General features: G+C 36.7%; 8 protein-coding genes and 1 long non-coding RNA gene across 29 annotated transcripts in view; 4 read left to right on the top strand and 5 right to left on the bottom strand.

Annotated features, from left to right (window-relative positions):
* The window catches only part of LOC112292772 (pre-rRNA-processing protein ESF2), a 3,094-nt gene extending 2,932 nt beyond the window's left edge, over positions 1-162 (bottom strand). The window contains exon 1 of the mRNA XM_024541583.3: positions 1-162. This exon is cut by the window's left edge and continues 473 nt beyond it. The gene's annotated coding sequence lies outside the window, so the exon portion shown is untranslated.
* Positions 163-297: 135 nt separating this feature from the next.
* Positions 298-3,516, top strand: LOC112292773 (ADP-ribosylation factor 1). Of its 2 annotated transcripts, none has more exons than XM_024541584.3 (9): positions 298-546; positions 888-926; positions 1,329-1,391; positions 1,573-1,591; positions 1,715-1,826; positions 2,315-2,362; positions 2,609-2,739; positions 2,875-2,918; positions 3,165-3,516. In XM_024541584.3, the coding sequence occupies exons 1-8, from the start codon at positions 444-446 to the stop codon at positions 2,906-2,908; spliced, it is 549 nt and encodes a 182-aa protein (XP_024397352.1). In that variant the 5' UTR covers positions 298-443; the 3' UTR covers positions 2,909-2,918; positions 3,165-3,516. The 2 variants fall into 2 exon arrangements, with proteins under 2 accessions (XP_024397352.1, XP_024397353.1); XM_024541585.3 differs by having other exon boundaries at positions 3,161-3,516.
* Positions 3,517-4,570: 1,054 nt separating this feature from the next.
* LOC112292242 (uncharacterized) lies at positions 4,571-11,428 on the bottom strand. 4 transcript variants are annotated; one of them, XM_024540531.3, is made up of 10 exons: positions 10,002-11,428; positions 9,347-9,547; positions 8,866-9,075; positions 8,561-8,752; positions 8,097-8,213; positions 7,425-7,924; positions 7,156-7,219; positions 6,422-7,003; positions 6,185-6,262; positions 4,571-5,907 (listed from the first exon to the last, which is right to left on the bottom strand). In XM_024540531.3, the coding sequence occupies exons 1-10, from the start codon at positions 10,554-10,556 to the stop codon at positions 4,963-4,965; spliced, it is 3,444 nt and encodes a 1,147-aa protein (XP_024396299.1). In that variant the 5' UTR covers positions 10,557-11,428; the 3' UTR covers positions 4,571-4,962. The 4 variants fall into 4 exon arrangements, with proteins under 4 accessions (XP_024396299.1, XP_024396300.1, XP_024396301.1 ...); XM_024540532.3 differs by having other exon boundaries at positions 7,156-7,201; XM_024540533.3 differs by lacking the exon at positions 10,002-11,428 and having other exon boundaries at positions 8,866-9,085; positions 9,347-9,529.
* Positions 11,429-20,477: 9,049 nt separating this feature from the next.
* LOC112292151 (peroxisomal membrane protein PEX14) lies at positions 20,478-23,745 on the top strand. 4 transcript variants are annotated; one of them, XM_090256550.1, is made up of 8 exons: positions 20,478-20,970; positions 21,274-21,494; positions 21,831-21,876; positions 22,088-22,242; positions 22,542-22,743; positions 22,952-23,098; positions 23,272-23,319; positions 23,426-23,745. In XM_090256550.1, exons 1-8 carry the CDS (start codon positions 20,949-20,951, stop codon positions 23,524-23,526), a joined length of 942 nt encoding a protein of 313 aa, XP_090112676.1. In that variant the 5' UTR covers positions 20,478-20,948; the 3' UTR covers positions 23,527-23,745. The 4 variants fall into 4 exon arrangements, with proteins under 4 accessions (XP_090112676.1, XP_024396097.1, XP_024396099.1 ...); XM_024540329.3 differs by having other exon boundaries at positions 20,479-20,970; positions 21,268-21,494; positions 22,952-23,101; XM_024540331.3 differs by having other exon boundaries at positions 20,481-20,970; positions 21,268-21,494.
* A 4,178-nt stretch (positions 23,746-27,923) lies between these two features.
* LOC112292170 (uncharacterized) lies at positions 27,924-33,482 on the top strand. 5 transcript variants are annotated; one of them, XM_024540390.3, is made up of 17 exons: positions 27,924-28,146; positions 28,327-28,408; positions 28,589-28,719; positions 29,070-29,188; positions 29,505-29,613; positions 29,811-29,875; positions 30,150-30,188; positions 30,383-30,479; positions 30,819-30,912; positions 31,171-31,234; positions 31,379-31,455; positions 31,581-31,662; positions 31,951-32,030; positions 32,196-32,280; positions 32,490-32,558; positions 32,718-32,782; positions 32,915-33,482. In XM_024540390.3, exons 3-17 carry the CDS (start codon positions 28,650-28,652, stop codon positions 33,285-33,287), a joined length of 1,488 nt encoding a protein of 495 aa, XP_024396158.1. In that variant the 5' UTR covers positions 27,924-28,146; positions 28,327-28,408; positions 28,589-28,649; the 3' UTR covers positions 33,288-33,482. The 5 variants fall into 5 exon arrangements, with proteins under 5 accessions (XP_024396158.1, XP_090112673.1, XP_024396155.1 ...); XM_090256547.1 differs by having other exon boundaries at positions 28,518-28,719; XM_024540387.3 differs by having other exon boundaries at positions 28,508-28,719.
* A 1,608-nt stretch (positions 33,483-35,090) lies between these two features.
* LOC112292280 (PHD finger protein PERSISTENT TAPETAL CELL 1) lies at positions 35,091-39,688 on the bottom strand. 3 transcript variants are annotated; one of them, XM_024540589.3, is made up of 5 exons: positions 39,458-39,688; positions 39,036-39,275; positions 37,524-37,820; positions 36,999-37,341; positions 35,091-36,804 (listed from the first exon to the last, which is right to left on the bottom strand). In XM_024540589.3, the coding sequence occupies exons 2-5, from the start codon at positions 39,073-39,075 to the stop codon at positions 35,367-35,369; spliced, it is 2,118 nt and encodes a 705-aa protein (XP_024396357.1). In that variant the 5' UTR covers positions 39,076-39,275; positions 39,458-39,688; the 3' UTR covers positions 35,091-35,366. The 3 variants fall into 3 exon arrangements, with proteins under 3 accessions (XP_024396357.1, XP_024396358.1, XP_024396359.1); XM_024540590.3 differs by having other exon boundaries at positions 39,036-39,259; XM_024540591.3 differs by lacking the exon at positions 39,036-39,275.
* Positions 39,689-46,023: 6,335 nt separating this feature from the next.
* LOC149987762 (uncharacterized) lies at positions 46,024-46,868 on the top strand. Its single transcript, XR_016506761.1, has 2 exons — positions 46,024-46,359; positions 46,748-46,868. It is a non-coding gene; the product is annotated as an uncharacterized LOC149987762 (long non-coding RNA).
* A 423-nt stretch (positions 46,869-47,291) lies between these two features.
* On the bottom strand, positions 47,292-51,971 carry LOC112292764 (uncharacterized). 8 transcript variants are annotated; one of them, XM_090256540.1, is made up of 6 exons: positions 51,806-51,971; positions 51,550-51,650; positions 51,003-51,191; positions 49,160-50,706; positions 48,643-48,917; positions 47,292-48,447 (listed from the first exon to the last, which is right to left on the bottom strand). In XM_090256540.1, the coding sequence occupies exons 4-6, from the start codon at positions 50,606-50,608 to the stop codon at positions 47,958-47,960; spliced, it is 2,214 nt and encodes a 737-aa protein (XP_090112666.1). In that variant the 5' UTR covers positions 50,609-50,706; positions 51,003-51,191; positions 51,550-51,650; positions 51,806-51,971; the 3' UTR covers positions 47,292-47,957. The 8 variants fall into 8 exon arrangements, with proteins under 8 accessions (XP_090112666.1, XP_024397344.1, XP_024397345.1 ...); XM_024541576.3 differs by having other exon boundaries at positions 49,160-50,685; XM_024541577.3 differs by having other exon boundaries at positions 49,160-50,674.
* Positions 51,972-52,968: 997 nt separating this feature from the next.
* LOC112292771 (fimbrin-1) lies at positions 52,969-59,658 on the bottom strand. The gene is made up of 14 exons (XM_090256539.1): positions 59,193-59,658; positions 57,756-57,926; positions 57,338-57,579; positions 56,823-56,994; positions 56,631-56,669; positions 56,242-56,310; positions 55,949-56,065; positions 55,507-55,718; positions 55,073-55,234; positions 54,690-54,889; positions 54,430-54,581; positions 54,119-54,215; positions 53,797-53,888; positions 52,969-53,496 (listed from the first exon to the last, which is right to left on the bottom strand). Exons 1-14 carry the CDS (start codon positions 59,283-59,285, stop codon positions 53,326-53,328), a joined length of 1,989 nt encoding a protein of 662 aa, XP_090112665.1. The 5' UTR covers positions 59,286-59,658; the 3' UTR covers positions 52,969-53,325.
* Between the last annotated feature and the right edge of the window lie 9,077 nt (positions 59,659-68,735).

Below are 68,735 nucleotides of genomic sequence, written 5' to 3'. Positions count from 1 at the left end.
CGCACATTCAATCTCCGCAGTCACAAACTCGCCGCAAACAGCGGCCAACTCACTAGAAAAACCCAAGAATGCCCTGCGCTTTTACTTTAAGATGGTAGAAGGGCGTTCCCAAGGATTAACCGCCAGTATCTTAGAATATTAACAGATTGTGGGTCGAAGAATAAACACCTGCAGGGGTATCATATACCGTTTTTCTATTGACGGTAACGGGCGACCGTCGGCCACAGTCTCTCCGTTCGTCCGTGGTCCGAACACGTCTCATTCCTGCTTTCTCTCCAACATAATACCACTTCCTCCTGCCTTGGTGTGTTCGAACGTGCGTGGTTGCATGCTTTTACGAGGGCTTGATCAGATCGAGACGCAGCTTGAGCTCCATTTGAGCGAGTTTGAGTTGTAAATTAGGCTGGTGCCCCGAGGTTGTAGGAATAGGAGAGGGAGTCACGATGGGCATATTTGTGTCCAGGCTGCTGGCGACGTTGTTCGGGGATAAGGAAGCGCGTATTCTTGTCCTTGGTTTGGACAATGCCGGGAAAACAACCATCCTTTGTATCCATTATGCTTATGCGACTGTAGTCAAGCTCTTGCTGGTTAGGATAGTTGCGGCATTTTTACGCTGTTTTCAAGCTTTCTGTCTGATTTAGGTCAATACCAAGCCAATGTGGGTTAGGTTTGGAAAACAAACAGTTAAGCTCGGAAGGTGTGCATGGGCAGGACGCGGAGGATGTATTCGCTTGCTTTGGTTTGAGAGGAATTTTATATAGCTCTAGCTTGTGTTGTTCGTCATGGATCATGCCTTGAAGATTATTTGTTTATTTGCTGTTAGATGTTATTAGTTGCCACTTTAGTGGAGAAATGTGTAAGTTTATTACCTTAATCACGCTGATCAGATCGATTGCAAGTGGGGGAGGTCGTCTCAACCATCCCAAGTGAGTGAACTCAGATTTTCTTTTTAATTTCCTGATCATACTATTGATGTCAGGCCCGACAACAGTTCTTGAATTGTATGTAGTAACCAGCTTCATCTTTTTTCTCACTTTCAGTCTATTTCAACTTGCTGCTTGAACTGGGTTGTCTCATCAGGAGTTACCGATTTTGTTTGCCTAGATTTGCTCATCAAATTTGCATCGAATTCTTGAAAAAGCTCAACTCAATGATTTGGAGTGCCAGTTTGGGAGTGTCAGTAAATCCACACGTTGCTTACCTAGAGGGACAACAACCTTGCACATGTTTTATAAACAAAGATGCTTTGACGTGTATAAAAAATCAGGATCGACGTTAAACATCTATCCTCACATCTGATCACATTTCTTTGTTTGTGGTGGTCGCAGCTATTGGTTTTAATGTGGAGACTGTGACATACAACAATATAAAGTTTCAAGTCTGGGATTTAGGTTCGTGTTATCAGCATGTTAATTTTTTATTTGTAGGTTCCTATTGAGTATTTAATGTCAATGGCACCTATGTTTTAGGCATACTGCTTCAGTTGTATTCTCTCAATTATACTCTTATATTTTATCCGTTGATATGTTATCTGTAATATCTTGTATTTCTAACTACTTGTGATGATGGCAGGGGGTCAAACGAGTATCAGGTTATTAACTCCCCGTCTACATTTTCTGGTTGCAATGTTGATTTGAATGAACAATTTCTCTAAGTTATGACGCAGACTGCTGAATGCGTTTATATGCCGTTTTTTTTTGGGAAATTGGCGCAGACCGTACTGGCGATGCTATTATCCAAACACACAAGCAATCATCTACGTGGTAGATTCAAGTGATACAGATCGCATGTCCATAGCTCAAGAAGAGTTTCATGCTATTCTTCAGGTACTAATTGATGCCGTCTTCCATGTGTAGAATAGAGGTCGGAGCACTTTCGTTGTATACTATGAGTCGTTTGCGTATCTCACATCTTACAGAGCTGATTTGATGTTAAAATATGCCCATAGAAGCCATCATATGCAGTTGCAATGAATCAAATAAGTATAGAAATGGAATTGCTCTACAGAAAGCTGAATTTATGTCTGAAGTGAACAATGGGTGGGACTGTCATGAACTGCTTGTAGAATTTGGTCAGTTCGTATCTTATTAACTTAAATTGGGAATCGATTAGCTGTCACCTGGATTGTGAGCTCATGCAGAGTACTTACTCAGAAGGGCATAATTGTCGTGGTGGCACTGTCCGATCTTTGGTTCTTGAGAACTGTGCAAGTTTCTGAGTATTCTATATCTTTTGGTGTGTCTCCGTGGGCTAGAGATAATTTTGCGTTGGGCTTGGTAGGTGCCATTTTTTTAATTCGCAATTGGCTTGACAGGAGGAAGAGCTGAAGGATTCTGTGATATTGATTTATGCAAATAAGCAGGTATGTCATGTAAATTTGCGTTTGTTGCATTGACAGATTCATCAGACGTCACGCTGGATCACACTTAGTTTGTAGAAACAACTTACAATTTGCTTCAGTTGGTTCTGCATTATCTCTACGATCACCAAAATTTTCATCTCTGAAGAGTGACTCCTGTTTTAGTAAGAGTACAGCAGTTAACGACTTACATACTATGTGTGTATGAGAATTATTGTCTTGAAAGTGAATGTGTCTCTTGGTTTTTAGGATTTACCCGGAGCCCTCGATGCAGCTGCTGTTTCAGAGGCTTTGAATTTGCATACAATCAAAAACAGACAATGGTCCATATTTAAAACCTCAGCCATCAAAGGTGATGGGCTCTTTGAGGGCTTGGACTGGTACGCATCTGACACACCCCCGTACAATTCAATTACTGGCAAATATCTTAGTTTTGAGCATTTAGGGTGCATCGCTCTCGAGATTTAATGCCTACGTATTTAATTGGATCAATTTGAATTGAATTTGTTGAACAGGCTCAGCAACACCCTGAAGTCCGGGAAAAAGTAGCTGGCAAACTGTAAGTGTAATCCTCGAATGTTTTATACCCTATATTGTATGTGATGGTATCAAATCTCAAGACAGTCCATGCTTGAGCTGGATATGTTGAAGCACCTAGTCTTCCTATTTGTGTTGCTTTTATTTTGTGGGTTCTTAATTTTGAATGCCGTCTTCAGAAGACCATGTGTAAAGTACGAATGTCTTGTACAGTAAAGGTCGTATTGCATCATTCCCACACATAACATGCTGTTATCTGTGTAGACAGGTTTGATGTGGAGGAGTTTGAACTTGGGAATTTGGCACTTCACAACCATTATTGTGCAGTGTATGGTGGGATATTAGAAAGAATAGAGGTTTGCTGGGGGGTGTGTGGGGGTTGAGTGTAGGAGGATCCTACAATCGGTGAAGTGTTGTATAGATCATTTTAAGTAGGCCAAGACCTGGCACATATGTGCATCAAGGAGATTGCAATTTGTAATGACATGTAGGCACACCCATGCTGATTCCGCATTGTGGGGAACTTAGCTCTATGTGCAATTTGTGGTCAAAGCTTTGGACAACGTGAAATTGTACGATTGGTAAGTTGCATCAATCAACTGCACAAATTCATCCATAAATCTGGAATCTCATTGGAACCACATTGGAACTCTAGGTTTGGTAAGAAGTAAGCAGTATACTTATTTTGTACTAACTTTGACTTGGCCATAGTGGAACAGGTACCCAGCTGGTACTGGATGAATAGAAAATCTTAATGGTTTCTCACACAAGAACACTTTAAGAAATCCTAAATTTTCAACCCTGTCTAATTGTTCTTAAATATATTTGTGTTTTTATTTTAAACCCCAAACTTGGTAAAAACCTGCTCACAAAATCTGAGACTGGTACCTGAACATGCATTGATGATGGATGGATTGAAGAAGAAAAAATGTCAGAGTGAGAGGAGGTACTTGTCCTGCGAAACTGCTTCGAGTTGGCACAAGGAATGTGCTTGGATTAAGTATAACTTATTATTTCCGTGTAACTAATACATGTGATTTTGTTGTTTTTACTGTTGAATTTATAAAGGTTATTATTATTTTAATCCTTTTTCTCATCTTAGTTTTTATTTGAAAATGATTTTATCATTTTATTTTAAAATAAGAATACAATTTAATAGTTTTAGAAAAATAATTTTTAATAATCTTCCAAAATAAAAAATAATGTCTGAAATTTTTTCATATTAATGTTTGATATTTTCCATTTAGTTTTATAATGTAAACACTGTTGCATTTAACAGCTTTTCAGCATTACTAGAATTTTGATAAATGTTAAGGATGATAAAATCCATATTGAATCACTGTATTACAGTAAATTTTATTATCATCTCCAATTGCATAATGTTATGAAATATTTTTCCAGTATGTTAACGAGAACTAAAATGTAATACACTCATATGATTAATTATTTTTTGAAAAACATTATATATATATACATATGCAAATAGATATCAAAAAAACCAAAATTCATAAATTCTGAATGAGTACAGGTTATTTAGAAGTAGAAATTGATTAGAATGAATAAATATGTATATACACACATTCCTTCCAAATCCTGCATAGAGTATGATGTACAAATGAATACTTGTGTGAAGAAAATCCAGAAGTGCAAGCAATGATTAGACAAATCTCAAGAAAAAAAAAAAATTACAATACTGGGTGGACAGATTCTTGTTTCGCTCTATAATCATAATTTTCAAAAAATCAGAATTTACGGAATTATCACCTCTCTAGCCAGTATTAAAAATCATTCGTTCTAATATCAACTGCACTTCAAAGTATCAAAAACTTAGTGTGGAGAACGATACTAGCAACAAACTTAAGACAAATCTTCCCAACGAGCAAGAACGCAACTCGAACTGTGGCACCCAACTGCGGTGAGGCGACTTTAGATGGTTTTTTTTTTTTTTTTCTTATAAAATTGGCTCCACATAATTTCTAGAAATGAGGTTACGAATAGAAACCCGAATCTCCCTGCTTCAAGTCTGATTGAAATAGATAAATCTCAAACTTGGAGGGTCCCTTTCTTCACATTGCCTGGCCCCCTCGCAACTTGGATATTTTTGCACCCAGCAGTCTGGTAAATGCTGATCCTAAGAGTTTTTTCTCGTCTAGTGATGCATTCGCTGCTCCGCCTTCCAAGATTTTCTTTATCACAGTAATGTTTAACGCCGGATTTGAGGTCCGTGTAGATTTTCTGTTGCATGAAGGAACACGCTTGAACGTTTTATTCTCTTGAACCGGGAAGAGGGAATATACTATCGAGCTGCGATGTTCTTTCTTCGAGGCATTCACCACGGCTGGTCTAATCTCATGCCTAGCTCTCTTTGTTCTTGGGGTCATTGTATCATTTTGTCCGTTTCGGAATGAGGACTCATTCCTGGAATTGAGCTTTTGAAGCCCCATTGTTGGTGCACACCCACTAGATCTGGTCGATCTTGAATCCAGCGAAACATGGAATGCATCTTTCTGCAAACTTGATGCTGTGGTTGATGACAACCGGCGGGTTCTTTCCTCGTCACCTATGGAAGCGATCCGTGTTACTCTTTGCTGACTCGAAGTTACGTAGGCAGCTTTTTTGCCACAAGTATAAGTTGGGCCTCGTGGCCGTGTATGGGTACCCAAGCCCTCCAAATCTGGAGGAGGTTTTGGCAATTCTGGTCTGCCAGGTTCCATTCCACTCCTGGCACTGGTATTGATTGTCTGGTCGTCCAAGAACCGTGCCCTTCTGGAATCTTGCAAAAGCAAGCCTGTATTAGACACTTTTTTGTTTGGCTTCACGCGCTGGTTTGTACTGCATGTATTCTCTGTGTCTGCCAGAACATGGGGGCTGAGTTTTTCTCTCACGTTAGTGAGAGCCAATGCTAAGTTGTTGCAAACGCCCAATACCGATTTCAACACCTTATCCTCGTCAGGTTCGCGTACTTTTGCGGACGAGGACATGGTTGGCGCGGTTGCTGGCCTGCTCTGGATCTACATGAGATAAGCATCAGTCGAAAGGTGAACTTGAGGCACTCCTATTCAGCATCGTATCTCCAAAGGATAGACCTACTTTGTGTTGGGAAGGACTCAATAAGACTCTATCCTAAATTTTCGAGAAAGTTTAGATCATTACATTACACCCCTCTACGTCCGTATCTAACTCCTTGCAGAAACTTGTCGAACGTCCTATTTTCTTGTCACTCCATGATGGTGGTGATCAGAAAATCAAAGAGCAGGTTTTAGTGACACAGAGAGCATAGTAGCAGACCTGAACGTGGCGCTGCAAAGGCTGAATCTCGTGGCACAAAATTTTCTTAAGTTCGACCTCCTCCTGCTGCAATGTTGTCTGCATGAGAGATGGACCCACATACGTTACTAAAATACCAATATGATTTAGAGAAATCAATAAAGTCACTTGGTGGAATTCTATTTCTTTCCGTAACCTCCAGAGACAGCAGGAGACCTCCTTGAGTACCTAAGTCAGCCATTAGGGAAATCACGATACCTGCAATGCCTGCAAAACCCTGGTCTGGGAACCGCTTGAAAGTTGATTCCCGTTATCTCCAAGATTGAGTTTCTGGCTGACCCTGTGGTGAGCAACTGCTGCGGGTGTCTTTACAGGTCTCCGCTGGACAGTAACAACAGTTTTATCCGAGGATTCCGAGAGTAGTCGTTGACGATTTGTTGGAGAAGAAAGGAGCTTGGACGGTGCTTTTGAATCTTCATGACCAGGATGCAGCTCTTCCACAATCTTATTTTTGGAGTTATTTCTCGTCTCTTGTTGGGACCTCGGTTGCTGATCGCTGCTCAAAGTCACTACTTGCCATCGAAAAAAACTTCGTTCAAGCTGTCGCCGCTTGCTTACTCTTCGAATCCAACAAGGTAAAGCCTTGAGCATTTTGTCCAGTAAAGCACCCCGAGAGATGGCTTTCCGCTCAAGCACAGATGTACGGGCGAATGCTCGCCATGCTGACAATATCAATGGCACAAGTTTGTGATCTGCTACCATGGTGCTTAACTCATTCTCCACGCATGTCGTCAGATTTGCCGTTCTCAGCCTCTCTATTAACTCTTGCACTTTATGTTCCTGCCAAGACAATTCAAGCAACTGGTAAGTGTCGGAATGAACTCAAAAAAATCAGAAATGTTTTCCTCAAGTACCGAGATCATCAAAGTAATATGCTTACTTAAACCAAGGAGTTATGTTCTGACATTAAAGGTTTCGTGAAAATCATGTACCCGACGTGATTCCTCCGACAGTTTTTGGTCAAAGCTGTGCAATTTTCTGGCAAGAAACTCCACCCTGGAAACCTCAGAAAAACTCAACTAGAATCGGTTTCAGCTAAAAACCATGATGGTTAGAATTAAAACTCGCCAAAGCTCCTTCCAGTTACTGTGACCAAAATGCCTCCCCTTCGTGATTTCATCGCAAGGGCGATGAGGAGGATTGTTGCCAAGCTTCTATTTACAAGCTTCCACAAGGAAAAGACGATGAGAAAGGTCGTTACCTTGCAATGGATGCAGCCCACCGCCATTTCCAAATCCAACTATTGATCTTATCCTGACATATGTGTTGTGGATGTGAATGATGCACTCTGTTTGAAGGATTTAAGAGTACGTGGTCACTATCAGTAGAAAAACTGACATGACTTCGGTCGTGTGCATTGACTATTGTGCAAGCTGGGCACAATTGGTAAATACTGTGTAACAATCCTAAAACTGTATCTTGAGGAAAGGAGCAATAAACTTGGTCTAACTCTGATGTGCCACACTTGCCAGCTTCAGCACACCAATTCTTACTCCCTATAGAGTTCACTAATTTAGGACGGATACTGGATCCATCAGCGTGCGGAGAGAATGGTTCCGCGTGATCCGCGGCATAGACGGTGGTCTCTAGTTCTCTCACGTGATCCGTCAATTTCTTTAGATGTTTGATCATCTCTGAGAGAACTTCTTCTGACGCTTTCGCTCCATCATTTGAAGTGAAGTGCAGTTTCACGCAGAATTCCTGGTCTCCACATAAATAGGAGTTGAGTCCCCTTCAATGAATCCACATTAAAGCGTCAAACAAATCTAACTACAGTTTGGGCTATTTCCAATTTCAATGCAAGTGCGTTTGCTGGTGTGGATGTTGGAGAGGCGACTGCTAAAGAATCACCGAATCGGGAGGGTCGAATTACCTCTGCACGGGCAGATGCAAGATCTGCCCGCTTCTCAGCTTCTAGAAGTTGTAACAGCAGGATGTCCTTCTCCTGCTTCAAATGGCTGGAGTGCTTCACTGCAGTAGCCAACTCTATCTGCTAGACGCAACAATAGTGACTAACCGTAGCAAAAATTCGCCATGAAGCCAGGTACACAGTGCATAAACTAGGTACAGTAAGCAGGTCAAACTAGGAACTGCATCCTGAAAGGACACTTTAGCACGTGCAATAGAAAACCTTTCATCAATTCGTAGGATACAACGCTACATCATTCTGAACTCAGTCTCTTTGCTACTCCGAAAGAGAAAAAAGTTTCTTTAAAGCAGACATGTAGAGAAAACTGTTTCCGTAATAGATTGTAGTTACTCTGACCTAACGACCTTTGCCAGAATCTTCCATAAATCGTTTTGTGCATGACTAAAATAGTGAATTTTTTGCAAGACCTCTTTTGAACACTTAGCTTCACATGCTTGTTGCAATTGCTCTTGCAGGGTCTTAACTTCTGCACTATATTTGGCCACTAATGACTCCAGCCGCTGGTGCTTTGATTTCTGCTGTTCCACCAGTCTGTCTGTTGAGGGCTTGAGCCTCTCAATCTCTTCTGCTTGCTTTATTACTTCTTTATCCCTAGAAAACTAACACACCAAGTGTTCAATGTGGTCAGTAATAGCCAACAAATTTCAGTCCTGCAAAATCTTGTAAGCATGTCAAAAAAGAAAAGAGATATAAGATCTACGTGAAGCCGAACCTGTTCAAGAAGAGCTCTATTTTCTGCTTGGAGGTTAATCTTCTCGGCTTGAAGGCAACTTAGTTTGTCATCGACTCGTCCACTTCGATCCTCCATACATCTTATTCTCTCATTAAGCTGCTGGACCTCATTATCCCGCCACTGAATTTCTATATCCGCTTCCTTTAATCTTTCCATAATCCTCATCATCTCCATCTCACTCTTGCTTACCTGATTTCCACTATTAAACCCATTCAGCTTTTTAATTCTGACCACTCCAGAGTCCAGAAACTTCGTTAGCATCACAATATTCATTGAACTCTCCACATAGAAGTCGCTCTAAAGGAGAACAAAGAAATAAAAAAGATTGAACTAAAGATTATCACAAGGGACACTTCATTAATACGCAGAGTAGATACCATCACTATAACACAGAATGGACTAATGACATCTGGTTGCTGTTGGAAGTGCGCCAATCCGAATTTGATGCAAAGAAACATACAGTAGTCTTGTGGGCAGAATAGCTATTATCATGGTTGTTAATCATTGATGCGGCAAGTTGGCTGCGGAGCTTTGAGGAGTTAGCGCGTGCAGAAGTCAACTGTTGTTCAGTTTCCTCCAGCTCAGTTTCCAGTGCTGATAGGGTGGTCTCATCCTCTCGAGCTTCTTCCAGCACCTTTCTTAATTCTTGGCCCAGTATGTTCTGGAATCAACGTACGCAAAATATCAGGCAAGAAATTGAAAAGATTCAAGGAGATAACTCATGAGCCACTAAATGATTCAAGTGCACAATATGAAGTTCAGATACTCTGACGAAATTGTCAATTCGCAACAACAAAACTCTGAGAAAATATATTAATAGCTTGACAAACTGTCTTGTGCAGGTGATCTTGATGAAAGTTGATGTCATGACCATCTAAACAAGCGTGCTGCCTGGAGGTTTGGATTGGTCTTTGCGGTCGCGAAGTTATCAACTTCGTACCCTTTACAAGTAGTTATGCAAATCCATCTTACACACAAAGTTCTTCTGCTAATGAACCTTGTGTCGTGAAGCTGTCACTTGGGCAGACAGGAAAAAAATGCTGCAGAGTAAGCTAACTACCATACGCTATTTGTTTAAGAATCAGAAAAAAATCCAAAAGCTCCATTGGACATACCTTCAGATGGACATGACGCCAACGCTGAAATGCAAGCACAACAGAGACTAACTCCTTTTCAGAGTATATTCCTTCACCTTCTACTGTACTCAATAAATTGCTTCCATTTTTAACGAAGGTCTCATCCGAGTCTTTTGATGGTTTTGGTTCCGAGATTGAGTGGGTCACACGGAAGAGATCACGGACAGGCATGGCCTCCAATGATTTCCAGGCAAATGCTGGACAGCGCAATTGCCGAGTAATCCTGTTTCTGAAATCTGGACTCGCCTCTAACCCTTTCGATGAGTCCAATACCACTGATTGATCGTGCTCACTCTTTTCCTCGTGCGCTAAAATAAAATCCGAATGCTTTGCTTCACAACCAGAACCCTGAAGAAACTCAACACTGGTATCATCCATGTCATCGGCGCGCTGTTGATCTTTCAACCCTCCGTGACTTTCAAAGGGTATACTATGAACCCTGTTCGATCCATTCACAGGTTTCTTACATTGATGAACTTTCGTTTGGTGAATGTGTGAAACACGAATTAACATATTCTCTCCTCCGCTAGGCATGGATACTCCCCTTCCAAAATATAGATTTCAACCGCTATAATACTCACAGGCATGCTTCCAATAAATCCAGAGAGCCGCAAAAAGACCGTTGTTGAAAGAGATGTTAATTTTGACAAACCAAATTTAAATTCGGCTTGATGAGTAGTCATTCAAAGTAAATCTAGGCGGTTTAAGAAGCATAATTCTGGTTCATTTTTAAAATGTTCAGAGCAGCTAGGTATCACGTTTAAAGTTGGTCAGGCTTTGCATTATGTCAAAAATCGAACATTTTCTACACTTCAACAGCAACCGCAAAGTAAGCTTTGTAGCGTTGTTCAACACAGCAGAACCGGGGAATGCAATAACTTCACGCCCCAGTCTCAACAAAATAAAACACCTGGAGCCCTAAGAATTTCTCAATATCAAACCAAGTAACCTACACTCAAGGATACCCCCCGAGACAGCTGATCCCCAACTGAGTTTAAACCTAAAAAAATCGCCACCCCAAAGTTCAAGAAACCACAATCCAAGGCTCACGAATACTACTCACATCAAGCTACACACACAACAAGTAATTGAAAACCACGGAACTGTCTGCAACGTCACTGCCCAACTCTCACAAACGATAATCAATCACCCAAATTCCAACAACAGACCACAGCGTCCCCAGAAGGACGACAATTGAACACTCCTGCGAGAGAGATCTCACAAGCTCCCCAGATTGAAAGACAAGCACAAACGAACAAATGTAACTCAATCAAGACAAGAATCGTATCGCTATAGAAGGCGCAGAGCTGGACTGTGGCGATGGCAGTTGACACAATGTTGGTTTACGAGTAGCAGCGGAGTCGAGGCAGTTAGGGGACGGGGGCCCGCCATAGCCAAGGCCACACTGACAAGACCCCCGCTCGGGGGGAATTGCCACGAACGTGCTCCGTTCGAATGTTCCACAGTGTTCCATTCACATGAGTTCATCCAGTGATGACGAACGTCAAATGGGTTGTACATTCATTCTTCTTCTTAAATTAGTAATTTTCCGAATTATCAAAATAAAAATCGTCACCAAAGTTTTTAATTACCTGTTGAAGTCAAACATGCAAGTGTGAATAGTTACCAAAGATGTGCATCAAAATAATTGTAAAGCTTGTTGATATTATGACAGCATATTTTTTGTAAATCATGTTTGTTGTAGAAGCAATTCAGTTTTATAATTAAAGATAAAATATTACGTAGCATGTTAAGATCCATTTTCTTTTCTTTTTTTTAAAGTTTTTTTATGAATATGAATGTATTGATAAATGTGATTGTTAATTGTTGTAATTGTTTGTGGATATTTTGTCATGTTTGATGTAAACCAAAGAAAGATAACCTATACCATTTGTGACCATAATTTTCTTTTTAAAATATAATTCCTAAGACTTATTTCATTCTTATAAATTTTGATTGATGTAGACTCTATATTTCATTATATATATATATATATATATATATATATATATCATTGTTTGTCTAAATTCAATCTAATCATTAAGAAAAGTTGTCTTAATACACAAGTCTCAAATAATAATCAAGTATAGAAAGCTGAAGGTTTTGTAAACAAAAACTTAAACACAAATGGAGAATAAAGTATTGAAGTAAGATGGAACTTTGTAAATTAAAGCTTGAATTTGTTTTATCAAATAAGCACATGCACATCAAATTTACTAGTCTTGGAATATAGACCAAATATGTTTAGTACTTGGTGGCAAAATAGAGTCCATTGGACAACCTTAACACTACCATTGTAATGTAACATGATTATATGGTGAAAGATAAAAATATAGGTTTTATTATAGAAGTCTCTTATTAAAAAAATACAGTAGAAAAATATAGATAAAAGATAAGGAGGTACTAAAAAATTAAATCTAAAATATATATATATATATATATATATATATTGTATAAATATAATTAAAGCAAAAAAAAGTTGATTAAAAAAATAAATAATAAAGATATATTTAATATAAATTTAAAATTAATTTCTACCATATATTGCCTCAAGAAACCAAGAATTGATATTATCAAAGAACAGATTGTGAATTAAGGTCAAAATCAGATCTTGGAATACAAAATCATACACTTAAAACAGTTTTAAGGATATTTTGCTAATTAAAGACCAAGATTAGAGAGAAAACTTTTTAAAGGTTTTTTTAGCAATAGTTTCAAGTAATTTGGATAGATATTGAATTCTTGAGAGTTTTTCAAAATAAAAGATGTTTTCAATGATTTTGGGTTTTGAGAAATAAAAAACAACTTTTATATATGCAAAATTTGTGAGTATTGTAGCAAAAGTACAAGTGAAACTTGAAAGATATGTAAATATGTTTGTCTTATTGTATTTTGAAAATCTCAAGCCAATCAAATAATTAGATTTAAAAATATATAAGTTTGGTTAAATTAGGATCTTGAATATTTGAATATTAGGATCAATGAGATTTTTTGTGATCTTAGGTAATTTTTCCATTAGATTGAAGCAAAAAAATTGTAAAGACATATAAGACTTGTGTTTCTATACTTTTGCTAATTTGGAGAGCAATTAAATGATTCAACAAGGAGTAATTGCTGATAGAAGGTCAACATCTATGTTGGAGAAGGAAGATGGCCAACATCCAAGAGTATTAGGAGTTTTTTTTTGTAATTAGTAAGTTTTATTTTCCTTAAAATTTTTGTGCTTTTTGCTTATTTTAAGATTGAAATGAGGCATATATTTGAGTCAAAATCAAAGGTTCAATTAATAGTTGTTAGGATTTTAAAATTACTATTGAAAATTGGTTGGAATTTACATTGGATTTACTTAAGATTTATTTAGGATTTCATTAAAAAAAATTTAGGATTCTTTTAGGATTACATTAGGATTTGGTTAGAATTTACTTATGATTTTAAAATATTTTATTTTATTTTATTTTATTTTAAATTTTAAAATTTTAATTTTTTTCAGGATTATCTTATTATTTATATATAATATATTTTTTTTAATATTTTAAAAGATTTTTTATGATTTTTTTATAAAATAAATTTAAAAAATTATGATTTCTTTATGATTTTAATATATATATATATATATACATATAACTCCTTAAGAATTGATTAAGATTTTATTGGGATTGCTAAGGTTTGATTGGGATTTAATTAGGACTCTATTAGAGATATTAAGATCTTTGTTGTTGTAATTTGTAATTTATTTTCTACAACTAAGTGCTTAATGCATTCTCAAGTAAGATAACTCATTATACAATATTATAGATTATATAGATCTACAGGTGATGTTAATTAATATCGGCCAACAATAGATATTTTATACCTACAAACTAAAGAATAAGTATATCTATTGGCCAATAATTCTTGATACACAAAAAATGTATATATATATATATATATATATATATACATACCTATATTAAAAGACAAGGATTTTGGCTCAAGGGTTGCCTTGAATCAATGTCTTTTGGTAGAGTACCTTGAATTGCAAAGACCTACAAAGCTTGGTATCAACCATTCTACCAATATGAAGTACCATTGCCATGTGGATTTAGAAGCACAACCAATCAACTCAAAGGTGAAAACCGAAGAAGTATTTGGCTCAAAAAGAGTATTAATGGCAACATTTTGTTATGATTTAGATTACAAGAGAGTTTAGCCATGACTAAATTATGTCATAGAGATCAAGATTTATTGACTCTCTCTCTCTCTCTCTCTCTCTCTCTCTCATAGTTCTAAAATTGTAGCAACTATGAACTATGCTTCAAGAACTTCTTCTTCTTATTTAGTGGTTTTGGATTGTTATAATAATAAAAATATATTTGAAGACCATAAGTATTATTTCTTAAGAATTGGTAGTAAAAAATTAGCTTCTATTTATATTCAATTTCATAAGTCAAAGAATTATATTAATAAGTAAATAAGTATATATCCTTATTTTATGTTTGATCTTAATAATATGATTAATAGAACATAGATTTTTCTTATACATGTTTGATTCTCAAGAAATCTTTCTCTTTTTGGTTCTTTTAAGATAAGAAGATACCAAGTAAGAAGGGACTTTTAATAAGATTAAGAAAGCAACAAATCTCTAAAAAAATAACTTCTATTAGACATACTAGTAAGTGATTTTTTTTTTTTTCAATGATTCTATGAAATTAAATATTATTATCTATAATATATGCACATGAAATAATCTATTAAAAATATTAAATTAAAAATTTATAACCAAATTATTCAACTTAAATATAATATCTTATTTTTTTAAGAATATAATTTATGTGGATGAAGAACTCAAGGCCTGAGCTGTCAATTGTAGCCAATAAGTGATATTTATATATTAAAAGCGGCACTAAGATATATTAGTAATGCAAATGGTACAGGTACAAGGTATGTGTACATCATTATTTCTCCTTCAATTAAATATTTTTTAGAAAGAGTAGATTCACTTATACATAATAAGAGCTTCTAGATTGTTATGAAAGATATCACAAGGAAATAAATAGATATTTCTACCATTTATAATTTTAATAAGTATATAGAAAGAAGACAACTATGTATTGATATGTTAGAACTTTTTTTTCATAATCTTATATGGATTAGAGGATATGATTGGAATAGATATATATATATATATATATATATATATATATAAACAATTTCTTATATTTCAAAAGAATTTTAATCAAAGAAAAGACTTTTATATGAAATTTCTTTAAAATTAGACTTCAATTAAATAATTTCTATATCCATCAACAACAACTAAACTACTCTCAAGACAATAAGAAAGATTGAGTGAGCAAATTAGCTAGCTTGATAGGTTCTATTAAACTTCCAACCAATTTATTTACATCTCTCTTAGATGTTTAAGTTATAAATTAAATACCTTCCATTTTAAAGATCAATATGTAACAAAAAAATTCCTTAAATTTAGAATCATATAAAAAATGTTGGTCTTTTTTTAATTGGCTTAAATATGTTATTTGGTTCTATTAACTTTGTTGTAAAGATTAGGCTCACCAAAGAAAAAAAATAGAATATATATATATATATAATCATTTTAAATTTAATATTAATTAGAAGCTAATTTACAAGATTTGTTAGTCCAACCATTATTAGAACAAGCACAAAAGAATTTAGATTTTTTTAAAGAATAAAACGAAGAAGGAATAAAAACAATGGATTGAGTTAGATAGAAAAACACAAGTAATAGATGTTCTAAGAAGTTTTTACAATACTCAAGGAGAGGCATCTAAGACAAAAAAATCACCAAGATTTTTAATATCTAATATAATAAGATACATAGATAAACTTTCATTAAAGAAGTATATATAGACTTCTATAATAATCTATATTCTAATTCAATTGATATAAAAGATAGAAAAAAAAATATGATGAAAGATTTATTAGCTTGACTCCAATTCTAAAAATTTAATCACTTGAATTTTAGTTTATGTCTATTTATTATGCAAAAAGAAACTTAAGATAACTATAAAGAATAAAGCTTTGAAAAAAAAATTAGATCTCAATGGTATTGGTGTAGAATTTTTTAAGTTCTATTAGAGATCTATTTGCAAAGATTATACATGTATGATCAATAACATCCTAGAATATAGAAAAATTTTCTAAAGTATAGTAAGAAGAATAATTTTTCTTTTTTTCAAATATAGGCATTAAATACTATTATCAAATTAAAGGTTTGTATCCTTATTGAATACTTTATACAAGATTTATGCTAAGACCCTTCAAAAAAGACTTCAAATAGTTTTAATCAAATTATTAATCCATATTAAATTGTATTTTCTTCTCTTGGTTACATTTTGAACAACTTCTTGGTCATATAAAAAACAACACATTAGACCAAAACCTCCAACTAACTTTTATTGTAATCAAATTTGGACTTTTGAAAAATCTATCATAAGATAGGTTGGCCTTTTTTTCTTTTTTTTTCTTGTAATAGAAAAATTTGGATTTAGTTCAAAGCTTTTTAAAATATCTCAATTATTATTTAATAATATTAAAGCTATTATATGTCTAAAGTTGATATATGCTATATCTAAAATATTATGTTTTATTTTTTAAAAAGTGAGACAAGTATACATTTTTGATATTTTTTTTTTAATATTAAAAGAAATAATTAATATATCTATTAATGAAAAAATCAAGGAAGATAAGATCTATAGTATTACTCTATTTCATAAAGATTTATAAGAAATTCTAAGTTAATATGTTAATAAATCAATCTTAACTTTAAAATAGAGATAAAAGAATATATATAAAGCACTAATTCTTTAAAGCACTAAATAAATAGAATATGGATTGTGCATAGATCTTATTTTTTAAATACAAATAGAATAGAAGATCAAAAATATTGATACATATTAATAGTACTAGTCAAAAATAGATACACACTTCAAAACAAATACCTCTAAATATTTTTTGAAGTATGAAACAAATTTCTATGATGGGATGAAGAATTTTTTCTTATTGACTCTTCTATTTTACTATTAAGAATAATTAAACTTTATAAAAGAAGAATGCAAAATGATTAATTTTTTTTTTTGTAATAATGATACAAATTATTTTATATTACTTAATAAAGCCACATACACTTTTGATCTTAAAAATACTAAAAAAATATTTTAGATGTGTATCTTTGATAGATATTGTGAAACTTGGGGACAAATACTTGGCTTTCAATTGAAACCTCTTCAATTCAATGATTAGATGTCAATAATAAAAACTCAATGAAAGCAAATAAATAAGTGAAGCTTTTTTCATAAAAAAGATGACAAAATAAAAATAAAAAAGTATATATATTCAAAAAGAAACTAAAATGGCTATTACCAAAAGAAAAGAAAATTAGACACTCTTAAAATTAGAATAGAAGCAAGAAAGAAATTAATAAAATTTCATCATACTTTTAAGTTTGAATTTTAAAATAACCTACTTTATTTCAAAGGTTTCTCATATATTTCAGAAAATGAAGCATGATTACATGTTTTTGAAGTTCATTACAACTTTCCAACAATATGACATTTTAGATACAATAAGACTTTGGAATTAATATCTAGAGATTTTTGATGGCCGCAAATATAGAAAGTAGTCAAAGATTTTGTACAATCATGTGATCTTTGTTCAAGATCAAAAACTCTTCGTCATTGAGCTTATAGACTTCTTCAACTATTATATATTCCAAAAAAATTATGGATCAAAAATCTACCAAGAAAGCCTCCAAATTATCTAATATTGGATCACATTTTTTAAAAAAAGATAAAAATTATAATAATACAAAATCTAAAAGAAGTATATCAATAAACTTGATTTGTGATCCTAGAGTTGAATAACTTTGGGATTGAAGTTCTATTGCCAATTGTATTTGATTGATGAATCTTTAAAATTTTGATCTTTTTTCATCAAACTTCTTGGAGAAGATAATTTATGGTTCTTTTTTGCTTGAACAATGTTCCACTATAGAAGGAGTAGCATGATTTGGTGTAGATATTGAAGCAATACCAATTATTTCTATATCTTTATTACCTATCAATCTTATTGTTCTTTGTGGTAGTAAATTGAGTTGATGCATAGCAAGTATTAGCTTCCTCAATTGCTCTTGTATTTGTGCCATTGCACTCTTCATTTTAGCAAGCTTTACCATGATTACATAATAAAAAAGTAAATGTATAATATCTTTTACGATAAATAGAAGTGAGGACTAAAGAACAAAAGAGATTTTAAGAATAATATTAGTTAAAAAGTGGATAATCCATAATTTCTAATTTATTTATGTATTATCAAAAAAAAAAAAAAAAAAAAAAAAAAAACACTCATGATTAAGAAGATTTTTTTTTTTTGATATTGTAAATATACTCTTGTCAATCTATTAAGGATAAGAACTTGATGAAAGTAAATAAATAAGTGAGACTTTTTTCATAAGAAAGATAAAAAATATTAAAAAAATAGAAATAAGAAAGTATGTATATTCAAAAAGAAATTAAAATAGCTATTTTTAAAAGACAAAAAATTAAAGATCCTTTAAACTAGATTAGAAGCAAGAAAAGAATTGATAAGAGTGAAGAAGACTTCATTCTTCCCTCTATATATATTATCTATCTAAGAGCTACATAGCAATGTTCTATAGGTCCTTCAACACTTTTGTAATTTGCAAGACACATGTCTTAACTTGTAAGGCAAGTTTTCTATGTGTATTACATCATTAGCTTGTACTACAAGTTACTAATACATGCAACATGTCGCTAACTTATTGGCCAAGTTTCTAACCTATCAATCACCTATAGCCATGTATAAATGTGAAACCACATCTATATGCCAAAACATAATCATATGTCTTTATCTTGATCATCTACCGCCTTCATTCAAGAGATCACTCTAACGACCTCTACATAGTAGTGTATTCCTTCAAAATCCAATTCTTGTATTATTAGAGGCATAATATCTTGTGGATTGGAAATTCTTTACAGAAGGTATTGAAATCTTGATTGTTTTTTGATAAATTTTTTTAAAAAAAATTGTATGCTTTGGCATAACAAATCAATGTTTTAAGATTATATTTAGTGGCTTATAAAAAAGAATCTTTGATCCTCATATATTATTAGCAATCAATAATTAATATTATAGCATATATTGTAAAGTTTAGTAGACAATTCATTCAAAAAAATATGATGTTGGATCATACTTCTAATAAATAAGTTAATTATTAGTTCCAAAAGAGTTTGCTTATAACCATCATTCTTATAGAAGCAATTATTTTCACAAAAGACATACCTTCCAAGTTCAAATAGTTCAAAGCAATATGGTTTTTATTATAAGGTATACATTTTATAGACTATTTGAAAGCAACAAAATGAATTTTCATTTAATGGATTAATATGAAATAACAAGAAAATTAGAATAGCAATCTAATCCAATCTCTTAGACTATAGTAAAGTAATGTGGAAACTTATTCTAGACATAGTAGAAAAAATAGTAGATAAAACATGGATGGACAAGAATATATTAGGTATTAACACCACAAATTCATAGGTAGAACCTGAATCCTTTGTATATGAGCATAATTGTACACAATAGCTTAGTAACAAACATACTATAATATATATAATATATAGTATAGTAATTGTAGTAGTAATTCAATCACCATTTAGTCCTTCAATTTTTAAGTTCTTGAATGCTATGTACTTAATTAATGTATTAGATATACCATGAGTATGTCAAAAAAAATCAAAAATAAAAATTAACAAAGCATTAAAATTTATATCTAGGTAAAAATAAATAAATCTCATCTTAAATGGCTAACTATATAAGGTGATTATAATCAACCAACATAAAGTAAAATAAAATTATTAATCTATTCTTCTTCTAGCTATGGCTTATAATTAATAATAAATAAATAAATAAAGATAATTTTGCAAGAACATGATTTGGGTGCTAGGATTCAAAGACTGACAAATAAAAATAAAATCTATATATAAAATAAAATACTTTTTGAGTTTGTTGCTGAGCATAATAATAATAATAATAATAAAAGTAGTGTGGAATACAAGACCTATGTATGGACATTGTAATTGCAATAATTGTCAGATTAAGGCCAAATATATCATAACACATATACAGATCCATAAAGTCTGTAGACAATCAGACACTAAATAATCAAACAAATCATCTGTCAAAAAATTCATATTCTGATTTTTAAAATAATCAAAATTAATAGAGTCAAAAAAATCGTCACACAAATAAATTATATTTGCATTCAGACAACCATGTGAAGTAATTAATACTATTGTCTATGTGGACAAACGACGGCTGTGCTGTAGATGACGATGCCATGTGGCTATGGCCAGGGGCTGTGGCGAGTGGCTGTGGCTATGGCCAGGAGCTGTGGCGAGGGGCAGTGGCTATGGCGCTGCTGGTCACCGATCCCAAGCCCACAGTCTCTGTGACCGCAGTTGACGACGCCATCAGAACCCAACCGCCTCAACTGGGGTGGACATCCGCCCCAATTCTATTCGGCACAATCCTCTTCCGGATACTTCTCGCGTCGGGAATCACTTGCGCCAATTCACAGTAGGTTCGTGAGGAGCATCCGATCTTTGAAGCGAATTTCGTGTCGGAGATTGCGTCCGTAATGCTGTTTCCTCTTCTCGCTGCTGTCGAAACGAGAGCAACCTTCAAGATCGTGCTGCCGAATCTTTGTGATATTGTGTTTCGTGAGTGGGATTGGTTAGATCGCAGGGTGTGAAACGTTTGTGCTGGAGGGGAGGTAGGAACAGAGAAGAGCGTCGGTTTGGAAGTGCTTTAACGCGTGCGGATTTAGAGGATTGCGTTGCGGCAGGGTGAAGGGAGTTGAAGGAACAGGAGGGGAAAGACGTTGTGGGATTTATGGGTATTTCGCCGGAGCAAGGTGTGCACGTCCGTTTGGCTACTTGGATTTTTGAATTTAAAGCTAACTGGAAAAATCTTGATTAATTTAGTAGGGGTGCCTTGTTCGATGATTTCTCATGTTAGGGGTTTTTAACTGTTCCTAAGTAATAGTCCCATGTTTGTGTAATTTGAGGAGCAGACAAAGCGTATCTAGTGACGAAATGGGAAGTTTCGATACCAAACGAAAAAAGTTACACATACTAGGCCGATTTTTGTTTAGAAGTAGTAGCTTCTTGAATGTTGTTTTACTCATCTCTTTTGGATGGTTGTGCGGTAGGTACAGAAGCAAAAGGGGTGACCGAATCGAAGGCTGTGGAAAATAAGCCAAAGACGGATCCATGGGAACCCAAGCCCCAACCAGTTCGTGAAGATCAAGTAATCAATGCTGTCAATTTTCTTTCTCATCCCAAAGTTAGGTCGTCGCCCATCGTGCATAGGCGTTCATTTTTGGAGAAGAAAGGATTGACAAAAGAGGAAATTGACGAAGCTTTTCGCAGAGTTCCGGTAGGTACCTCCTTTGTGACCACTAGTTTGTTGTGAAGAGTCCTTGGAAATTGTGGAGGTGCTGTATAAGCAGGTCTTGTGAAGTTGGACTTTGGTAGTAGGTTGATACTGAAGCAGACAACCACGGTAGTGACGTTCGTAGTAGTTCTGAATCAAGAAGAATGACTTCTTTGCAATGGCATAGACAGTGATGTAGATATAGAACAATGCCTCTCGTATTACAATGGCCTCGTAACTTGGCGGTTTATGCGAGGGATTATCTTCGCATTTTCACTTTCGTATGTTGTGTCATCTTTAAATCATTGTGAGTAACCATAACCGTTTATTGTTTCTCAGGATCCTCCATCTTCAGAATTAGCTACAGCTGCTGCGGCAGCAACAGGTTTGTTTCTTGTTACAAATGCCAGTATCAATCATGTGTAGTTGTCGTCAGCTCATCCTAAACCCTAGTCTTACATTTAAGAGAGTGCGGATTCAACAGTGTTATTGTCTTGTTCGATGCACTTAGATGTCTCTATTACTCGAAGCAATTTGTGAGCCATTATTTTCAGCGTAGCTCCGTAAGAAGTTACCTAATAGTCGGGATTTATCAGGTGCCCAAGCTAGCGTATCCTCATCTCTGCCAAATGCTCCAGTTCAGAGCCAAGCTTTAGTTGCTCAGAAAACAAGAGAATTAAGCTGGGGACAGAAGCTGCTTGGGCTAGGGGCAATTTTGTCAGCAGGTGCCGGCGCAAGTGTCATCGCCAAGGTGTGTACTGTATGCTTTGGTTGGAATCAGATTTTTTAGATGTCATATCTCTAGTCCGTGTATCATTCACCATGTGGTCCACTTTATCAATATAGGAATAATGCGGATACATCCGCATTGAATTGTATGGCGAATCAATGAGTTCATTGTGTTCACCATACAAACTTCTCAAACCACTCAGTTTTAATTGTTTCAGCAGTTAATCCTGAAGGAACAGTAACAGGACTGAAATAACAACGCATCCTGTTCATAGTATGTTTGTGATGTGGTACTAATTCTTGTTTTGACCATGCTTACAGGTGTATTTACTTCCGAAGTTCAAAATATGGATACATAGCATTGTGCTAGAGGAAAAGAGAACAGATGAAATATCTCCACTCACAGAAAGGCCACCTGCTGAGCCACCTGTGGATGAGGCTGCTCTAGCAGCTAACGCTGCAGCGGCTGCTGCTTCCGAAGTGGCTGCAGCAATGCGTGAGTTTTCTCATGCTAAAGCCAAAGGTAATACGCTCCTCCTGCTACTCTTCGGATTTTCTATATCGTCTTCTTTGTGACTTCACTTACTTGTAATGATTCTGTTATGGCGTTCAAGGTTTTATTACTGCTGCCTTTCGCGATAGGATCCCGTGATAAGAGTTTGTTGCCAACGAAGTGGTGATCAAGTGGTACCAACCTCGCATTTTGAGTTTTATGCTCATTGTGTTTTCAGAAAGTCTGCAGCTGGGAAGCATAATCAAAGCCTTGGAGACGCAGACTCATGAGCTGAAATCTGCTCTCTCCGGCATGCGGGATGTTGTGAACAACCGGAACGTTGTGAAGTACTCGGAGTTAACTCCAACTCCTTCGTTTGGCAGAGGTCGTTCTTTATCAGCTCATACTAGTTTATCAACTTCTGGGATCTTCGCATTATGCCCTGAACCTACAGTCTTAACATCGTAAAAGTTCAGGGTGATGTGCCTAATTGATTCTTCTAGTTTCCAGTATGGAAGAGTTGGTTGTTTTTTCACTCACAGTATCTCATGATGACAGGTTACCGGTCAGATCCCTGGCGCACACCTGAGATTTCCCGTCCCTCAGGTATATATTGTGGAGAGTCATACGCCCGAGTCTTTTTGTCGAATACCTCGGTCTTTTTGTGATCCTAAGCCTCCAATTATTAACATGGATTATTTTCCGCCTGCAGGTATGCTGGCCGATCGCTCGTATGCAGGAGTAGTGATTGCACCACCCCCGGCTGAAAGGATAGACTCCTTAGAGAATAGATCAGACTCTGTGGGTAGTTGAACAATTGAGTAAGTACAGTTGCCAATGATACGCCTCTCCTTGGGTACTTTGGTAGCAACCGATGTCTTCTGTGAGAAAAGCTAAAATGCGCGTTCTAGAGCTCGAAGATGCACCCCTAGCACACTTGCATCCACAAGGTTCATCAAGAGTTGCAGTAATCATTCATTAAATGTCGTTGTACTTGCAATATATAGGAATAGACCGGCTTAAAGTTTGGTTCATGTGTCTTAACTTGTTGTGGATGCTCATTGGCATGTTTGTGAACTTTTTGTTCGTTGTGAGATTTTATCCTTTGAAGCATGTATACTAGTGAAATTTCAGGGCATTTGTGTAGCTTGATAGCTTGCCAGTGCAGTTGATCAGTCTCTCAGGCTCGTTTCGATGTAGTATTTGTAAAGGAGCGATGTAGCTGATCTACGAGACTGGGATTATGATTAAACAGCTCAGATAATGGATTGGGAGTAAAAAAAAGAGAATTATGATGGGATCAAATTGCATGCAGAACAGCAAATGGGACTCACAGGTTGCTTCCAAATAACATGCTTTTCCGTTGCTGTAATGACTTCTCTGGGCATTTCAGATCTGGAAACAACTGAGGTGCTTTGAGAAGATTATTAGATGGGAGGATAATGTTCAGGTTTAAGAATGACCAATTGTACTGCGTAAGCACACTTCCACCATCACTCCAAATGAGATACAGTAAGGCCCCTATTGCAGAACCCAGAGGATCTCTGCTCTGTTCGACCAAGGTAACTACCAGTGCCCGACACTAATGAATGTGCATCCATAACAATGGTATTATCCTTCTCACGTTGTGAGACATACTTGATGAAGTACGTCCCATTGATGTAGAGGGAATACAATGTACTTTGGACAGTATCTCAGAACAACAGCCACTCGTTTAGATACGCCATGTGTAAGAGGGACTCGGGTGACGGAGGCGATGCTTCTCAATGAGTCATACCATGGGCAATGTTTCGAACAACTAGTATGTCAAATCATGGGTGTGAGTGAAATATCCAGTAGAATCATCATGCCACAACAGGAACCACTCGTGATGTTCAGTGAGCATGCCGGTAAGAAATGCCTTGGATTTTCCTAGTTGATAGTTGCAAAATGTTAGCACCGCCTAACAATAAATTTTTACTTTCAAGCCACAAGGAGTGTTGAGAAGTGATTTCTGTGCTGTCCTAGCGCACCCACTTATTTGGGTCTGGGCATAACCTGGAAACCGCAGATAGATATCGTTACCTTCTTCTCAGGCAGCTTTGTTACAATCACGCAGCCTTGTAATCTAGCTTCCCTCTCTGCTGAGCAGAACTCACAGGGCCGCCGAGAACACAACAGTTACCCTCCACCAAGCCAAGAGGTTAATAATGAAATCCACACGACTATGGTACAGCTTCGCAAATTTAATCACAATAAAATGATGAGCGTTGATTAGGCGACCAGAGCAATGTACGAAAAAGTTTTTCCTTTAATGATAAAAAATTTAAAAGTCATTACCGCTGACTTGATCACCTCAAAATAGACACACTAACGAGAGCAAGGTACTCTCAGTACCTTTGATCTGTTCATGAACACATCTGTCGCTTGCAGTACCTGGAACTAGATGAGCAAGTTGGAGTCAAACCTGAGAAGAGAATATCAACGATTAAGACTTCACCTAGTGAAATGAAACATCTGCTCTATACAGGAGGAAGCCACAAACCTTAACCACCTTCGTCCTCGAAGGAGAACCCAATTGGGTAGCTGATCAATCTGGTATTCCAAACTGAACTACACCCTACTAGGTTTGCCAGGGAAGAGCTCGTGCTTGGTTACCATGTTGAAAGCATGATTGATAAACAGTCTTGTGAGATCAGATTAAGTGGTACCAGCACGGTGATATGTCACACAGAACACTCCAGCCCTTTTTCCTTTGTGCAATTGCAGCTAGGCATCACTGAAACATGAGGATTGAAGTGGTCAATATTATCTGAAAAATGTCTCTTCACATGCTAAGTTGTGAACAAAATGCTTGAAAAGGTGTGAGCTATTCGCGGTTTTTAGGCAAGGTGCTGGAGTTGATGCACCCCAGTCACAAGCTCACAAGCTTCTGATCAACAATATTGTCCATACAAGCTTTGGTCTTGTACATGTACAAGAAATATTGCTGTGTTTATTAAAATTTCACTGTAAAGAACTCAACGCAGATGGTAACAACATCGGCTCTATTTCTAATTATATTTTAGTTGAAAGTTTAGGAACTAGATTATTTTTAATGTATTTAAAAGTTTTCTTGGTCATCTTTTTAACAAATTATCAATAAATTAGCAATTTTATTTTTTTGACACTTTTAATTAGAAAAGCCAACGAACACCAAGTTCTGTATATCTATATTCTAGAGGAAACCTACTTAGCAAGCTAAATGATTGTCAGAGTCATCTACTTTCAAGCTCTATCCCTTTCAAAAGTCGAGCATGAAATCCTGGAAGGCAAGGACTCCTCAGACCCACATCTGAGCTGCACTTCAGATTGAGCGACTTAACAGCAAATTCCCAGTGCAAATTTGCAGAAGCAACGATTTCTAAATTTCATGAAAGCTTCCCATTGCACTGTCCAAAGAAGCAAGATTTTATAGAGACCCACATACCAACACACAGAGACACATCGCAATTTGAACGGCAAGGATTCTAGATAATGGCTCTTTCACAACACACAGAATTGCTCCTGGCAACGGAGAGCACGAGTGCTTTCCGCGGATGAATTGATTGTAACTGTTGATTCAATTTTCTCATCTTAAAACTAATTTCTTGTCATTTTTACATATAAATTGTGGTCTTCTCTCAAACTTTCTAATCTTATACGTTTTCTTCTTTATATATTATGGTCATACGATTTTTTTATTTTTTTAAATCTTCTCGAAAAACCTAAACCAAAATCTAAAGTCAAAGCAACTTGTGAGGATGATTACCAAAAATAAAAGATAAAAATGTATGAATTTTATTATTATTTTTCTACATAAAATATAAGGCACACACACAGATATGTATTCATGTATATAAAATATATATATATATATATATATATATATATATATATTTACACAAAACTTGAATACATTTATCCAAATAATCTTAAAATACATATTTCATACAAAAGACTTCAAAGACAAAATATAAAAGGCAAAACACATTTGCGGTAGAAATAAAGATACCTAACAATATTATACCAATATATATATATATATATATATATATATATATAAATAAATATGCATCTAAACAATTTATAACATAATTTTGACATATATAAGTTATTCAACCACATTTTTTTCATGTATAACTATGAAAATAAGAAGATGTTATATTAATTTATCAATTCAATAATCTTAGTTTTTTTTAGTATAAAACATATATTATATTAAAAAATCACAATGATTCCGAAGGAGATTAACATGAAAAGAATTTAGAGGAAAAGACATGAGGAGATAGTCCTATCGTTGGTTACAAAAAAAAAAAAAAAAACTTAATTTAAATAAGATAACCTAAAAAAAAAAAAAAAAAAAAAAAAAAAAACTACACAACCATACCTCTGTTTAAAAATAATGTCTACTTATTCTAAAGTAGACAAAAGGTTCAAACAAAAGAGAATTGTTAATAAACTTATTATTCAAAGGTAGTGGAGAAATGGAGTAGAGTTTGTTGGAACATTTATTGAAAAACTGCACACCTCATACATATAGTAATTCACAATAATTCACATATTAAAACTCTGCATCAATAAATAAATAAAATTACATCACAATAAAGAGTAAAAAATAATTTTAATACCAGAACTATAAAATTTCAATAAAAAAAAATATACAATTTGCTACAGCTTTAAATAAATTATAACATTCTTTATAATATATAAATTCCTATCTTAGTTGATATATACCAAAATATTACTTTTAAAATCTCATCATTCGATCATCACTTATATTTTCACACACTGTATTTAATTGGATTTAAAAGCCTAATGAAATATATATATATATATATATATATATATATTTAGAAATGAATGAAGGGAATGAAAGACATATTGGGTGCCCAGTGTACAAGCAGGGCATCAACATATCGTTAACAGTCCACAAGTACATCGACGCTCTCAGAACCGTTGCACAAATAAACTGTTCATAGAGTAAAACCAATGTATCCTGTTTCTCTAATACACACATTTCTCAAGTAAATAAATAAATGGGTTATTATCGTCCTGGTTAATCAACGATCGGAAATAGGTGCCTGAACTTGTCCGTTGAGGAGGGCGGGTATCGATTACTCCCGCCGCGCCGTCCAAGGGCCCACTCCCTCTCTGTGGCGCCAAAACCAGCTTCCCGCCAACTTGGCTCTTCAAACTATTGTCCTCATTCACACCAGCGAAGCCCGAAGACTCTGTTTGGCTCTGGTCATCTTAGAGCTCTCCTCTCGCCATCGCCATCCTCTTCGTCGCCGGGTCGCTTCTAGAGCTTCTCGATTGAATCCTCCTCATTGTTTATTGTCTGGTGATGCGCAATAAGAGTTCTGCAGCTCTAGTGTTGCTGGAGTTTGTTTTCCAAGTCGATTTTGTATCGTGGGAGCGTTAGTTTAGAGCAGGGTAAGTGAGAGCTCCGGAGCCGCTACCTACGTGGTGTACTTGTAATGTTCGGTGAATGCGGGATTGGATTGTTTTGTGTTCTATTAAGTATTCCTGCTTTGCTTTAAGGTTGGATTTGGAGGCTCGTTTTGAGGGCCGTGTTTCTCGTAGGCTGAGAGGCTTGCCATGTTCGAGGTGCAGGTGAATGCGGAGTGATCAAAATGAGTGCACTCTATTGGAGATGACTCAGGACTGTGAGCCTGTTGAAGAAGGCGGATGAGGGGTGAGATTTGGAGGACAGTTTTTTTTTTTTTTTTTTTTTTTTTTTTTTTTTTTAATTTTTTTATAGAGGTTTTCAGACGTGTAAGGCTTGTGTCGACAGAGACTCGCAGGCCTGGGGAATAGACACGCGTTCTAATATCGTTGTGGATTCTTTTGAATTCACCACATGATGACGTTCTAGTGGAGGTTGCGTCGGCCGTGTTTTCTGCTTCTGGGAGTGGTTTTTGGTTTTGGTGGAGCTCATGGCGACCCGTTGTCAGCATGACTCACTCTTTCACGCTTTGTCAACGCGGGAGTTACGGCCTTGCAAAGGTATTTGCACTTATCTGCTTTCGGTACGGTGGAGAGTCTGTCGCGTGTGTTTTCGTGTTTCAGCTCCTTTCGTTGCAGCGGTGGAATCTGAGTCCTCCATTAATACCATCTGATTTGATAGGTTTTGTATACATGCTGCCCATGGGAATGCGGAATCGGTCGATGGTTGTGAATGAAATTATGAAGTGAAGCAATAGTAGGTGCAGTTTGTGAATTTCCTGGTTGCTCTCCGACGAATGGAATTTTTAGATAATGTGAGGTCGGAATTCTATAATTTAACGCATCTTTCATATTCGGGCGATACTTCTTAGTTTCTTGGATATGGATACCAATGTTTTTTTCATCTGCAGTGAGAGGGAGGCCGCACATGGGAAGGCTATGTTCGGAGGGGGGCTCTTCGGGATCAGGTGTACTTTCTGTGGAGCATGATGGGGTTCCAGCTCCGCCTCTCGCAGTATCCTACAGCAAGGTACTTCAACATCATGTGTGGATTACTTCTTTCGTGCATTCGAACGAGAAGATTCATTGGGGAGTGTTAAGTAAATGAACAAGTATCTTCTGGCTATCTGAATATCATAATAATCTTCAATTAAAGTGCGGAAATCCATCTACGACAAATTGGATTACTTTTGTTGCAAATTGAAAAAAAATTTAGGTGAGAAGTGACTACTGCATTCTCCTCTTCAGAGGAATTCCGGCAATACATGTCAAACATAAGATCAGTTCTGAGTACGTAGGAGTCACAATTGAGATAGTAACCAGTGTGCACGATGCACTACCTGCAGAAAAGAGGAGATGGACATATGCTCGCGGTGGCGGATGAGGAGGGCTTTGTCAGTATCTTTAACACTCGTCTTCAACTTCCTACCTTCATGGCCACTAACTACGAAACAGGTACTCAATCTTTGGATTTACACCAGATTTCATGCTTTTTCTTTCCCACGAAAACTTAATTCGCAAGAGAAATGACGTAGATGTCCAGTGATGTGAATTCCCCGCCTTCCTAGCTCGCCCAAGCCAACACGTGATATCGGTGAGAACGTGAGCTGACTATGTGTCACTGAACTGGTTTATTGTGTGCGTGGTTTCAGATAAGATTAGGTTGAAGTCATGGATGGCACACACCAATGCCATATTTGATGTCTCCTGGATACAGGTATGCAGTGTAATCTAGAGTTCATTCCAGTACATTATTTGTATCAATATTTCAGTCGGCGTCTGCTTTCTCCCTTTCTGTAACCCCGCTCGTGTGTCTACGCTTTACCTCCAGTGTCAGCTGCTTAGATGGTAAAATGCCTTTCCCTGGACTTATCCAGGATAGGGAAACAACTACTTGTATTTTTTGTATCAAAATTTCAGTCAGCGATCTGCGGGTGTATCTCTCGCTCTCACCCTTCGTAATTTGTAATCGTTGGAACGCTTTCCTGCAGGATGACACGCGCATTCTGACAGCGTCAGGAGACCAGACGGTAATAGTCATTTGCTTCTAACTTAATCCTCTGAAGCTTATCGCTTATCTAGAAGTAACACGATAGTGCAAAGGTTACCCAGACTATAAACTCGTTAAATGTACATCTGATATGACTGACGAAGTTTTTCCATGTACCGCGGATTGGTCGTTGATGTTATGTCTTTATGGTTAACGGATCTACTGGCACCGCAGGTTCGTCTCTGGGATGTCGAATCTCACAAGGCTTTAGGAGTGATGAGGGGTCACTCCGGAAGCGTGAAGTCTCTATGTGCCCATCCATCTAATGCAGGTACTTTCCAATCATCCGTACACTGTCCTTGATTCTAGTGTGCACGCAGCCAACATCCTGTGGAGTCAATCACCAAGTATTGTGCCCTTGCCGGGTGCTGAATGTAACTCTTTAGACAACTAACTTCAGTCTCAACTAATTGATTCTTCAATGTCATATGACTTAGCTGGATGGTTTTTGTGGGATTGGGCACTCGTTCAATATCAGTTGTGTCTCGAGTAAATTGTGGTCCAGCTCGGAGTTGAGATGCCTAGAATCATCTTTACAGTAATTCATTATTGATTATCATTATTTACTAGTTCATACACTGAGATCTGTCGGTAAATTCTATTTTTGCAGAAATTTTTGCATCAGGGTCAAGGGATGGGAGTATAGCTCTATGGGACCTGCGGACTTCAACAACTATTTCTGGAACCGAAGTAACCCATTACAGGTGAGACAAGCGGGGTGAACTTTATGTTCGTCAATCTTGCTGTCCCTCTATATTTTAAGTCACCACTGCCTACATTCTATGTTTCAGCTGCCTGAACGCAGCGGGTGTAGTATATCAGAGTTTTCACTGTTCAGAAAGCTGGATTTGTGGATTTAGACAGTCTCAACTTCTGTATCATATCGAGGTACATGGGGCATACGCAGTACGGGTGTGCATAGGAAACATGATGTACTTACACTGTTGTGTAAATGTGAACAGGCCCGTTTCATGTGTCACAGACACCCACCTTGCCCCAAGGTCGAAGAACGTTCGTAGGAGAAAGGTAATCCCATGGCGGTTCCCGATCCAACCTATACTGTTAGTTCTCAATTATGCACACAATGATTGGATCCATCATACAACCCGGAGCAATCTGATCTTGTTTATTCAGTACGACTAACGGTTGATTAGCATGATGATATTGCAGGGCGCGACTTACAGCGTTACCGGTGTCCTGTATCAACAAGACGAGCGCATCCTCGCTACATCTGGTGCAGCTGACGGGTCAGTATCCTTCGAATGTAACTGCGTTTCATGTTAATTGGTTGGCGTTGAGGACGTATAATGAAATAAGTGTTGGCAACTGCGATGTGAGGTTGACTTTGAATTTATGTGCCCCTGGGATGCAGTGTTGTTAAATTTTGGGATACGAGAAAACTGAAGGTTCCTGTGGTGCAAACGCCTTCACAGCACACACGGACGTCTGAAGGGGTAAGAAGTCTCAGATAGATGCATTCCAATATTTTGCTACGATGTATCAGTTCTTACATGTTGACTCATTCCTGGCGTGAGATTGCCGTTTTACACTCCTATGTGCAATCAGTGTGCCCATTTCTTCTTTTTATCAACACCAGATGTTTCATTTCTTTGTGTATGGTACATTGCTTGCAATTGAAGTAATAGTTACATCTCGAAGGCAGAAGAACCTAAGGAAATTGTTTTCACGACGCTTGATTACTGCTGCATCACCTTACTCTGTACGTGCGTGGTTCGTCACAGGTGGGCCGTGTACACGGCATCACAAGTCTCTCTCAAGACCCAACAAGTTCACGCCTCATTGCCTCATGCACTGACAGCAAGTAAGTCGCTGGTATACGTAAATATTGTCCCCATGCCTTCTCAAGTCGTCGCAAATACTCTATGAAGAGTTTTCAGCGTCTTTGAACCTATTACGACGTACCACGTTGTTCACTTACCACTAGACCTAGTGCTGATTGCAATCATGCTCTGTTCTTGGGGTTCAGGATCTACATGTATGATGGTGCATTTCCCGAGCGGGGCGTAATATCGAGCTTCTCAGGCCATATTGTAGGATCCTTCTATATCAAGGTAAGGATTTGACCTTATTTTACATAGTCTGTCTCAATGGCAGGATATAGAAGCGCAAATGGCGTTGATTGCTGAGCGTGTGACTAATATCTCTATTATCTACCTACTTAACTAGCCATCACACCATAGGGAATGGGTTTTCGGGAGGTCGTATGGATCGATTTCTTTATTCTAACCTGACATTCTTAATGTGTATGTATTGTTCGCAGGCTGCATTTAGTCCTGATAGTGCCCATATCCTTAGTGGCTCTACAGACGGCAACGTGTACATATGGCAGGTGAGTCCGTTCGAACCCTTACAAACTTGGAGCATTCGTTTCATAATCAACTTTGAGTAGAATATATAGCGCGCACCGAGTACATTTCACGTCATAGTAAGATCATCATGTTGATGTCTTAATAATAATAACCTTCCTTACTACATTGTTACTTGGCAGGTGGATAATCCTTCGAATCCGGCGGTATTAGAAGGTCATAGGGGAGAAGTAACTGCTGTCGACTGGTACCCTTCTCAAGTCTCATTTACCATATGCGATGGACATTCTTTTTACTTGAAGCACAACGGCTGTAATTTACTGTAGCCACTCTTTGGTTATCTTATATCAAAATTCTGATCATAATTTATTTTCTCCAGGTGCTCTTCAAGTTGCAAAATCGTCACGAGCTCTGATGACTGCATGGTACGGGTTTGGAGTCTGAAAGAGCATGAGTTCACGCGCCACCAGTTGCCATCGCTTTTCTGTCATCGCCTTCATTGTGTCTCCACTTCACCTTCATCTACCTCGAACGATGACGTTAGTGTCATCCCAGAGACTCCCCAACCTAAGCAGCCGAAGTCCCTAGCCAGCACTCCAACTTCTGTCCTTGATAGTCTTTCCGAGCTGCACCCAAATTTGCCACATGGGAGCTCTCCTAGAGCTAAGAGGGATATACGCCAAGTTTTGAGCCCTGTTTTCGATGGGAGGAAACGGCCTCGCACTATCCGGGATTACTTTTCACACACCTAGGTGTGTTCTGTTAATATCAGATGTACAATGTAGCCTAGTCCTTGATATCATTTTTTGATGGCATCAAAATGTATGCGCCACTTTTCATCAATCCTAAGCACAGATAATCATGTCGAATACTGCAGGCTGTTTTATGTACCCGTGTGGATGATATAAATTTGGAACTTACAACAGCAGTCCTGCAAATTTCTGTCCTACTTATCCATTTTCCGTGAATTCACCTAGAGTCTTGAGTGCAGGAATTGAAGTACTGTAAGTTTCTTGACTTAGGTCGTCGGAACAATATGGTGCAGTGGTTTTTATTTGGACTCTTGGAGCAACTTTGTATCTTCAAATATCTGTTGTTTGGATTTCTGGCGACAATCAGCAACGAGCATTAATCCATAACGACCATTCGAAGTGACAAAGTGTATTTGTCAGCATATTTGGGTATTTCATTTACTTCACCTCAGTCAAGTTGGAATGTAAATTACTGACGGTCCAGCAGCGTCTGAAGGGCAGTACAACATTGCCACAGTGGACCATGTACTACTTCAATACATAAACTTGACCAGTTGTGCTAGTGCGGATACAAGCTGGCGCAGGAAATTGTGCTGTTCCACCTACTATCATGTTTTGAATGCCAGAACGGAGTACGGGTGAACTTATACTGTAACACTACTGCTTGGAAGGAGACGAGTAAAGGGTAATTAGAGGCGCCAAAGTTGTCGATATCTGACCCAGGTGTACATTTGTACACCGTATTATGATACCTGTAATCAATTGAAAATGGTAAGCAACGTGATGAACATAAGTTGGGGTGCTGATGGAAGGACTGCATGCATGGCCATAGAGAGGACATTTGCAGGGCCGTAGAAAGGACAACTATTGACTACGATACGCCATCAAGGAGCCCTACACTGGTATATACATGGTGCGACCACACTAACAAATTGATGCTGACAACCAAAATTGATTACCACGGAATCTGTTTACACTTTGCTGTCCAGTACATGCTGTAGGGACGTTCATGTATACAACTCCTATAGTTGACCCTGGACCCACTTTAATGCATTCAGAGAGGACAAATCCTGTGGAAGATTTAGGCTCAGAAACGTAGCTTGATGCCTAGCCTTCCTCCACTGAAATTTCATCCTAAAACTGTGTCTAGCAGTACTTCATGCTCAATGCGATAATGGAACTGGAAGTAACTGAGGGCGATGGGCAGTGGACATAACATCTCATCATAGATTGGCACCCACTGCGAGGTGGGTGCCCGTTGTATGAGGGTTCCTTCGTACTCAAAAAGTGGACAAGGTGTTGGCTATAGCTCGTCCAGCTAGTTTCAGAGAACTTGAGTGCGGAATCTCTGACGCATCAAACTACCACTACCAGGAAAAGAAATTTTTCAACCTAGATCTGCTGTTGATGTTTATTTCCCTGCTCCTCCTCAGCCTCCCAAGAAAGAGGCTAAATAACTTCTGGACACGAGGGCTTATGTTTTCTGCGATGAGGTGTTGCTACTCATATCCAGGGCTGGACGTCCGGCAAGGTCCTGTAATAGAAGGGTCCAATCCTGTTAACAAGCATATCAAGCGAGTATAGATGGAATAGCCCAGCGACCGTTGTCATTCTTTTTTATGTCGCTTAAGAGAGGGAGTATCAAACAAAACGGACTCGATCATCAATTTGCTTGGATTGAGCTAATTTCATGTTGATAGCAACGAGCAACTCCTAGGACTAAAGACTAAAGATGCGCATCGTATATCAAGACACAGGGCAGATTCAACATACTGAAGAGCATGAGATTGAGAGCGATGCGACTGAGATAAAGCTCAATAGTGCGCAAGTGAATTAATCTCACAGAATTTTCTGGCCACTGGCATAATATATAGTAGTACAAATATATGTACAGCATTAACGACATGTTGTAACTTGTAGGACAAAGGGACTAACTCCCGAGTAGGACTTACTACTGTGAAGTCCAACCGCTTCAACTAAGTCCCTTTTGACATTTGCCTCTTTCAAAGGACAATCAAAGTGGTTCTAATGATGAAGGACAGATAACTGTCGAAGCTCGTTACGAATTTGGAACTCGCTCTAGAGCATGGTGTGATAGAAATTGAGGTTAACGCTGCATCGATGGCACAGGAAGCGTTGAGGAATTACATCCATGTCAGAGATTCCGCCGCAACGAGTATGCTGCCAAACTTCACAAACATCACAAGCAATCATGCGCTCGCCGTCGTCATCTTTTGTACCACAAGGGCAGTCAACTGTCCAGCTTTCGATACCACCCTCGTAACGCCAGTCATGACGAGTATGGATCCCAATGCCGTCTATACGAACGTGAGAACCAGACTCAATAGCTCCAAATAAAAGATCTTCATCGTCGCCTACCAGATCAGGAATCGACTCCACGCAGAAACTGTGCATAATATAATACGTCTCTCGGAACGCCCTCTGTGCCTCGAGTTTGAGGTCCCGAACAGTCGCATGCGGAGGAAGAACGACCAGCTCAGGGGGAGGGCTAGGCCTGTTGCGCATGGGATCATCGTCATTGAGAACGACAGTACACATCACTCTTAACAACTCATCGTCGTCCATGTTCCAGTCATTGTTAGCTGACTTGCGGGTGAGTTCCCCTCGATAATCCTTAATGAACTGCTTCGTGTCCAAAATAATTCTGGCTGCAGTGGGAATAGCCGTCAGCATGTGCTTGATTCCGCTGGTCCTGGCAGGTTTATAATTTTCTAGGACATTCTTGTAGATGTAGACAATGTCTTTAAGAACTTGGGTCCTTCCAACTTCACAGGCCGTCTCTGGAGCTTGACATCTGGACTGATCCCTCACAACTCCTGCAGCTGTAATCGCATCCTCGAGACTATATTCCAAAACTTTGGTGATGGGGTTCACAGCCCTGCGTACAATGTGGTTGCCTACCACGCGATCACCCAAGGATTTCAGGACATAGTCCAGAAGGCCTGTGTCGCCAATGTACACTCGTGCTGCGTCTCGGACATCCTGCCTTGGCATCCACTTTCGATCACAGCTTTTGAGAGCCTCCACAATAACTTGTGTTGCTAAGTCTAAACGTTTCAGTGACCATCTGGAAGGCATATCCGTCGGTGGAGAACTGCTAACTGCTGGGCTCATGCTTCCGCTTCTTCTGTCGTTGTCTTTCAGTGCCTTAGATATGCCTTTAGTTTCTGGATGCTCTGGTAATCTCACTTTGAGCTCCATCATGAAACGTATCAAGTCTCCCACGGTCTGCAGTATTTGACCGCTGATACGCTGATACAGAGCGATGATGCCCAATACGTCCTGGTCGACGCCCTCGAAGTGCTGTCCCATTACTCTTAAAGGCATCTCGCGTATAGCTTCGACAGCCTTCACGTACATTTGCTGGGTGATGCCAAAACTTCCATGTCCGAATTTGTATCCCCACCTTCCATACCAGGATTCGCCGTAACTAACGGCATGAAGTAGACGAAGCTCCAGGGAACATTTCTTCGCCACATCCTCGACACTGACTTTCCTGTGCAACACAACCACGCCTCTCATTTCAGAGCGAACAATCATTTGAGGAAAACTTATGCACGGAAGACTCATGCCTGATACTGGAACTGGAACGGGAGAGAGTCGACACCTTTTCATAATAATAAAACGACTCAAAGAAATTCGTTGAAAGCAATGATCCTAGTACTCATATTTTTTTGAAAGGATAGTTACCTGGCTCTCAGCATTGCACACATTCTATCCCAAAGGTCCATGATCTCCCTTCCTGAGGAGGAATCAGATCCCTTCTCCCTCCCATTGATGCGAAGGAGGTGACCAAAGCCGTTACAATGAATAACTCCATGGAGCAGATGACTTTGAGAGTATAAGAAGCCAGCTGCCAAGGCTTCGTCACCGCAGGAAGGACAGCCGAGGTAGCCTGATAGTAACGGCTCCTTACAGTTCGTGCATATCTTGGCACCTAGTATTCCGTTCGCTCTCTTAGAGCGTTCGGGATGATCTGGAGCAGGAATAATGAAATGGTAGCGCTTGTTGGACACTGGATGATGACTCCATCCTGTTCCCAGAATCGTTCGGTTACGCCTCAGGCATTGAAGTGAAGACATACCCCAACAGAATCAAACTAAATTACTGGGATGTAATTCGAACAAAATACACAGTGCAGTTATTAAAAAGTCGTGTAAGTTCCCTACGATGCAAAAACATGATGGCATTATTCTCTTAGGCAAGCAAACTTACCAATGCAGCGACACTGGTCACAATACGGGTGAATAGTATCCTGAACGCCCTCGACGAAGACCAGCAAATCGACGCGAGCACTCTGTTTGGAATCGTCTTCAAGAGCCACACACCATCCGGGTAAGCCATCGACTGTGACTTCCGATTCCGCACATTCCTCTAGGAACGTCCGCACGTTGTCACGAAATGGCCCATCATAATCGGCAGGAAACCCAGGGTCTGCAAAATTGTGAAAGGAGAAAAGTCTTTCTCCTCGCTTGCGCTTTCTGATTGCTCGATCTCGCGTGGCAAACATCCCTGCAATAGATGAGCAAACAGACATGTCAACTTCATGGTCGCAACTCACCTAAATTCAATCTCGTTAGAAGCAATTACTGTTTCGTAGAAACGAAGTTTCTGAACTTTCTGAGCGTGGGTTGCTCAGACGCACTTTCAACGGCTTTAGGACATTTAGGGAGAGCAGGGAAGATGCGTTAATGCACCAAGCATCCGAGAGCACTCTAATCCGGTGTGTAATATTCGCAGGTGATTTTGCTGTTATGATTCTTCAGCGATCACCTGTAATCCCGTGCATTCACACCGTTACAGGTGGCTGGGACGACATCAACTTGGATGTGCTAACAATGTAAATCCGACAACACTGATCAGGACTCAGCACGGTTGTGTGCGGACAACGAGACGAATCAGATCCCTCAGGGAAGTATGCAGTCACATCTTCGCCAACACGTACCGGGAGCTTCTATTTATATCGCAAAGGCAGACAGTAGTCAGGAAACCATCGAATGTAAATAGTGCCTCAAAACCTGCTGGATATGCTTATCTAGTCTGAGCACTACCGTTCGCAGTACCACATGCTATTGTCGGAAGATAATCCGAGGAATGTGCTTCTGAGACGACATCAGCGCCAACGCAGATACGATTAACCTTCGATCGGAATCTCAATCGTAATTGCGAACCAGATGCAATAGGATACATCAGGCTGGGAAGACTGCGGATCGTTTACACAATGCTTTCCACTCTGATAATATCTCTACGTCACAATTGATGGAAGGGCTTATCAGGAGGTAGCCGACTCTGCACAAATATTAATGAAGTGTCCACGCTAAATTATTCTGATAGTCTGAAGCATGAGACTATGTTAACTTTGGTTAAGCAGTAAACCTTCGGCGAATTTACAGAGGATCACTTAAGTCGACAGTGCAGTTCAAATCGTCGTGATGAGGAAGACCCTGACCTGATAAACCCTCTTACGTAGAAGACATCCACATGAGCAGAGGCGCAACGGCGAAAGTGATGATTAGACACACCAATCAGACACGGGAGCACGACTAACCATGTATCCACCTCTCGTAGCCATCGAGAAGTTGGTTACAGACAGTCCGATCTGGCGTCGCACGACTAGGAAGGTTGTGAAATTATACAGAGTGGGATTATGAGAACATCACGCTAGGACTCCAGACGGCGTTATGACGGAGCCCCACTGGTTATAGTCACCTAAGAAGGTCTAATTACCTCCAAAGACCAGACACACACCGTCTCTAAACACATCCATCACAACTCCTTCAAATGAGCACTAACGCCGCAACCACCTCTCGTCGCAACACCCTGGCATGCATTACAGCCGAATTACTCCCCTGACCATCTCTCGATTGTAACCAAGAACCTTCCCTTTGAGGCAGTGGGGACACAGCGAGTCGACTTCCCCTACAGCGCGAACCTCCCCCTAAACCTCCATCCTGCAACAGCAAACCCCTGACAAGCCATATGACGACAAAGCCAAAAACCAAAAATAAATAATTAATAATAAAAAAAAACAAACTCAACTCGACCTGTCGATCGCGCGACAATAAATTGACAACAACGGGAGATCACAACCACAAGCCTGCCTGGTCGATCGAGAATGCCATCAATTCATCGGAGGGAAGCGGCACTACCTCCTGATCAGTGGAACTACGACGATATCGAGGAGGGGGGTATCCGCAACCTGCAGGAGCTGCGATGCAGGAAAGTGCGCTCACCGAACGCTGGATGCTTGCCTGCACCAAGCACGGTCGACGATCGGATTTCCAAATGCGAGTCGAATGAATGAGTACCGCGTCGCCTGCAAAATAATAATAATAAGGGGGCGAGGGAGGGACGGGGATGGGAACGGTGGGGGGATGGCGGCGGAGGGTTGATGTTTGTTGTGCCTGTTGATCATTTGGTTTCGGGAGAGTTCCAGCTTGCTTGTTAGAAGGGCACGTCTGTCTCGGCGGACGGGGGCGGGCCGGAGAAGTGCCTGCGCGTGGCAGGAAGAAGGGGAAGGGAAGGAGGAGGGGCCCCATGACCGTGACCGTGGCCGTGAGAGTGAGAGTGAGAGCGTGCAGGAGGGGATCAGTACTTGGGCGAGTGAGCGGTATGGCTGGGCTGTAGTACACTAACCCCCTCGTTTCCCCAGCCCGGTTCCCCCCTTTCCCACTCCAGTGTGTTTCCCCCGTTCCCTTGCAGGCATCATAACGAGAGCTCCCTCTCCTCTCCTCTTCTCTCCTCGGCGACCAATGCCCATGTACTATTTTGAATTTCAGTTACCACTCTGTCTGTCTGCACCCCCTCCATCAACCGTGTCCCGCGTCCCCCCACCCCCCCCCCCCAAATCATGTAACCCAGCCCTAGATTTCTCCCATGTACCCCAGCCCTAGACCCCCTCTCCCTCCCTTCTCCTCTCTCTCTTTCTATCTCTACCCTTCGATCCCTGTTTGTTTGTGTTTTTTGGCTTTGGCTTTGGTTCCCTGTTGTTGTTGTTGTTGCATTGTAAGGGGCTCCTCGTCTTCTATGAAGAGCATTGTTACATTAGAGTTTGTTATATTCCATTATCATATCATTCAGGCAATTTGGTTGGCTAAGTTGGTTAAGGGGGGGAGGACATGATATAACAACCCCCCCCCCCCGACCTCTAGTGTAGCTTCTTTGTGATGTTGCAGGCTCCTCATGACTGTCACCCTTGTACTTCAAATATCCCCAACATGATAAATTTGAATGTTGTTTTCTTATTTGTATGTGTGTATATGTAAATATATGTATATATATATATATTTATATATATATATATTTATATATATTATGTTGCTTGTGCTGCCCTTTCTTCTGCATAATTGAAATATGCAGGAATTATATTTAGGGAGTAAAACAACAACTCTATTTGTCTAAATAAAATGCAATTATTTGAATAAATATGAAAAAAAATTGCGAAGCTGATTTTAAATGTGATTTAAGAGTATGTACTTTTACATTTTTGTGCTGAAATTGAATCATTGAATTACACAACATAAATTAAGAATAAATAGTTTTAAAGTCTCGAACATTCCAATAACAAAGTGAAAGACATTAACTTGAACCACATAAATTAGAATAGGACAATATGATTATAAGATGTAAAAAATATTATTCTATGTGGTTAAAATGGCTATTCCATTTTCTGTTCTACTCCTCATGTTAAACATGCATACATCAAGGATAATTTACTATGGGCACCAAGTATGCATTATAGTAAATTAAATACCAATCAAAATTATCTCAATGAATCACTAATAGTAGTAATAGAATTTCAATATTTTGTAACATTATCAAATTATTGCTTTATCATGGTCCTTCAAATTTAAATCTAAATTTGAAATTTGAAATCTATAAAAAATTTTAATTTTTTAAAATGCAAAAATTTAGATTTAAAATATTTTTACTAAAGCTTTTCCATTTACATACCATCATTTTAATAAAAATTAAATATCAGTTAGTAAATAAAGAAAATGTATTCACTGAATAAAATATTCAATAATTGATTTATCACAATTATGTTGTATATGTTGTTGAAAATAAAATAAAACATTAATAAGAGAATCTATTTTAGTGTATATATATATATATATATATATACAGAGTTTAAAGTTATATTTTGATACAAAGTTCAACAAGATTAAAATATTAGTAGCTGGTACAAAAATCAAGTTTTACATAAAACTAATTTTTTATCAAATTTTTTTAAAAAGTGCAATCTTTAGAAAAATACCATATATTTTGTATAATGGTCTTAATTCGCAACCTTAGGTGCAAAATAACATAAAAACAAAATGACCATTCAAAATAGTGATTTATTTATTTATTTATTTATTTGGGGCGTCAATTAATTACAAAAAACTGATCACATATAACATATTATAATTTCTACATCTGATTTATCACTGTTTTTTTCTTTACAATTTTGTGAATTTGTTTCAGATCTGTCAGCTTCTAAGCTTGGTCCTTTACTTTTAAAATAAAATCTTTTTATGAAAGAAAATTTTGAATTTTTTAGAACATGTAGCTTATTTTGTAGGATATTGAGAAAAATGTAAACACTTTTACATATTAAAATCCCATTCATGTAAACAAGTTGGTGGATTCACTATTTTGGTGGTTTTCTCATATACTTGATTATAAATTTGGCTCCAAATCATTTGGGGTATGAACTTTTGATTCCTTAGACAAACTCATATAAAATTGAATTATTATTTTTTACTTATGATTTTGTCTCATTAATATGCTTATATATAGTAAAGTTTGTCAATATCACAAAAACATGTTTTTGAAAATCCCTAAAAACCAAATTTTCTAAAAACATTTCGTTACAATTTAACAATCTTTTTCTAAACTAACAAATTATAATTTCCAATATTTAAAATCTATTGTGACTAAACATATGATAGTGTAAAAAATCTTAATTTAGACATTACATATCTATCATATTTTTATTTAATCTGATTACCTAAAATTTACAAATCCTTGAATTTTATTTATTTTTATTTAATGATAAATAAAATAAAATATTTAGTAACACTTAAGTATTCTGTTCATGTAGGAAGTTCATCCATTTTATAAATAAAATTTTACCTGAGTAAAAAAAAACTTATCAAAGAATTTCATGAAAATTAATTTAATTAATGGCATCACATGACATGTAATTTTTATTTTTTAAATTATTATTTTATGAATCAGAATAGCTGAAATTTATTTTCTCTACATTTAATACAAAACTAAAATTTCCGATTGTATGCTGAGTGTATTTTTACTTGAAATATATTATTCTTTTAAAACAAAAGTGAATATTTTTACGTAGGAGATTTGCAAACGCTCACTTCTGTTTTCATATCCTAAAAACTATATCTGAAATTTAAAATTTGATACTGTTGGTAAATTTTTCTAATTCCATATTCTTTTTCTATTTTTTCCTTTTATTTATTTATTTATTTATTTATTAGCATTTAAATACAAAGAGTGTGTGTAGACCTATATGGGAATGTATTGTCTTTTAAATAGCACTATATCTATTTTATTAGAAATTTCTAGAAATATGCTTAAAATTTCAAATACACTAATTATACTTGTTGAAATCCTCATCAATATATATTTCAAAGTTATTTGAAGTAAGAAAAGCTTTTACAAAAATTAACATTAAAACTACATGTGTAATAAAGATGTGAAAATTAAAATATACTTAAACCATCATTTAGATTTTACTGTTCATGTGTAATTGCTACTGTGTGTGTATATGATTTTGATTCCATTATTTTTTTAAAGAAATTGAAGTAATCATCAATACAGATTATGTGAATTTCAAATTTTGACTTGATATCCTCTGTAGAAATTCCTTCCTCATTTAAAAAATATTTTGTGTATAACTTTCCAGATACAATTCAGAAGTGAATTTAAAAAGTAAATGTGAGATTTACAATGTGTATATATGTATATATATATATATATATATATATATATATATGAAAAAATTGTGCCTTTGATAGCATAAAAGCCTATAAAGTTAAGTGTGAATGTCCAAATTAGATTTTTAATTCATTTATTTCTGTTCTTACTTATATATTTTTTTACAAAAGAATAAATAAAAATAAAACATTTCTACAACTATTTATGTCAAACATAATTTACCTCTTTTAAGTAAATCTTTTTTAAATAGAAAATTAACATACTACAATTAGGCAATTAGATTGATATTTTCATTATTTTACCATATTACAAAAATCGAACTTCAAACACTTAACCTGCATTATTCACATGTCAAAATTTATCATAAAATATAGTATAGATATGATTAATAAATAAACATAAAGTAAATAAAATTAAAGGCTATAAACGATCTAAAAACCTTTTTATATAAGACACGCCTGTAAGCCAACCACTTCAAGATATTTAAAAATTTGAACCAAAAATAAATCAATCAATCAATCAATAAATAAATAATACTAACCACCAGAATAAAAAATAAAAAGTAAAATCTTTAAACAAAGAATTTATCTAAGAATGTGCAGAGGAGGGCACAACTTTCTCTTCCTCTTTCCCCGAATATTATGAGGAGGAGGAGGAGGAGGAGGTGGTGGAGAGAATGTTTGTGTAGGAAGAGGAAGAGGAAAAGCATCCCTTTAGTGGTCGGGTGGGAGGGTGAATGGAATTGATGCATGACAAGCCGGAACGACACTTCACCTTCTCCCTTCAATGCATGCACATACAACATGAATCCAATCTCTCCCTCCCCTCTATCTACACTTATATATAAAAATTAAAATTGTAAAAATAAAATAAAATAAAATAAATCCTATGGAGGCTCCACTGTGTGTGTAACAGGATAAGTAAACATACCCAAAACTTAATTAGTGGAATTTTTATTTTGAACTTTGTTTTAATGCAAGTTGATGAGTGAATGTGGATATGTAGGTAGTTAAGTACAAGTGGCTCTATTGGAGATGATTTTGTACTTGATAATATGTGTGAATATTCATCAAACTCAACTTTTATTAATGAAGGATTTTAAGATACAAAAAATTGTATGTGGAATCTATGATAATTTCACGTTTTACACATTTTAGTCATGAGAATATAAGCACAAATTCAAAACTATGAAACCTAAAAACAAAACATTATGCTTGTTCTCTTGAGTAAAGTAAAAAAGAAAGTTCTTTGATCTTATTATATAAAGGAAATAGTATCATAAAAAAAATAAAAAAATAAAAAAATGTTCTTGGGACTGTTCTTAAGCCAAAGTTTTACAGCATGACAAATTAGGCAGTTAAGTAGAAATAATTTATCCTTCCTCTTTTCTTCTTTCAATGGTGGTGCATGTGAATGACTGCATCTAGTAATGCTTGCCTTGATAAAATACTAAACACAAGTAAAATGCACCTAAATTAAATGCACTAATTTGCATAAAGTGGTGTGGGGTCTACAAAAACATATTGTCTCTTTTAGAGTTCATAACCAGAGGCCATAAAAATCACACACATACAAACTTACATAGACTGATTGGGTAGCTGCACTTATTGGTATTTATTTTGGTGAAGGTGGAAGTAAGTCACAAAAATAATTCTAGATTCACATTTTTCACATTTTGAAGAATTGTTTGATTGTATACATGTGCACAGACACGTAGGGCAAGAGTTCTGTGTGTGTATTTCACCTGGCAGAATAAGAATAATAATAAGCTTCAGCTTTACTTCACTTGCTTTCTATCCACAAGATCCCATCTCTTTGAAATGGAATGGGGACCACTTTCCATATCTTAAAATTGAAACCCAACACAGCTATTGCAGTCACAAACTCACTTTCAAATATAAAAAAGTAGGCTCCCATGCTAGTGTGCAAACAAACACAAACACACACACATACACACTTAACAGAATAATGGGTTGTTGCAGCCCAAAATGATCCTTCAACAAAGCTTATCCACCCAATCATAAGTCCAGTATTCAATCATGTAGACTTAAGCACATTGGAACGAAAAGGGGATGGATGATGACTGACTTAGAAGAGTCGATGGATGGATGGATGGATAGATGGATGGATGGATGTAAAGCTAAGGAGACACATCCATCACAGGGGGGCAGTAGAAGACCAACCACTCACTCTCACATCCAAATAACAAACCACCACAAAAAGGGATAGGAAAGGGGAAGGGAAAGGATTCTTACTTTTACTTTTACTTTAATATACAACAACAACAACAGGGAGGGAGGGGGAGGGAGGGAACAAGCAATAATCATGATGAGGGCAGGGGCGAGGGCAGGGCTATGGCCAATCCATGATTGCAGAGGAGGAGGAGGAGGCACCCTCCCCACCCCCATGTAAGTAAGTAAGTAAGTAAGTTCTCCTTTCTTCCCTCCCTTTGGGCTTGGGCATGGGCTTGGATTTAGGGGGAGTTCAGCCCTTTTCCCTTTGTTTTCCTTCTCCTTCTCCTCCACTGATATATTCCCCCTCTCCACCCGTGTCCTCATCAAATCCAGGTAGCCACCTCAGCACAATCCCACGTGCAATCCCACGTGGCCTCCCTCCCTTCCTTCCCTCCACCACCAGAGTTCAGAATAGGATCATGAATGAGTCTGTCTGTAGGGAGGTAGGAGGTGGGTAGTAGAGTACAGTTGAGGAGGGGAGTAGGAGTGGAGGGGAGTAGGGTGGTGGGTTGCTGACCCCCTTGCAGGGATCCAACTTAGTTAGTTAAAATCAGTTAGTTTTACTACTGTATAATACATATATATATATGTGTGTGTGTGTGAGAGAGAGAGAGAGAATGAGTGAGTGTGAGTGTGAGCGAGAGGAAGAACTTTGTAGGGGAGGTGTGGTACCATGTATGTTGTGTGGGATCCTGCCTGCCTGAGTGAGTGAGAGAGTGAGCAGAGCAGAGCTGGGTTGTGTCACTTCCAGGAGGAGAAGGAAGAGGAGGGTACATGAAGAAGCCCCAGACACAAAGACAATCCAGTGATGGTTCTGGAAGGAACTGACCCCTGTTTCTTTACTGGGACTATTGAAAAATATTAACCGACATGTATTCAACAAATTGAAAATTGAGCATTACAATAATAATAAAAATAAATAAATAAATAATAGAAACATTTGTGCAATCTGATAATTTCGTAATACTAGACTACAATCATTTACAGGTGGCTACTTTTCATTTCCTTCAAGAAAATTTCAACATTCAATTTTTTCACTTTTCATGTCAAACAATTCCATCTATTGCAGTTTTACAATGTTCATTTTTAAAATTGTTATTTCGAACCTTAATTTTATGCTGCTAAGCTTTAGAAAGCCATGAAGATAAAGATTTTAGATGCACATGCAGCATTTAAACTTAAGTCAATCAACGACCAAAAAGATTGATCACTCTGTTAAAATTGATGATAGCTAGACGTGCACATTGTGGTACTGTGCAGAACAGGGTGATTCACACAATGACAGGTGGTAGAACCGGATACAAATTCTATACCAGCAACGGCAGAAAAATTTACGATAAGGATTTTAAAATTTCAAATAAAAAAAATTAGTGAGCAAGCATTCCCTGTGTTTAATTGCTGTGGGTTCAGTGAGCGTCCTCAGCAGCCTCCAGACCTCCTGATGCGTCGAAGCTTCTTTGACTCGTAAATCCGAATCTATCGAAACCAATTAATTAATGCAATAAAAAAGCTCCCCGGTATCATAATGATATTCGATTAGGCATAATGATATGGAAGGTTTATTTGAATGTACGTAGATATGTAATGAATGCTTGAATATTTGAGGCAACATCATCAAGTACCATGTCTACCATACAGAGGATCTCATTCTCTTTTAGTCTACCATTCTGCAGTGTTGCAATTGCCACGCTTCACCAATCAATTATATGGTAGGCATGACTTTTTACAATACATTGGCAATGACTCCAAGCACTGACTGTTTCTGAAATCCAACACACTGGCTTGATCTGAAGCTCGTCTAAAATTACAATAAAACGCAATGAAAGCAGTCATGATTATTTTTAAAAACTGAAATAAAAGAAACACAACAGTGAACCTCTTCAAATGTTCAACCAACATCTGTACTACGTATCAATGTAGGCTAGAGATAACTTGTAACTGACAAATTTCTTCCTCAATACTGAAAAAACTATCTGTAAGTATTGGGTGGTTGGCGGGTTCAGAAGCTGTCCAACGTTTACAAAGATAGCGTCACTTGGCAAATCAACTTGATATTAAAGAGAATGGTGCTAAGCTCAGGCTTGAAGGTCGGAGAATGACTAATCTCATTTCATCAATTCAAGGGTTGTAATGCGTATCCGATGAATATCACCTGGTGAAGTAGAAGCAAGGAGACTGTTGAAATTGACATGCTCCAAACAGGGATCTCAGATTTCTTCGACACTTTCTCCCACCAAGATTAGTATCTGAGAGTACGAGAAGATGAGAAGATTATCTCTAAAGTGGCAAGCTTGCTACCCACCCCCCCCCCCCCCCCCCAAAAGTAGGACCTGCTTCACGAGCTGTGATCTGAGCAGAAAGGTGAGATAAATGTTTTTTTAAATTAGATGAATTTCCTTGCGTCTTCAGAATTCTGCCACATGAGGGAACTTGACACGTGGAAATCTTTCGTCCATGTTTCTCCTGTTGACTATTCGAAAATAGGACTTAACTGTACAATAGAGCCGTGTTTAGGGCCCTGAACCCAAATGTTCAATCTATTACCCTTAGTCCGTCTACTGCCCATGACGTAGGTGGGATCAAAACCCAAAAATCCTTGGCTTATAATCTTGCCTGTATTGAGGGAATAAAGCGTGAGCATATTGGAGCCTTCTCCAGGAGTTGCGACCATGCTTCCGTCTCCAACAAATGCAGGCCTGTATTTTCTAGCTCTGGAGACGACCTGGATATGTCCTGTCAAGGTGTAAAGTGGTGCTGCACAGCTCCGAATGTCGTGAACAAGAAGATGAGGGCCCTTGGATGCTGAAAGAAGGAGATGCTCTTGTATGGGGCTCCATTCAACCACTTCGACTGCTTTTTTACGCAAGCAATTGATAGTTAAGACGCACGGATCCGATATCCTCAGATCTAAGATGCAGATTCGAGTGTCTGTGCCGCAATCGGCAAGAATGTTGCCTTCCCTGCAAGCATGACGTGGTAACACATGTAAGTCTATTTGAAGCATTAAGCAACAAGTTGTCCAAGACTTCGAGGCAATTATGCAATCATCATAATCAGCAAGCAACTGGTACAGAAAGCGATTGAGGTTTATAGTTCATGACGGATTTGTGTAATGCTTTGTAGCCTGAAGTGACACAAGTGAAATATTGTAGCACCTGAATCGCACGCCTCTAATGGTACCCGTATGATGTCCTGTGATGACTCTTTTCTTTTCGATTCCCGCCTCTGTGATCGTGGATTGTACAAGTGATGAATCGTAAGATACTGTCGCAATTTGGCCATCTAATTCATGCATCCCCAGGATGTCCTTGGAATGAAGGTTGTCGCACCTCGCCTTAGCACGAGGTTGCGTCTGTCCACGACACTGCTTGTTCACGTCCCAGAGGATTAAACTCGCACCTGGTGCGCTTGAAAGTAGAAGATTCCTCTCCTACACGTCATCCGAATTTCAGTAATAAACTTTGAAACTATTGCAAGCCGAAGACAAGAACTAAAACTGATCTGAATTTTCAAGTAAAAATTGTTGCACCAGTTTGTTGCGCACAAAACATCTGCAAAGGTGGCATTAAAAGATGCTCGTCAGAAACAACAATTAACATATCAAAAACCTAGCAAGCATTCGGATACAGCTCAAAAAACATGTCCACGTGTGACAGGCAGTTGAGCCAGAACCTGAGGCTGCTGAGATAGAAACTGTATCTCCGAGTGCACAAAACCTCCGAAAGTGAACCCTTCCGGTCTCTTCCACGAACAAAGACTAGCTCTTTTACGATCACCTTCAATGGCCACTCTCTCTAACCTTGTAGAAACACGGATGGACCCTGAAGTAAGATTTGAGGCCGAATTTGTCTCGAAAACTGCAAATCTGCTGTGGCTATCGGCTGCTACCAGTAAGCCCGTCGCCCCTTCAGTTAGTATATGATCCATGCTGGAGATTTCATCCAGCGATGAATCCACCAGGGTCTCTTTATTTTGGAAACCCACAACATTAGACCAGTCTACAGAAATTAGATCATCACATTGAAAAGGAGATGTGTCAGCTGCACATGTGTACGTCTTAAATAACGGACACTTTTCCCTGTCACTAACTGGATTCAAGTTGAAAGCTGCGTTCCCACCAGTGTAACCAGCATCTGAGAGAAGCTTCTTCCGTGAAAGGATTTTTTCACGGACGCTTCGCCGCAAAGGCCCTTCAGGTGGAGAGTGCTTAGCCCAGGGCTTCTTTAAAGGTCGAACCACTGAGTTGCGCTTGGTGTTGATCCCAAGGTTTTGTAAGAATTGCTGGTTACGCAGCACATTCTGCAACCTATTTTTCTCATATTTCGTTAATTTACCCTTCGACTCAACTGTCCGTTCTATTCCGCTACTGATTCCTGGGCTTATCCTTTCGACATCTCGACCTGTTTTCTTAACGGAAGCTTCTATGTCTGACAAACGCTTCTCTTTCACACAGACTTCCTCTTCCAATAAACGCTTATCTTTTATGGCGACTTCTACATCCAACAAAAGCTTCTCCTTTCCACTGACTGCAGTCACAGCGGGAACCTTTTTCCTCACAGTGTATTCATCTGGAAAAGAATTCCTCCGTGAAGGAATTCGAGGACGAAAACTTCGTCGCAGAGGCTTGTCAGGAGGAGGAATGTACTTCGTCCAAGTCCTCTTCGGAGTCCGAAGTTCCAAGCTGGTCTTGGTGTTAAAGATCCCAAGACTTTGAAGGAATTGCTGGTTCCGCAGCACATTCTGCAACCTTTTTTTCTCGTATTCAGTTATTGTGTCCTCCAATTCAACTGTCTCCTCTGCACCACCTACAGATTCTGGCACTTCGACAATTTTTCCCTCCAAAGGGACTTTCTCGTCTAATCCGGAAACACAACCTGGCGAATGCTCCGCTTCGATATTCTTGAGCTCTAAAGGACATTCTTGCTTCGTTGCTTCAAAATTTTCAGGTACAAGGTTCTGAACTTCTTCGACTTCCTCCTTCACATGTCCTAATTGATGTAATGCTTTAAGTCTTTTCGGCTGAGGATCGTAAGCCACTTTGATGACAGTGTAGCTAACATTGCCTTCACTGGTATTGCCTTCGTAAAAATGATTGTGTTTGGCCTTTTGTGGAAGTACCATTGTGAAAGAAAATCTGGAACCCAATTCCTCTCGCTTTTATTACTCCACTACCAAGCCCTTTGCAGCCTGCAGCGAAGCTGAAACCATGCTTCTTCATTCTAATCGATTCATGCAGACCCACCATAACAAACATCTTACAACTAGATCATTTTTATAACTATTACACATGCTCCACCAAAGAAAGAGTGACATCCAACATCTTGCTCATAAGGTAGAATTCAATCTAATTTTTCGTTCTCTGCTGAATGCTAGAGATCGCTCTTTATGATGGGAAACGTCAACAGCAACTTGATACATGCCACAGGATACACCAATGCGAAGAAAAGGTGCGTGGATTGATCAGCTCCAAACACAAGAACTTGTCATTAAAGCTGAAGGAGACACGGCGACTTACATATATCCCTAGAAAGTAATGTACTTTTGGGTTCTCCATGTTTAAATATCGGAATACAGAGCTCGTTTGCATTTCTGGCTCCAATCCCAATATCCACCAGCAAAGGAGAGAAGCACTTCAACTGATGAGTGATATGTAGCCATGTCCAAAACACTCGATCATCTAAATCTCCTTGACGCGAATATCAGACTGGATCGCATCACAGAGAGCACCCTTCAGGCCATAACACTCATTGTAATTCAATTCAATAATATTTTCATGTAATGAACTTAAATGAATATGCAACGGAATCTAAAATAAAATACATATTTTCCGAAGATCGAGAAATTTGGCTGATGTCTCAGTGTCCCACACAACTACAGCTACCTCAAAGACCTAGTTATAAAGTGAAAAATAAAATAAAATAGAAATTAGAAAATAGAAAAGGACAAGACGGTGTAAATACTCACTTAACGGACTTGTTAGAAACATAAGAAAAGAAACTCCAGATACTCAGATGTTTCAGACACTCGGGAGAATGCTATATCAAGTAGACACTGGCACGTACCCTCACCGTCCCAAAGACCAAAAAGTCTATAGCGCACAGGAGAAGGAAATCAACTGACCCACTGAAGCCAATCCAAAATTACGCAGCTTCGTAACAATATCCTGCAGTTTCGATAGCAAAATTTATTCCAAAATGCAACAGCATAGCATAGAAATTTCCATTACGCAAAAAATGTGTCCTCGCATGCTAGCCTTCAGTTACACTGCGGTGAACGAAGGTCTGCGAACTAGAAAACGCCGAAGGGTCAGAAACTCACCGAATTTCGCAGTTCCTTCGCAAGCAGACGATTGCAGACCTCATTATAGGCGGAAACCTCGGTACATAAACCCCGATGAGAAGCACAAAAATTGGTTGTAATGCAGGCAAAATGCAAGATCGATGGAACCGACGACGGTGACTATCGCTGACGGACGTCGAAATTAACATCCTTTTCGGAATGTCAGGGCCCTGGCACCGGCGAGCGAGAGAGACAGCAACCCTGATGCTCCCCCGGGCCTCCATCTCAACCCATTCATAACCTATGCCTAGTTCTCACTCAGGTTTACCCAAGCCTCAATCTCAATCAGGTCATGAACCGTACTTAGTTCTCATGCAGGGTTTCAATCTCGTTTATGGGCTGCCCGTCCTGAGGGTTCCAACTTTTACTGCATTGACACTCTCGGTTCAACCGCTTAAACTAGGTTTATAATTTCAATCCTTGGGGGATTACTCAAGCCATTTTATTTCTATTATTAATAATATTATTAATATTTTTGTTTTTTTATAGTCTCAATCTTGTAATCGTTTCAAATAATTGAGTAGAGCACACGTTTGTTGATTAAAAAGCTGGTTTTTAGTAAGATAATTTGTAATTTAAATCACTCTGAACAAACTAATGTCAGTAGAACCCTGTTGTATAAGGAAATCTCAGCATTATTTATTGAATCTAGTAACTTTACAGTTTAAGTTTATGCTTTTGAATACCCTATATATTTATTAATTTTACATGTATAATAATGTAAATATTTTTACTAAAAATGCATCCTCAAGAAATTCAACGCTTAATTTTTTATTTTGTATCAAAATTTTATGTTTTATATTTTGAAATTCAGATGTTAAAGTTGTGTGGAAGAAGTGTTATATGTGCTTAAAGATAATTAATTTAAAAGATTCAAGATTCAAGATTGTGGTTTTGATGGCAAGTTTGAAAAGTTCTGCTGCTTATTGAAAATTAGATTATGATACAGTTCATTGGGAATTTGCTAGCGATCACATAAGCTAGGACAATTCCACTAATCGAGACCACACCACCATGTCCTATAATCATTTAAGACATGGCATGGAAACATCTTGCAACACTTGTGGCTCTCAATACCTTCCAGTTGCTGAACAACAACAAGCTCTGAAGATGCGCTGATGTACTGGTTAGCGCAAGAAACGTGAGTCAATTGTTGCGATGCAACTTCATCTTGCTGAGGTACTGGCAGACAGATACTTCTGTGCAGACTCATGCCATTTTCATGATAAAGTAGAGTTACATGAATTCTCATTAAGAGACTTCCCGGAGCCCCGCTGTATAACATAAAGCGGAGTAGGCTTCAGTGCATCTTGAGAGCGGATGCACTCGGCAACAAGAAGAGTCGTCGTAAGTTCAACTCATCAGAGTTAAATGGGGAATGGTCGGTGGACTTCTAAAGATGCCCAGAAAATCTACAGGCGAAAATCAATAAATACAAATGGTGTGCACCCCATGAGACACTCCCCCAATATCAGTAATTTGTCCATTTTCTACCCAATCTAAACAGAAGTACGCAACGAATTCCCGAACTTGTTGGTGGCGTCAATCTTAGAGACCGCAGCTGCCCACTTTCCTAAGGATGCACTGGTCTCAGACTCCTTTGAAGCCTTATTTGCCAAGTTCCATAGCATGATGCTTGCCGTTAGTGTCAATATCATCTTGGGCCGAACCTGTGAACAGATTTTAAATAGAATCATTAACCTCTCAAGAAATGAAATACTCGCATAAAAAGTCTCCCACAATGAGCATTGGACAAGAAAAAGGGTACGTGTGGGGTCTGGTATAATTCACAGTTAACTGCAATAAAACAAAAATTGAAATCAACGATACAAGATTATGCCTAGCACTTTGTCATGAAACCAAGATCCAGAGATATATGTCCAAAACAATCCAGAACTGCACACGACAGGAATTCCATCCATAGAAATTCTTAGAGCCTTAATCTAACCTTGCCGGACTCAGGTGCTCACCTCAACAATATCGTCCCACAAAAGGAAAACCGAGCATCCCAGCTTTCGTGCGATACTGATGATGTAAGTAGCATTAACTCGCTTTTCTTCGTCTGTAAACATAAGCAGAATACTCAGTGAATTTGAAGAAAAAGCAAGCAGGCATAGGAAATCGATTCAGCAATTAGCAAATGCAAACACCATTTTTCATAAACAACTAGAAGCTGCTACGTGATGTAAGAGTGCAACCTACACTGCTCATGTTTATCCAGACATTGAAATGTTTATGTCAGAGTTCCCTAACGTGGATTAAAAATTTATAAACTAAAATCAAGTAAGTCACCTGTCACTCCCCTGGTCACCAAAGTCCAGTTCACTACTCGCGGCTCTACTGCACCCAGAAGATCGAGAAAGAACAATCCTGTAGACAAACTTTTATCCTGCATACACAATCCAAGAGCAATAAATATGGTATGCTTAGCATGTAAAAGCAACTCCAGGGGCAGGAGGTGAAAGAGAAAGATAATTCTAAGACATTTAATGTAGAAGGTGATTAGTTTCAAAATAACAATGACCAGTATCCTAGAACAATGGAAGTTTGAACGATATATAGGAGTTAGGAAAATTGGGAAACACAGTAGGTACACATGTTACCTTAAAGTTCTCCATTCGAGAAGTTTTCCCAACATTTCTAACCTTGAGATTAGCCCAGTGAATTATATCTGCATCAGAAACCTCTCGTCCATGTAGCTTCAGATCCTTAAGTAGTTGTAGCATGCTGAACCGCATCAACTGCCAAAGATACGCTGCGAGCATGTTCAACATGCGTACCCATTAGCTCTCAAATTCCAACTTCTATCAAGCATAGCTGAACTGTACTGACCAAATATTACATGCAAACGTGAACTTCCTACCCAGAATGAGTTTTCTTTGGCCTTGAACAATATCCAATCCTGCGATGTTAACAAGTGAAAACTTCAGCCTTTTGCCAATGTCAACAACTTGGTTGCAATTCTCTACTTTTTTGAAGGGCCACTTTATTGGTGGTCTAGTGGCGCTCTTCCAATTAACTGAACCTGGTGCGACCTTGTCCAAAGCCTCCAACAATACCCACCTAATCACAAAACAAATTCACAACCAAAGGTCATTTCATCTATTTGTGGAGGTACCTTAGGCAACATTATTGATGCTGAAAAAACTCCAATATATATATATATATATATATATAAAGAGAGAGGGAGAGAGAGGGAGAGAGAGGGAGAGAGAGAGAGAGGGATTTTACAATAAAAACACGTACCCATCTCGAACGTCCTCAAATAGAGAACTGACAAAAGTCTCAGTGCCTTGACTGTTGATCCACGTCCTATACATGCGCTCCTCTCTTGAAGCTTCTTTGTACTCATCATCTTGAAGCAGTTCAGCATAATCATACTTAGAAGTGTCTTGAGTTAACCCATTTCTGTATAGTCAACAGTAAGGGACATCAGAACAACTGCAAGTGCAAACCGATGCCTAATAAAGCTCTAGGGTCTGGACTTAAACTTAATGAATCCAGTCCACAACTCGTGTTTTACATCCTACATATACGATTATCCTGCAAACACATGTATACAACCATCCGTGCGATTTTAGAGGCATCAATGCTATGGAATCCCCAATAGGAACCCTTAACACTTTGAAAGATTCCAACGTGACGAAATCCATGAGATACTTATTGATATGAAAACGCACTTCGTGTGGAACAGATGTGCCACAAAAGCAAGGTTGAGATTGGCTGAGCCCTCAACCAAGTCTTTCGGAGTGATGTACTTTCGACAATTGATGCGCTCAGCTTGTGCAAGAACAGCCTTCGATCGCTCATACACATCCTCAATATGCAGAGGATCCAACGAACAGGACTCTGGAGCCAGTTGATTTAAAAGGAGGCAGTAGGCTGTGGCATCCTGAATAGATAGTTTCGTACAGGTTCTTAGCAATGGGCAGAAATGAGGAGGAAAAACAAAAGGAGGTTGCAACATAACTGATCGAGATGAAGACAATAAAATAGTATGGTTCAAAAACATAACACCAACACAACAGTAAGAGACACAATGAACAAGCAGTGCTATGTGATTTTCCAATTTAGCACAAGCTCCGGAATTCCACCGCAAATAGATAAAAGCCAAACAATTACCTTTACGTCAGTAGTAAAATTTGACACGGTCTTCTTATGGCCTGCTTTTTTCAAATGAAAATTCATCCACCGCAGCAGGATTTTCTCAGCTGGCATGCTCCATAGCTCATCAAATTCCTAATATAATCCTCAACAGACATAATAGCAATAACATTAAGCAGCTTGGGTGCAATATAGAATACCTGAACATTATTCAAACAGTCCAGCATACATGAATCTAGCTAGGCTAAGATAACAATTTTAATGTAAGTTCCATCTATAACCGATTAAGCACAAATGGGTATTGTGCAGACCTCGGTTTCATCGAGCAACTCAGCAAGCTCTGGAGTTTGCTTCAGATTCACTGTTGCCAGTAGTTGTATCTGTTTGCAGAAAAGACATAAAGCTTCAGTATTTGTGTTCCATAATGTGGTTCTTCAGCATATAATTGACCTGAATACCAATAGACAGCCCCTAAGCCAGTACGACTCGTCATACAACGCTCATTACCACCCAGCGACGGACTGTGCAGTACTTAGAGCCAATAGAGTTGTTCATGACCAATAGTTCCTAAAATCAGCAAAGACTAGTCAGCAATGACAATAAGCAGCAATCTATCTTACACTCAATTACAGTGGCTAGGCAGCCAACTAAGCATCATGTGATTAACCTACATTGCACAGAACAGTCGTGTAACACATACCTTCACAATCTGACTAATGAGGCCAAGCACCAAATGTGGCTGCACCAACCCACACATCATGACTAATGAGATCAAGCACCAACTATGGATGGTCACACCATTAAAATGTCCAACATCAGCTAACAACCAACAACACAAGCTTCGTACATTCGTTACATCTATCCTTAGTAAAAATCGTGCACTAGTCATTACCCTTCCGTCGCCCAAGTCTTGAGTGCCAATGTTGACAACAGAGCAACCAATAGCTTTAGCAGAATTGAGACAAAGGGTGTGATTCTCTATTCGCTCCCACGGATTCAACTTCTCTTTCATGTTGATCGCTCTCTCATCGATTGTACCGGCAACAGCCACATTGATCAATTTACTGCACCATTTGAAATCTTTGTCAAGAAAACTGACGAGGAGTAAATAATTCAGTTCAATATTTCATCCCAATGCAGCAACACTCCAAATGAAGTTCCCCCTTCTTAAGCAAAGATGTCTCTCTGGACTTATAAGTAAGAGCAGGTCTAGATTTTTAAAATTAATAAAAATTAAAAAATTAAAAATATCAAATGGTTAATTCAATCTCCGCAATAGCCTGAACAGAAACCAACCACAATGAAAGGAAATGTCGCTTTGCCTCTACAAAAATTCTAGGCTCCCCTACGCAAAACGGATATCCAAGTTCAGCATCAGATCAGACCACAGAAGAAAACCCTACGCACCAAAGAAGGATGCCATCTTTTATGATGTCAAACAACTGATTCGTTGATGGGTCAATGGGCAAAACCCGCTGAAGAACGGGGTCCTTTTCTAGGTACATGTTAATGTGGTCTACATAAGCCTTCTTCTCAGAATCACTGATAGTATGAACCAACGTGGTAGCTGTACTTGTTAAGAAGGATGAATCTCCCTTTGCTGGACTCTGCCTGAACCCTCGTCCTCCCTTGGGCAACTCCATCTGCATCTGTGTTCAATAGTTTGTGGTATTTCGTCAGGTGTGGCTGTATTACATCAGTATCTCTTAGAGCAGTAAGTGGATCCGAAATAACCAATTCCGAGAATCGTGATCTGAGTGACCATTGTTTGATGAACTGTTCTTTAAGATTGTGCACAAGCAAAAGGATAGGGCCTGAGAGGTACTCGTAAAAAATCTTCAAAGTCAAGTCCCCCTTGCTTCTTTGAGTCATACTTGGTAAGTATATCTTGAACCTCTTTTAAGGTCGCTGACTGATGGGTTTTCAAGACTTTCATCCCTGCTTCCAACTCATTTACAGTAAGAATTCCTGTTTTCCCAGTGTTGAATAGCTCGAACTGCAGAACAGAGAACAGAATGAATCAGTAACTTCGACTGCACATTTTAGGCTAAAAATATGTCGACTTCTTGTCACAGCATCGAAACCAGCACAATTTATACATGGAATTCAACACTTATAAAAGGAAGTTAGAGAGGCTTCAAATCACTCCCCAAACTGTGAAGAATCAGGTTACGCTTAGGCATTGTGAGAAAAAAAAATAAAAAATGAAAATCAAGTGATGATTCGTCAACCATCAATACTTAATGAATAAAATTCACGCGGGCCAAGGCTTGCTCGACATTCACTGCAATTCGGCGCAGTGAACGAAACAATGGTATCACGACACTAATTGGTAAATTCACCACCTACAGCAGATGGGCACGCTGAAGAGCACAGGCACTTTGAAGAAACACAAATGCACCTCTTGCCACGATAACATGACAATACAATGCGTGTGCTCGGAACAAAACTAGACTCCAATGAGGTTTATGTCTACGAGCTACCAATTCAGTCTTGGATCTGGACTGTGCAAGTTTCCTATCCCCTCAGTAAGGGATCAAGCACACATTCTTGATTACATGTTTGAGTAAGGGGTAAGAAGACACCCCGGCAGAAAGTGTCACCGTACGAGTGATGACGCGAGGAGAAGGTGAGACCTAATTCTAAAATTGCAAACTCTATCGCCTCATTGCAATGAGGCATACGATAGACAAGAAACTTTTTGAGCTCAAAGAAAGACTACGAGTCTATTTTCACATTGTCCACATTGAATTGTAAACACTCCGCTTCATCCAAAAAAAGAAAAAAAAAAAAAAAAAAAAAAAAAAGAAAAAAAGAAAAAAAGAAAAAAGAAAAAAAAAGACAATTGCACTTCCGTAAACATATGCCAAGATCGTACATAGCTCAGCCACCGGTTTGCTTCCTTCACCAACACAGAGCAGCAGGGTGAACAATCTTCCAAATGTACCAAACACGTACTGTATCTAACCCTCCATCCCTACCTCACAATCTAAGAATCTCTCTGCTCACAGCATCCAACCCCACAAACATATCCAGCTGCTAATGAACCCCCGCTCATATCACAACTTCTCACGCATCAAATTAAGTCACAAATTTCGCACCTACACGTGAGACAAGAGACCAAAACCAAATTCAAGCCAACCAGCATCATCCCAACCACAGAATTCAACGCAACTGCCAACCGATTCTCATAACCAATCACCAATTCTCCACCCCCACCCCTCACTCAACCAGGGGAATTATTAATCAACCAGGCACGCACTTGAGTCTTGAGGTGACGCATCTCGCTGGGCGTGTACGACGTCCGCAGCGCCTCATCCTGCACCTGCACGTCGACACCTCCATTCGCAGCCATATCTGCTGCCTATCTCCAAGATCCAATCTCCACAACCTCCTCAACACTGCGCCCTCTCCTCTCGGCCACTCCACACTCCGACGCCACAATCACATCATCTCAGGCCTTCTTCTTCGTCCCGTCCGTCCTGTAATCCATCCATCACCGTATTCGCCCCATTGCTACTACCTCCAAATCAAGAAACAACCACTACACCGTAACACCGCTTCCCTTCCGTCCTCGTCTTCGTCCCCTTGCCCTCCCCTCCCTCCCCCAGCGCAAGGATTGTGTGGCGAGGCGCACTCTCGAGCAAGCAATGAAGCAAGCAACAAAGCAAGCAAAGCAGGGAGCGAGGCCAAGACAGAGTGTGAGTGAATCCTTGACGAGGGAGGGGGGGCGGGGGCGGGTGATTGAACAGCTTGAGCGGGGACGGGCTACAAACAGCTTCAAAGGTAGGAACCCGGTCACGGAGGAGACCCGGCCCGTTCATCCCCCTTCTACCCCTCTTCTCAATTATTCTTCACTCGCCGTCACCCGTCGCGGGTGCCACTCGTGTTCGCATTCATACCCGCCCTGTCTTCCCCAGGGCGGCTACAGGTGGCACATGGACGAGGACTCACGGGTGCGAGACGATTGGGACGGCTTATTTTTTTCGTCTGCCCTTATGCCCTTCTGCCCTTTACCCTGCCCGTTCTTCCTGCCCGTGGCCCATCCAGCTGGCACAAAAAAACAAAAAACTGTTGCGGTGGACTGCGTACGTGGTCTAAAGCCATGTGCACTGAGAGTGATTGGAAGACTATGCCCCACTTGTGCTTGCTTTAGGGTTACTCTTGTGGGTCCATGGAGGGGAGGATTTCATGGTCATCATCCCCGCATACAAATGTTGTGAGAGTCCCCGTTTTCTTGTTTGTTTTGCACACCATTTGTGTTTCGGAAGCATTTGTTCCCCCACTTACCATTTGGGTTTGATTTATTGTGGTTATAATCGTTCTTTTTCTTTCTTCTTTTTTTTTTTTTTGTTGAGTTTAGAGTTGCTTTTTGAAAAAGTATTGGAGTTGATCCTTTGAATTGGGTTTTTTTTTTTTTTTCATAAGAGAAGCAGATTGAGGGCATGAAATTTCTAAGTGTGGTCAATCAAGTTGTTTGCAATATGCTATGAAAGTCAATTGTTGCTTGGGAGTATCAAAAGAAAGACTTTTCTTTGGTATTTGAAATTGTGTTGAATAGATGTGGAATAAAAATTCAAAAAAGATAAAAGATAAAGAATAAGAAGACAAATTTATAGCATTTTTGTACATTTTGAATACATATAATTATCTTAATTATAGCAAATGAGTATGTTTTCTTTAAAGTACCTGTGCTTCCTATCTATATAATTTGAAGAGATGATAGAACTAAAGGGATTGCCACAAAAAATGATAAAAATAATAATAAACTTGATGTTCATCCACTAGTTTTTTTCAATCATAAAAATATAAAAATAAAAATAATCTTTTTATTAAAGAATGACATAACACTAAACAAAAAAGATCACGGAGTGGTGTTCAACCCTTCCACAACTTTAGTGACACTAAAATATTTGTAAATCCTAAATGTATATGGAATAATAATTTCATTGTGATTGACCAAGTAAAGAGACTTATAGCACTTGTACAACATTTAAATAACCACACACATTTAGGTTGTTCCAATAAGATTCAAATTGAAGAATACATAATTTAGAAAATTTAAAATATACTTTTTGGAATCAAATTGAATAATCTTCAAGTTAATTTTTTAAAATTTTTGGATTAAAAAACATAAAATAAAATAAAAATGAATAAACATGTGTATTAGATTTTTTATAAAGTCGTTGGATGGAAGAATTTGCTAAATTCTACAAGGCTTTCAAAAATTGTGGCACCTTTTTTAAAAATTATAGAGTGTTATCTTCCTTAAGTTTTACAATTTTAAGTTTTGAAGCCATGGAAAAACTCGGAAATATCAACAAATTGCTTCCATTAGCTTTTGGCCACATTAGTTTATAAAACAAATAGGATGGTTTAAAAAATATTTTAACATGTGCCTAATCATAAGTTCTAATAAGACTTATAGTATGAGTTAGTTGGATTCTACAACACTTTTTTAGGTGATTCATGATAGTTAATATTAAGATAAGTTATTGATTTTTTTTTTTAAGGATTTTGAAAAAGACAAAAATTAAAACTATAATTATAAAAATTTAATTTGAATATTGATAAGATTTTGAATATAATTATTGGTATTTGAATAATAGTCATTTAAATATTATGTCTTTATTATAGGTTTAATTAGAATAAAGTATTTATCAAAGGCAATTAAGTTTAAAATATTTTTTTGTTCTTTCAAAGCTTTTACCACACATAAAATTTTATTTATAATCTTTGACAATTACTTGAGTAATAAATAAGTGAAATTCCTAAAAAAAACAAATGGATTGGTTCATGTATTGACAAATCTTGTACTAAACTTATATATGTTAGTATTTAAATATTCTTAAAAGTATTGAAGATGCAAAAATAATATTAAAATGTAATATAATATCTATTGAGGTATTTTATAAAAAAAAAAAGCTATAATAGTTATATGTTATATCTTGCCATATATTTGAAAAAGAACATGTCACTTTTGAAGATCTTCATTCTTATTACATTATCTTGAAGGTTGTGATAATCATAATGTCTCATGCAATAAATCAATAAATGATGGCTCTTGACTTGAATCTATTAGCTATTAGTTCTCCATTTCCTTAATGCCACAATTATACACAAACTATAAACAAGGATAAAAGATAGAATATAATCTTTTTTAAATTATATTTTTTTTGTAGCAAATGTTTGTTATTCTTCATCTTAGTTTTAATGGATATTGTTGATCAAAAGCTTTGACCTTTTTTGCTGCATTTATAAGATTATTTGCTAGTTCCCATGTACATTTTTTTAATATCATATCCAAGCTAATGAATAAGATATTTCAACCTTAGTTGGTGCTGCATCAAATCTAAGACTTCTTCTACTTTGAATTCTTGATTATTATCTATTTCTATAAGAGGCAGTGGTATTTGTCTTCTTTCCATAATATTCATTGTCATTTATAGCTCCAAAAGAGATATATAAAATATGGGATGGAATTTCATAGACTCCAATAGATGTAATTGATAAGTAACTAGATTGATTTATTCATAAATAAGAAATGGTCTTGGTCTATAATAATCCAACTTGTCACAAGGACAAATAGTTTTAATATTATGACAAAGTAACCATATCTTATCACCAATGTAGAAATAATTTTTTTGCTTGCAATACGAATCCCTATTATTTTTTTGTTGTTCTTGAACCTCTTTTAGTCATGACTTTATTTTTGTATGTAGCTCAGATAAATAATTTGGTAAATCTTTTATTGTAGGATTATCAACTTTTGAAAAGTCAAAAGCATCAAGCCATCAAAGATAACCATAATTAGTAAAGAAAGGTATTTGTTGCATAGAAAAATGTATCATATTATTATAAGCAAGCTTTGTTAATGGTAAAAGAATTATCCAATCATCTTGTCGATAGTTGATGGTATACTACAAATATTGCTCCAAAACTTAATTTACATGCTTTGTTTGTTCATCAATTTGAGAATAAAAAGCCAAAGATAGTTTTATATTTATGTTTATAATCTTAAAAAGTATCTTCTAAAATCTTGATATAAATTAAGTTTTCCTACCTAATATAATATTCTTAGGTAATTTATGATAACAATAGATATTATTATGAAAAAACTTGGCTATTTCTTAAATTTTGATAGATTTTTTACATGTTATAAAATATACTATCATGGTGAAACAATCTACTATTACAAATATAGAATCATAATAACTTGAAATTTGAAAGATTTATAATAATATCCATGGAAATAAAAGAAAATGGTTATTCTAAAATGGATAATGGCTAAAGAAGTCCATAAGGTCAATAACAAGGAATTTTTTATCTTGAGCAAATATCACAAGATTGTACAAAAACTTTAACTATCTTCCATATTTGGAATCTATCAAAAATCCTTGGATATTAGTTCCAAAGTTATATTATATCCAAAATATCTTATTGTTGAAAAGTCGTGAAGAGCTTAAAAAATATGTAATCAAACTTCATCTTTTGGAATATGTAAGTGCTCTTTAAAATATAGTAGATTTTTCTTGAATTCAAACTTAGAAGTATCATGGGACTTTGAAGGATTTTCCTTAATATTAAAAATAAGAAGATCAGAGATATACATAATTGAATTTACTTAATAAAAGTTGAATTAACAATTACTATTGATTTCATTGCTTGAAGATGAAGATGTTTTAGCTTTAAGAAAATTATCTAAAATTAATCAAAAGCAGCATCTCATTCTTTTGATATAAGGTAAGATCATTTAAAGAATGTATCTAACATATCTTGTTATTTTTTTGGTCAATAAATAATCTTGAATTTGAATCTTGACAAAGACATATTCTAATGAGCTTGTCAATGATCCAAAATGTATGTTGGCATAAAATACTTAAGATTCTTGTACTCTATATACTTAGTGATTGAACTAGGAGTACTTTCTAAATAATGGTGCCATTTTTAAAATGAATCCACAATTACAAGAAGTTTTTTTTATTGTAGATCTTGTAGTTGATCTTTATTGCTAAAAATTTTAAAAAATAAAAAACTACTAGATGAAATTTATTATTTGTTTCCATTTATGATAATATGGCACTCAAAACAAAGTCTAATACATTTTTTTTCATAAAAAATAACTTAAAAAAGTCGATGCAATATAAAATTAGTACAGAAACAAAGATTATTTTAAAGCTTCAAATATTACTTTTTCTTCTTGATTCCATTGAAATTTGTCTTTATAAGTCAAAAATGTAAGTAAATCTACAATTTAAAAAAATTCTTTGATGAAGATCTAATAGTAATTGGCAAATTTTAAAAAGTATTAGATATCTCTTATCATTTTTGAAAACTTCTAATCCATAATAGTTTGAACTTTCTTAAGATCCATCACAAGTCTATCATTTAAAATAATATATCTCAATAAGTCAACTTAAGTAGTATAAAATATATATATATATATTTAGCATCGAATCCTGTATCTCTTAGTTTTTATAATACATAATAAACATAAAGTTCATATTTTGTATTATTAAAATAAATTAAGATGTTGTCTAAATAAAAAATAATAAAATCATCTAAATATTCTTAAAAGACATCATTCATTAGATATTAAAAAGCTACTAGTGCATTTGTAAGTCCAAAAGGCATGACATTATATTCAAAATGTTTGTACCTGATTCAAAATGCAGTCTTCCATTTATTTCTTCCTTCAATATATATCAAATTATATGCCCCTCGTAGATTTATTTTTATATAGATTTTAATTTGATTCAATTGATGAAGAAATTTAGATTTCAAAGATAGTGGGTACCTATTCTTGATGGTGATCTTGTTGAATTCTTGATAATCACTACACATCTGCAATGATCCATCTTTTTTCTTTACAAATAAAATTAGAGTTCTTGTTAGAGATTTGGAATGGCATATGAAGTTCTTCACTAAATTTTCTTTAATATACTCTTTAAATTCATTCAATTCATATTGTGATAAATTATAGATTGGTGCTAATCGTGGTTGAACTCCCTCTTGAAGGTCAATTGAGTAGTCAGAGAGACAATATTTCAAAACAGTACTTACATTCTTCTTCTCAAATATATTTTAAAAATCTTGATATTGGCTGAGAATGTCATTTGAAGTCTTTCTACTATTAAAAATAATAATTACATAAATGATATAAGGTGATATGTTTTTTACAACATGTAAGAAAGTTCTTGCACCTATAAATACAGGTTTGGTTATAGTAGATTTATGACTTTTTATTTAACTAACTAAACTTTTAGTAATACTTTTAAAAAAGATAAGACTATAATAAATCCAATTTATTCAAGAATTGTATTTTTTTAACTACAATAAACTTAAAATGATTGGATTAGAAATAAATTTAATGATATTAAATATCACAAAATTACTATGACCATTAGTTATTACTTTTAGAAAAAATGTTTCATGAATAATGTCTCTAAAAGAAAAGAAATGACCATCTAGGACTTCTACATGAATAAGTTTTTATTTTATTTTATTTTTACTAAAAGTATGTTATGTCTTTTAACAAAGTCTTTATCTAAAAATAAGTTGAGGGTATTGAATCTAATAAGGTATGGACTTTGTGATGTTTAGGTCTTAAACCAATATCTATTGTAAAATAATGAAAGATTTTAGAGGAGAGAATAAGACCTTCATTAGATGGTGTATAAGATTCTAGCTACATAATCTTTATTGTAGCTAGGCAAACTTATTTTTTGACATATTATCTTCTTTGACAATTGTACTTATCATTTTATGATTGTATCACTTTTTTAGACAATGTTGAGCAATATGCTTTGCTTCTCTATAATATAAACACAATCCTTCTTGACAATAATAAATTTTTTTTTTTGTTCAATAAGAGATTTAAAATATATTGTATCAATTTACATATCTTCTATTTTTAAAGGAATGTAAGGAAAAGAAGTTGGTATTGCCATTGAATTATAATATTATTGAAGCCTACTTATGTAATTTTTAGACTAAAATTTAAAAAATCAATTGTCACATTTTATAGCAAAATCAATTATTTGATTCAATATTTGAAAAACAAAAATACTAAGTATCAATTTCTTTACTTCATATTGTAATTTATAAAAAAATTGACTAATGAATGGAACATTATCTTACTAGATATCGATTATAAGTTGTCAAAATTGTAAAGCATAATATGTTATAAATTGATTTTTTATTACAAAATATAGATCTTAATTATTGCAACATAAATTGTATCATGTTTTTTATACATAAATCAAAATTTTTCCAAGAAAGCTTTCAAATTATCCAATATTAGATTACATTGTTGAAAAAAGAATAAAAACCATGATAACATAAAATCGAAAAGTAGTGTTCCAATAAACCTGACTTGTGATGCTGGAATTGAATAGCTTTAGAGTTGAAGTTGAATTGCCAATTATACTTGATTGATGAATCCTTGAAACTTTGATCTTGTATTGTCAAACTTTTGAAGTAAGAAAATTCTTGGTTTTTTAGTACTTGAATAGTGTTCTACTATAGGAAAAGGAACATGATTTGGTGTATATATTGAAGAAGCTCCAATCACCTCTATGTCTCTATCTTTGTCATTCTTGTTCTTTGATGTGGTGGTAAATTAAATTGATGCATTACAAGTATTAACTTTCTCAATTGTTCTTACATTTGTGTCATTCCACTCTTTATTTTGACAAGCTCTACCATAATAATACTTAAAAGGAAAAAAATTCTAATATCGCTTAAGACAAATAAGAAAAAGAACTTGAGAATAAAAAAAATATTCAAAATAATATCAGTTTAAAAGAAAGTAATCTGTAACTTCTAATATGATTATGTCTTATCAAAAAAAGAAGTAATTCATTCTTAATCAAGAAAAGATAAAGCTTTAATATTGTAAGTATATTCTTGTCAATCTATCAAGGAAAAAAACTTGATGAAAGCAAATAAACAAGTGACTTTTTCTCAAAGAAGTATGAAAAAATAAAAATAAAATATATATATATATATATATATATATATATATATATATTAAAAAGAAATTGAAATGGTTATTACTAAAAGTCAAAAAAACTATAGACTCTTAAACTAGACTAGAAGCAAGAAAGAAGTTAATAAGAGTGAAGAAGGCTTTACTCTTATCTCTATATATACTATCTATCTAAGAGCTATGTAACAATATTTTATAGGACCTTCTAAACGTGTTGACTTTGCACAACACATATTTTAGCTTACAAGGCAAGTTTTCTATATGGGTGCTATATAGTTAGCTTATTCCGCAAGCTACCAACATATGTGGTAGGTGGTTAACTTGTTGATCAAGTTTTTAAATTATCAATCAACTACAAATATATGTAAAGTCAAAGTGGCATCTATGACACTTCTAGGAAGCTTCTCTAAAAGATATCATGAAATTAATTTATTTTTACTTACTTATACCTATTTATATTACATAAAAAACAATTACAATAAATATATGTCCATGACAAATATAAGTATTGCATAGTTGTGGATGTGTAAATATTTTAAGGTAAGATAAGTAATTCTACTAATTAAGCTTGCAGTTGAATTTTAAAATATTTAATAAATGACAAAAAAAAATTATGATTTATTCAATAATTTGGATGTAAGGATCACTTGTACAGTTAAGTAATGAGTTGAAGTTGGTGATTCTTGAGATTTATCAATTTGATTCTCACCATCCTACACATTACTACTATGTAAAGTTTATAAATCTTTATTTGGGATTATTTTTGTCCAAAGTGAGATTGAATGATCGGTACTTGAAGGACTAAGAGTGCTTATGGATTTCTACTATTCATTTCAACCATGCAACAATACAAAGGTGCATTTGCAATACTTCATTCTATTTGTTGTAGATTGCATGTAATTTTGAAATTTGCAATAAAATTATTATTCCAAGTATTGCTTACAAAGAGCTTGACGAGAATTAAAAATTTGTGAATACCATAAGCTTGGACATTGTAGAAGCGTATATGTTTATAGACATTATGGGTGTGTGTATAGCAACTTGAGGTGTGCTTGTAGGTTAAACCTTAATTTATTCTTGCAAATAGAAAAGGTTTTATTCCTGCAAAACACATAAGTGCACCTTCCATCTTTATGCATCTACCCATTCTTTAATCCATTGGCATCTCTTTGTGTGCCGTTTTATTTTATTTTATTTTATTTTTTCTTTCTTACATGGGCAAATGCTTTTATACCAATAGATGCACCTCTTCAACATGCATGTGCAAAAGTATGCATCCTATTCAGCAGAATTCCAAAAAAGAACACTTCTTTTACATATTTAAGTTACTTTTTTGCATATATATATATATATATATATATATATATACATATCTGTGTATTTATAAACATATTACTTCTGTTTCACTGAAGTTTAGGACCTACAATTATAAATGACAGCATTTTACTGAGTCTTTCATATACAAAAAGACTTTTGGTGGAAAAGAGAATTCAAATTCTTTGCAAATTTTGAGTCCTTTATGAAAGAAAATAAATAAATACACAATCAATCAATCATTCACATTTACACACGCATTTATATAGATTTAAAAATATTTTTTTAGTTTTTAGTTTTTTATTTTTTTAATTATATATATATATATATATATATGAAATAAGGAAGGTAAATTTCAATTCATTCCAGTGATACTGTGTAGTTTTTCTTTTTTTTATTTTACGATTATAATAAATCTTAAATTGTCTGATTGTTCCATATCAGAAACATAAATAATCAAAATATAATATAATATTAAAAATAATTAAAAGTAGCCTGTGG

Source organism: Physcomitrium patens, chromosome 15 (genome assembly GCF_059467195.1).
Source record: "Physcomitrium patens ecotype Gransden chromosome 15, ASM5946719v1, whole genome shotgun sequence".
Lineage (NCBI taxonomy): Eukaryota > Viridiplantae > Streptophyta > Bryopsida > Funariales > Funariaceae > Physcomitrium > Physcomitrium patens.
Note: the sequence above shows the minus strand (reverse complement) of the source record. Positions and strands in the feature narration are given on the sequence as shown.

Excerpts from the sequence above, each read along its gene's own strand:
- LOC112292242 (XM_024540531.3), bottom strand. The coding sequence starts at position 10,556 with ATGCCTAGCGGAGGAGAGAATATGTTAATTCGTGTTTCACACATTCAC. Across the intron at positions 7,925-8,096 it reads TTGCATCTGCCCGTGCAGAG|GAATTCTGCGTGAAACTGCA; the intron begins GTAATTCGACCC and ends TGTGGAGACCAG. Across the intron at positions 7,220-7,424 it reads TGGGCTGCATCCATTGCAAG|GGTGGAGTTTCTTGCCAGAA; the intron begins GTAACGACCTTT and ends TGAGGTTTCCAG.
- LOC112292773 (XM_024541584.3), top strand. The coding sequence starts at position 444 with ATGGGCATATTTGTGTCCAGGCTGCTGGCGACGTTGTTCGGGGATAAG. Across the intron at positions 547-887 it reads CGGGAAAACAACCATCCTTT|ATCGATTGCAAGTGGGGGAG; the intron begins GTATCCATTATG and ends CACGCTGATCAG. Across the intron at positions 1,827-2,314 it reads AGTTTCATGCTATTCTTCAG|GAGGAAGAGCTGAAGGATTC; the intron begins GTACTAATTGAT and ends TTGGCTTGACAG.
- LOC112292280 (XM_024540589.3), bottom strand. The coding sequence starts at position 39,075 with ATGGATGTGTTTAGAGACGGTGTGTGTCTGGTCTTTGGAG. Across the intron at positions 37,342-37,523 it reads TGACCAGTGTCGCTGCATTG|GATGGAGTCATCATCCAGTG; the intron begins GTAAGTTTGCTT and ends TTCTGGGAACAG. Across the intron at positions 36,805-36,998 it reads TGTGCAATGCTGAGAGCCAG|GAAAGTCAGTGTCGAGGATG; the intron begins GTAACTATCCTT and ends TGTGTTGCACAG.
- LOC112292170 (XM_090256548.1), top strand. The coding sequence starts at position 28,650 with ATGGCGACCCGTTGTCAGCATGACTCACTCTTTCACGCTTTGTCAACG. Across the intron at positions 29,876-30,149 it reads TTGATGTCTCCTGGATACAG|GATGACACGCGCATTCTGAC; the intron begins GTATGCAGTGTA and ends GCTTTCCTGCAG. Across the intron at positions 31,663-31,950 it reads ACACACGGACGTCTGAAGGG|GTGGGCCGTGTACACGGCAT; the intron begins GTAAGAAGTCTC and ends GGTTCGTCACAG.
- LOC112292764 (XM_090256540.1), bottom strand. The coding sequence starts at position 50,608 with ATGGTACTTCCACAAAAGGCCAAACACAATCATTTTTACGAAGGCAAT. Across the intron at positions 48,918-49,159 it reads TTCTATCTCAGCAGCCTCAG|GAGAGGAATCTTCTACTTTC; the intron begins GTTCTGGCTCAA and ends GATGACGTGTAG. Across the intron at positions 48,448-48,642 it reads ATTAGAGGCGTGCGATTCAG|GGAAGGCAACATTCTTGCCG; the intron begins GTGCTACAATAT and ends TCATGCTTGCAG.
- LOC112292771 (XM_090256539.1), bottom strand. The coding sequence starts at position 59,285 with ATGGCTGCGAATGGAGGTGTCGACGTGCAGGTGCAGGATGAGGCGCTG. Across the intron at positions 57,927-59,192 it reads TGCGTCACCTCAAGACTCAA|TTCGAGCTATTCAACACTGG; the intron begins GTGCGTGCCTGG and ends TCTGTTCTGCAG. Across the intron at positions 56,670-56,822 it reads AAGACTTGGGCGACGGAAGG|CCACATTTGGTGCTTGGCCT; the intron begins GTAATGACTAGT and ends GGGTTGGTGCAG.
- LOC112292151 (XM_024540329.3), top strand. The coding sequence starts at position 20,949 with ATGGGTATTTCGCCGGAGCAAG. Across the intron at positions 20,971-21,267 it reads GGGTATTTCGCCGGAGCAAG|GTACAGAAGCAAAAGGGGTG; the intron begins GTGTGCACGTCC and ends GTTGTGCGGTAG. Across the intron at positions 21,877-22,087 it reads AGCTGCTGCGGCAGCAACAG|GTGCCCAAGCTAGCGTATCC; the intron begins GTTTGTTTCTTG and ends GGGATTTATCAG.